The following is a 72,089-nucleotide window of genomic DNA, read 5'->3' as shown; positions in this document are numbered from 1 at the left end:
CATGATCTGTCCTGTTTTATGTTTGGATGCCAGATCAAAAGGAAATGCAAAAAATCATGTGTACATACTTCTACTGCATCGTGTAAAAAAATAGCTTTTGATGTCATAGTACACATTGTGGTAATGAAAGAAAATGTCACATGACTCACTCTGACACCCACTTTTAACAGTGGGTGCCAATGGATTCCAAACATATTAAACAATATTGTTGTTTTAAAACCATATAAAAATAAAATGTTATATACATTTCAAATGAAATAATATTTAAACCTATTGATTGCTAGAAATACATAAGGAGATCTGGGATTGTGCGATACAAACACTGAGGGCCCGATTCACAGAACTAACTTAAGACAAAATCCTAAACTTACTACCATTTTGGTATTCACAGAAGGCACTTACTCATTTCGGTATTCACAGAAGTTAGGAGTCCTAACTTTAGGACTCCTAAATGCCTTCTGTGAATACCGAAAGTCTTAAAATTAGGATTTTTCGCAGTTCAGTAGTAGTATAGTTAGGACTCCTAACTTTAGGACTCCTAAATGCCTTCTGTGAATACCGAAAGTCTTAAAATTAGGATTTTTCTCAATTTAGTAGTCCTAAATTTAGATTTAGGACTACTAAATTGAGAAAAATCCTAATTTTAAGACTTTCGGTATTCACAGAAGGCACTTAGGAGTCCTAAAGTTAGGAGTCCTAACTATACTACTACTAAACTGAGAAAAATCCTAATTTTAAGGCTTTCGGTAGTCACAGAAGGCATTTAGGAGTCCTAAAGTTAGGAGTCCTAAACTTAGGACTACTAAATTGAGAAAAATCCTAATTTTAAGAATTTCGGTATTCACAGAAGGCATTTAGGAGTCCTAAAGTTAGGAGTCCTAACTATACTACTACTAAACTGAGAAAAATCCTAATTTTAAGACTTTCGGTATTCACAGAAGGCATTTAGGAGTCCTAAAGTTAGGACTCCTAACTTCTGTGAATACCGAAATGAGTAAGTGCCTTCTGTGAATACCAAAATGGTAGTAAGTTTAGGATTTTGTCTTAAGTTAGTTCTGTGAATCGGGCCCCATGCCATCACTTTAAGTCCTATACACTCTAAAGAGAGGGACACAAACATCAGGGACTGTATTATGGGTAGGGCAAATGGCCCATGTTTGTGCTATGGTGCATGCACCTTTAACAAGGTTTGCAGGAGCAGACAGGGACAGTGCAACTTAATGCATACAATGCACTGCCCTGGGAGCAGCACATTAGTGAAAGTCAGAGCAGGCAGCAACTGGCCTGCATTTTAGTTTTATCAGTTTTAAAGAAAAAACTTTCATAATTTCTGGTGGGTGTAGCCACTTGTAAACTTGCCCCACAAACCCAGTTAATTCCCACCCCCCCCACTAAACTGGGTCTTTCAAGGCCACAGAGGAACCAAATCATGAGACCATTGAAAAGTCAGTTAACCCCAAGGCATGCAGTGTTTGAGGACAAGTCCAGTCTCTATAGTCAGTCAGTCAGTCAAGGAAAGCTTTATTTGATTGTTAGTATACCAATCATAAAAGCACAAATACATCATAAAAAATTCATATAATATTTCATTAGAAATTACACAAGATAAAATCTAAAAAATATACAAAATATACAACAATATGTTTAAGATGCCATAAAACCATACAAATACAAAAGTTTCATTTTAAAAGCCTGCTGTTTACTACAAAGGAGGTGTCCAGGGTTTACAGGGCATCAAATATCATGTGTTTTCGCTGCAGGATAGCATTCTTTAAAAAATGTGTTACTCTCCATGCAATGTGTTCATCTTCCAAGAACTGAAGCCAATTAAATGCTGGACGGCATTGCCTTACACCTTGACGTTTTAACAGTGGGAGTATCCACACTTTCCTCAACTCTTCATAACATTTACAAAAAAACATTAAATGAATCGAGGGCTGCTCTGAATGTCTGTCACAGGGGCAAAGGGACAGGTTACTTGACCAATCGTTCATAGATGGTGTTGTCGTTATTCTATGGATATTACCCAATCTCAATCTTGTCAGAAGCATCCTATCCTAGGCTCCTGGTACAAATAATAGGTAGGGCTCCATTTGTATACAAGTGAGTGTTAACTGATGATGCATAATGCTAGGTTTCACCATTTCCCCTGCCATTCTCAAGGACACCAATAATTGTAAACCCTCCATTCTCAAAGCCTTTCTCGACACGGCTGACATAGTGGTGGGATTCGTAAAGTATTCCGGGTGACCAAGGTCCTTCATGAAATTACATATAAAGTTGATCCACGGGATCTTTAAGGCCCCATCCAGACCCAGACTATCCTTCATAATGTATCTATTTAACTTTGTCTGCTCCTTGGTCCAGATCCTATGCCACAGGAGTACTGGTTCCAATCTGATAAGGTCAGAAATAAAAGGAAGACCCAGCTCCTCGTGACAAACAAAGGAGGACGTGCTCGGAGGAGCAGATAATATGTACCGCAAGAAGGAATTTTCCACCTACTGCAGTGGGAGGGTATTGGCGAAGCCCCACACCCCTGCCCCATACATAGCGTCTGTGATGCACTTTGCTTTAAATATTTGCAAAAGTTCCCCTGGCGGCTCCTTCCCCAATTTCTTAGCGAAGGATGCTAGGGCTGTGGATGCTCTTGTAAACGCAAGCTTTTTAGTAGTTATCGCTTGGGACCAGGGGTCATTCTGATTAAATAAAATGCCCAGAGATACGAAAAGTTCCTTGTTGTGGCTAACTTATTGCCATTCAGAAACATTTCCTTTACTCTCTGAGTCCTCTCACCGCATACTAAGTCCCAGATCTTTCATGAAGTCATTAAAGCTGTCTAGGACCCTCTGCAGACCATTTTGTGCCCACGCCATTAAGCCCGCGTCGTCTGCATATAGAAGGGCTGGAATAGGTCGCCCTCCAGCTTGAGGGAACTCTTGTCCCTGCCTAGTCAGTGCTTCGCCAAGACCATTTATATACAGATTAAAAAGAAAGGGGGCCAGGACACATCCCTGCCTGACCCCCCTCCTAATGGCAAAAGAATCAGTATGATCCCCTCCTATGCCAAAGCGAACGCTGACTGAGGCTCCATTATACAGTTGTTGCAATAACACTATTATGTTTTGGTCAACCCCTATGATACCAGGACCTCCCATAGCCTCCCATGCCTTATGGAGTCGAAGGCCGCGGTGAGGTCCACGAACACCAAAAACAAACTGCCCTTTTTTGCTTTGGTATATTTGCCAATCAAGATAGACAGGTTTAGGCTTTGTTCTGTGGTGCCTAGCCCTTCTCGAAAGCCATACTGTAGGTCGGTCAATACCTGATTGTCTTATCCCCATTCTTGCAAACACTCCAAGATGATGCGGCCCACCACTTTTACCATTGAGTCGAGAAGGGAGATTCGTCTGTGGCACCCCGGGTCGTGACGATCACTTTTTTTAAACATTGGGATAATTATTGATTCAGCCCAGGTCTTTGGTATTGACGTTCTAAAGCTAGCATTTATAACTTGAGTTAGTATGCGACCCCAGAGGGAGATGTTAGATTTGAATAGATCAACCGGCACTCCATCTGGTCCCGGGGCCTTGCCCGCCAGACTGTTACAGAGCGCTTTGTTTACCTCATCCAGTGTAACTTGCAGCTCAACACTACCTGGCTGAGCTGTGATGGAAGGGAGCTGTTGTGGATCAGATGCTCCTTGCCCATTATAAACCTTAGTATAATGGTTAATCCATACCTCCTCCGAAATTGTGATCTCAATTGTTGGTCTGTTACCGTATGATAAAAAGGGGGCCCTTACTGCCCTCCAAAATGCCGTACTGTCTTTCAGTAAAGCCCCTGTGTGAAGAGTTTCCCAAGCTTCCTGCTTCAAGATACACTTTCTATCCATGATGGCCCACTTGTACTCTAATCTAGCGTGTCTCACCCGATCAGGGGATCTAGGTTGCCTATGCAACTCCTGTTTCAGGTTGGTGTGAACTTGTGTTGAGTGTTTATCAAACCACCCTTGTTCTTTATGGTTATTACGATATTTCGCAGTTAATAAATTCCTGATTTCATTACCTATAGTTAAAAAAGACTGTACAATGCTGTCACAGGAGGATGCCTCATTCAAACAGATGCCAAAGGATAATTTGCTATTCTTAAGTAGCTTAGTAATAACCACCACTGGGTCCACTTTGGACCAGCGTACAGAATATCCATTAGTTCTGCTCAGTTCAAGGTTGTCTGTTAATAGAAGATTTTGTTTGACCTTCTTAAGCTTACAAGGAGAAATTTTAACCTCCAAACAAAGCGGAAAGTGGTCACTCATTGGGTTGTCATCGACCTTAAAAGAGAAAACCCTGGATGCAGATGAGCATGAAACTAACATAAAATCGATTGTAGACGCTAATCCTCTTCTGTTAAAAGTACATGGCATGGGTACAGGGGGGTTAGAAGGTCATTCACAAAGCCCAAATCATTCATATACACAATCTCATTAAACAGATCTCCCAGTGGCATATGACAGAAGCGAGTGTTACGCCCCCCCCCCACCATCATTCTCAAGTCTACATATTCTGGTGTCAACAGAGTTACATATTGCACAGTTAAAATCCCCCATCAAAATAATTATACAATCAGAGGTGTCCGCATTGCAGATATCTAACAAAGTCTCCGATAGCTTCCCAACCACAGTGCTAATTTTCCCTGGTGGTGCGTTGTTATACAAGTTGACCACAACTATGCATTGATTAATGCCCAAGGAAAACTCCACGATATGATAATAGGGGCCCCACGTACCAAAGTCTATATCTCCAGTTACCAAACTATTCGAAATGTAAGTACAGAATCCGCCCTTAGGTCTGCCCCCTAAACCCTTTGTTGCTGGAGTATTAAACGTCTTAAAACCATTGATTTGGATTGAGTCCAGTGACCATGTTTCCTGCAGTCCCAATACATCAACTTTAGCTATGACCTCACGCCAGGCAGGATCTTGGGTTTTTGAGCGGAGCCCCGCAATGTTCCATGAAGTAATCTTCCAAGTGGGGTCCACAGAAATGGGCAAAAGACTAGTTGGCAGCACGCCTGAGGGCAGAATTTGATCCAAACCTCCTATCTCCCGTGGTCTGGCAAAATATAAACATGGGTCTGTTTGCTGATCCCGAAATACTGGGTCACCATCCCTTAGTATTGAGTCAGGTTTCAGCTGCATATGTGGTACTATTTTCACTTGTTTACAACAATCTGAGTTGACCACTTGTTCTGAGAGACCCTCTTCTTGATACAAAACTACCTCACCACCCGGTTCTAACTGCTGGTTATTATGAGCTAGTCAGTCGATCTCCTCCAGGTTATTTAGGGGCTCAAAATAATTTTTAATCGGGACAGCATAGCTGAACCGCGATGGCCCTGCTGAAGATCCCTGCTCTTGGGGAAATCGCAGAGATCTAGGGGGTTGGTAGAAGAAACCTAATGGAACAACACTTATCCCATTTCTTGTAACAGACCCATTGCCCACCCTACCTAGAATTGTTCGAATTAAGGTTGGTGACCTAAAAGATAGCACAACACAATCACCAGGCAGAGTTTTGTTAGATAATCCGACCCACCCGATTCGTCGTGCCATCTTAAATTCCGTGAACATTTTGGAATTCAGCCCTACTTTTCCGCAAAAAAATGCAAGGTTATATTTCGCAGGGTGGACCAATGTTTGGCCTCTCCTTCTTTCTGATAATGGGAGATCATTTACCAATATTACTGAATATGGTGTGGCTTTTGGCGGAAGGTGCAAATTTCCTACGCCCTGTGAACTACCTTGGGCGGGCAGCTGGGTACCCATCCTAGCTTGATTGTAAGCCCTTTCTCCTAGCAAGGAGCCTTCCCTACCTATTGTCCCTCATTCAGAATCAGATATATTATTAGCATGCCCTTGGGGTCTGCCCTGTGCAGGATTGAGAGTCTCCTGACGTGTTACCCTTGCTGGTACTGATTTTGAGCCCCGGGGTGCAGATTGTACAGGGTTGCTAGATGTAGCATGGCGGGTCAGCACACTATGTGGTGGAGGAACGCTAGGTGTGGTATTACCCTTGATGTGTTCCGTCCCATGAACGTCACTATTAACAGGAGTAGGGGCTATAGAGTTGCCTGGTGGACCATTGCCCCTTGCTCCTAGGAAGACGTTAATATGACTCATCATACCATCTAGTCTACCCTCTATGTTTTCTAGCCGAGTATATAGAGGCTTTAAAAGGGACGAGAATTTTTCCTCCAACCTATCCCAGAAAGCCCCCTGGTCGCAAGCTAGGGGTCTACTAATTGCATTACTCGCATCAGGGGAGCGAGCATACTCCTGATTTAACTGGCTCACATCCACCGTGGGTTCACGTCTCCAGGTTTTTTGTCTGTTAGAACCCTGCCCCTTTCTCTTCTTCGCTGGAGGAGTGACACCCCTTGTTTGGTTATTTCTCGTTTTTTTGGGCCCTGGTGTTAACAATAGGTCTTGATGGACCCACACAAGGAGACTGGACAACAGGGGGGTTGGCGTTTTCTCTACTTATTTCAGGAGAATGAGACAGAGTAGTTGCTTCATGGTTGGATGCTTGAGAGTTGTTAGAATCCTGTGGGAACGATACTAATTTAGGTATGGCTGCTAAAGGGTCTAAAGACAGCCTACGTTCTGTCTAGACGTTTTCGTACATTAGGGCGGACTCAGCTCTTGTCAGGAATGCGTCTAGTGTGCCCACAACTCCCTTCCTTGGTGGCATCTTGCTTTTACTCATATCGTACCCAAAGAATAACAAAGTGCACTAGAGGCAAACCCACGGGCACAATTAAACCAGATATCAGTTTAGCGGAAAATGAACTCAAAAGGAAAACTGTAATGAAATTAAATTAAGATGTCAATAACCGGGCTCGGGCCGGGCTCTTTTGGTCTCTGACGGGCAAGGACGGGCCCGCCCTTGGCCCGGGCTTTGCCCAGGCGCAGCCCACGCGCGTCCTGCGCCGCGGGATGACTTCACCACTAATGAGGGCTCAGGTGGTTCCTCCCTCTCAGGTGACAGCAGGCAGGAAGCTCACGAAGCACTAGGGGATTTTGAGTCCCACCTGAGCAGTAAGAAGAGCTTGCGTGTTTGGGAGACCGGTGCACCCCTAAAGGCTGAGTTTTAAGCGCACAAGCAGGATAACAGCCCATTCTTCAGCCCAGCAGTTGCTCTCGGTAAGCCCAGCAATTTGTTAGAGCGTCTAAAATCTTTGTTGAGGTAAGAGATAACTGGGTTCCAGAGTTTGAGGAAGAGGTTGTATTTGTAGGCCAAATCATTGGCCAGTTTCTCTTACCCCGGAAGAAGCCATAGTTTACCTAGTCAATGTTCATATACTGGTAACTGTGGTCTCCAATGAGAAGATGATGGTGTGTTTAGTGGCCAACCTGACATGAGAGATTCTCTTTTTCACCTGTTGAATGAAGTGGGTAAAAGCCCTCCGAGGGTCTGTCCAACAGGGCCAACTCGGGCAGTTTGTAAATATCGTAATCCTCTATCTAGAAAATGGCAAGGAATATTTTCCCAGAAGTTTCCCACAAGAGGACAGGTCCACAGAATGTATAGAAGATAGTCTGTTTCTCCACAACCTGCCAGCAGGTATCGGGACGGCACGAGGTCGGACGAGGGTGAGGAGCCGCAGAATATTGGGTTATAGAAGATCTCTCTGCTCTTGGCATGACGAGTGAAGTTGTTAGTGTGAAAAAAGATTTCATGCCAATAATTGTTGCCTGCACTTTATAGTGGAACAGAGATGCCCCTGCCGGTGGATGGAGTGACTTACCGCACTTGCCTTCAGGAAGATGTCTATGAGGTCGCTAGGACCTGCTTCCATCCCTTTAAAAGGGCACTCTCTGAAGCTAAGCGATTGTGTTCCACCACTCTGTGGCACTCAATCACAGCACATCCTGATGGCCTTTTGCCTCTGATCCCTCACCCAAAATGTGGCGTAGGTGCAGAGGCAAAGAGTTTCCCACATTTACATAGGACCACACCCCCAGGCAAATCATGGAGCGTCCCTTGAGGGTTGCTTTGGCACTACAGGTACTCTGCGTTATCTGTATTTCAGAAAGGGTAGGAAGGAGTGTCTGCGAAAAAGAAACTCTGCCCTTCTGAAATAAGCTCTGATTCTCATGATGTAGCTCTGAGGAGGAGGCCTCTACAAGGAGGTTGAGGAGGAGAACATATACTACCTCTCTGTTAGGACGGTGGTTTTAGAAGCCCCTCAACTCATAGGAAGACTATTACCACTCCTAACAGCCTGGAGGGTACCTTGACACCTATGAGTGTTTCAAGGGTGCTTTTAAAAAATGCTTGTGACCCAGGATTTATGTCCTCCTGTTGCATTGTCTAGGTTTGATCAGACCCATTCCAGGACGAGGACCACAGAGAAGATGCAGGGTCAGATGGGGGCCAGCTGGGAAGGCCAGCCACCCATGAGTTTTAATCCCATTTCCAGATCCGCAACTATGATTGGACATGCTTGAACTGGCATGCATGTACTATCAAAGGTCTTCCTAATAGGTCCCTTCTGATATGACAATCCAATATGTTGCCAGTAGAATGAGGAACGCCCTAGATGAAGACGTTAGGGGTAAGGTGGCCCTTACCCAGAAATCAACATCAAGATACAACCTACCTCTAGAAATTTGTGACCCAACACCTGCTGAACACAGACAAAGGCAATGCACTACAGGGGTAGTCTGACGGCAATTGGTACGATGCAGGGGCTGTCCACAGTCCAGGCTCTGAATCCAACTCCCCAGTGAATAGTCAAAGGCAGTGCTCGCCACAGTGTAGCTATAGTTAGGTCAGAGTTTTGATGGGAAGAGCTTTTTTTTGTTTTGCGAATAACTTTGGTGCCATTTGACGAGGAGGTCTTTTTCCCCTGTGGAAAATGCTGATCCTCTGCTTGGATTTGATTAACCACGTTTGAGATAAAGATGTTTTATCTCATGAGCTTCTCCTAGAGGTTATGACAGGTGCCCCAGAAGCTAAATAAGAACACAGGCTGCAATGGTAAGCCTGAGACATGTTTTGCAGTGCTACTTTAGTGGGTGGCACAACAAGAGCTGTTGACTTCTAGTAGCATGTAATTTCTAGGCCCTGGGTATAAGCTGTACCATATAATAGGAATTCAAATTAAATGTGGCAATAGATGTATACTAATTCTAACATGTTTGAAAGGGAGAGCACAAGCACTTTATCGCTGGTTAGCAGGGGTAAAGTGCGAAGAGTACCATGGCAACAAAAACAGGTTCAGGAGTTGAATTAAAAAATATGGGGGAATACCACACAAAAGATGGTAATTTCCAACATAGTTTTTGTCCCTTAAAGGGATAGAAGGTGCAGTGAAGGCATTTTGTGAACACTGGAATGGAGTTCGTTCTGTAGGTCCTCACAGTCCATCATTGCATTCACAGCCATTTACATGGAGTCACATGGGCTAACTTGCTTCATTAATATACGTGAAGCATTATTTCTGTGTCTCATGAGAAGAACTCCTTTGCACTGTTCCCAATTGGTATGTCCCACACGTGCCAAAAAGAATTGGGTTACGGCACTGTGTAGAAACATCGGCTTCTTTGCAAACTGCCCTTTTGTTCATCTGGCCTAAATTGACTACCACTAATGCAGTGCAATAGGGTCTGGATTATAGTAGGAGCGTACAGCCCTGGCTTGTACAAGTGTGAACCGTTCCAGGGGACATCTTACACAGGTAGGATGCCCCCTGGTTGCAGATTTGTGCTTGCATAATAGATAACCTACAACAAGGGTACACAGAACAGCAGTTTTCTACCACTCGCTGATGTTTGTGCAGGGGCCCTGTCACTGTGGGGAGCCCAGATGGCTCACACAATGGTGGGCACAGTCAAGCAGAGCACCAACCTCTGTGAAGGCCTTAAAGGATCGACTGAATGGCTGGAATGCAGAGCTCACCTGCACAGGTTAATACTTCTCTGTTAGTGTTTTTGAAAGGGTGCTCTTAGGCTGGTTCTGGAAAAGAGGTAGGGACTTCCCAATCGACATCCTTGGAAGTGGGTGTCATGGGGCTGTGCATCACCTACTCAAGGGCACATTGTTAGTGTGTCTATCCAAGGCATTATGCCATTGTGTCTGCTTTTGTGAAATGGCACTGGCACACAGACTGACTTACAGCACTTTTTTTGTGCACATTACCCAGATGGATAGAGGCATTCCCTTAGTTCCACTGGTCAATTCCATTATGCAAATGAGAGAATGTTCACTTCACATTGCATGGCCAAATTTACAAAGATTTTGTGTTGGGGTTGCATCACTTTTTTAAAGTAGCCTAGATTCATAATTATTTTTGGTATTTTACAAAGCCAAGGAAATGTCGATTTGCATGACTCTTTGGAAGAAAAATTAACGCAAAGCGGGGCAGTGTGTTGCCTTGCATTACCTTGTGTCAGGCAGGCGTTTGTTAGGTGGTGCTTGAGCGTTCTCAAGCATCCACCGATTGATTTTGACATGCACCCTTATTGACAAAAATATGTACACATATGTGCCACAAACTCTTGTCTGCCTGAGGCTGTCAGGACGCGAAGAAATATCTTTATTTCTCCTGGTTATTTCCTCTTTCCATGTGTGCTGCAGCACACATACACAGAGGAAACAGCCTTAAATTATAGATTTTGTGTAGGAAGATACTCCTTCATGTACAAAAACTATTCTGACCACAGCCCAGACACCCTTACACTATGGCGCGAGGAGGCCAGCGTTGGCGCTAGGCAGCCCAAAGTGCACAAGCTCAACTAGAGAGCAAACTGTGCCTTTGCTTTGAAGATATGGCAGCCTTCTGGTCTCTCAGGTAACACAACCCAGCACAGCAACTTTCCTTGCTACACTGCATTGCGCCACGTCTTTGTAAATATGCCCCCAAGTATTCATTGCTGAGGCAACACAAAGGTTTATGGTACCATCCGAATTACTAAATTGCCCGAGAACAAAGGATCACACTCTCAAGCTGAGTTCTGTAACCTAGCGCCTTATGGACAGGGTAGTGTTGTTCATAAACTCTCATGAAACAACCGAGATATGAGAAAGGATTTGGGATGACCTGGAACAAGAAACTTCACATAGAAACTCATCTCCAAAATTATAAACCTCAATGTTAGGCATCTCATGCTTTGCAATTTGGATTAAAGAAATGACAAAACCCACTTACTGAACCCTCCCAACCGGACAGAATGTCCGTGTGGCCGGCATGACTCGCGGGTGACAGTGCGGGCACGGGTGGCGCAGGGTTGTGCAATTGGGAAAAAACCTTACCTTGCCACCAGGTCCAGAGTCTCTTCTCCTGCTCTCTTCGTGAGACAGGAAGCCAGGAAGAACAGCCAGGCTCCCCTGACCAATCACAACACTGCAATGCCGCATTGTGATTGGTTTTGAGCGTCCTGGTTCGAAGCTCAACCAGGTAATGGGGGCCTGGGTGTGTTCTCCACGCAAGCTGTAATACAGCCTACATGGAGAACGGGAAAAGTGCGCATGACTGGTTTGGTCGGCCCGAGAGGGCCAACCAAACAGTCACTGTGCACTTAGGAGTAGGCAAACCAGTCCTCTTTGCCCTGCTCTGTGAGCAGAGCAGCCTTGCCTGCCCACTGGCAAAGGAAAAAAAAAATGATAACTGAAAGTTATTATCATTTTATATTTTCTTCCATTGCGGAGGAGTCACCTCTGCAGGATGTATACTTTAATTCTATTTAATTAGAATTTCATCAGAATTTCTCGTTTATTTAGTTCCTTACACTAATATACATGTTTGCTCATCTGCACAAGTAATGACTGACTACTTCCGATTTCATATATAGGCCTTTTGTCATTGCGCCAGGCTTGATTAAGTAAAAGAGGAGACACAGCACATTTTGTTCTGCATATGTACAGTTTTTTTAGTTCCATTGTTTTCTTAGTAACCTTATATGTTTTCATTAGGAGCAACTTCTTGCTTATAATGCAGAATTATAAAATAATTAAGTTACACATCAACCACTCCACATATTATTAAACAAAACGTATCTTTTGTAGAGCTATGCATTCAGAAATAAAGTGAATGAAGTCGTAAGGCAGAAATCACACTGCTGCTCGCTAATTATTTGTTTGGCTGATTAGCTTATCTGGAAGGTTAGACAAGAACAGAATATTCCTTGGTGGGAAAATGAACAGTTGTTGAAAGAATAATGGAGCTGCACGGATCAGTAGAGATTTGAAAGACTTGTGTCTGGGAGGCCAGGAGGGAAACAAATGTACATATTTGTAATGGCACGTTTGTTTGGGAAAATAAAACAATTAAGAGCAGAATCCTTCCAGGTACCGGGTGAGGTCAAAATCAATATTTGCCTTGCATGTGCCAAATACATGTTTCCCGTGAAAGTATTTAAATCAAAGCTTGTTAGGAACAAAAGAATAATCAAAGTTGGAGCACACAGAAGGATTCTGGATTGCTGTGCACTTTTTTATTTGTGAGGTTTGCGACACGCTTTCCTGGGTTTTTAGAGATTCAAATACTGCATTTGTTTTTGGTTGTACAAGAAATATGGGGGCATATCAACAAGGGCTTTATCTCTGCTTTTTTGGCTTTAAAAGCCAAAAAAGGAGAGATAAAACTAGCGCCCTATCAACAACAGGGTGCTAACATGCAAATTTGCATGTTAGCACCCTTTTACTCTACGCTTCCCCTTGCATCTCTAATGAGACGCAAAGGGGGCGTTCTAGAGTAAAATAATAGGAGAAATGTCGCTAAGCGACATTTCTCCTATTATCAAGAATGTCGCTAACCCTGTTAGAGACAAAAAAAGCAGCGCTAACCGCGGTTAACGCTGCTTTTTTACATCTGGTATTTTTCTGACTTAGCCATGATATCCTATGGAAGGAGGATATCATGGCTAAGTTTGTCTGTCCCTATCAACAAGCTAACGTGAGATTATCGCTGGGTTTCCAGCGATAATCTCACGTTAGCCTGTTAGCGTGAGAATTTTTATCGCTATTGAGATAAGCGTTGCTAATTGCACGCTATCTCAGCGATAAAAATTCACGCTAGCCGGCGATAATTATCCTAGCGCTAAGTGCGCTTAGAGATAATTATCGCCGGTTGTTGTTGATATGCCCCATATTTCCTTGAATTTCATACTTTTCTCATGTTTTCTTTATTTTAAAATTCATCACAAACGCTCTCTTTCGGGCCGTGGCATGCCAAGGTTAACCAGGGCCCTAAAACAAACAAGGATATTTGGCTAAAATCTCTTGGTTTTGTAATAATAGGGGCGAAGTAGAACTCTCACACACCTGGGACCCTTTACCACTGCACCTGCTGCACTGTTAATAGGTACCTCCTTTTTTTAGCTCTTTATTTATTTTTAGTTCCTTTATAGATGTTCAGTTATTAATAAACCACTGCATAAAAAAATCGCTAAAATAATTAATGGACATAAATACTACGCTTATAAAACTTCATGTTTTGCCAGTATTTCATGAATTCGAATAACTAGATCAAGCAGTAAATCAAGTTGGCAGAGTGACTGTCTAACTTCCTGCTTAAATTGCCATGTTATCATTACATAAAACATTCCAAAGGGGCACAGCCGGGGGAACATTAGCGGCTTTTTTACAAGCCCCTTGCGCCACCGGTATGCCACTTTTATTATGGGAAATAGTGACGTAACAATTACGCTAGGGGCTTGTAAATTTGATTCTTATCACAATATATTTGGAGGGTGTTTAGCAATCGTTGGAGGTCTATTTTTGTCCAATTCATAAGGAGTGCATGGTCTGCGTAAATCAAACAGCCCACGTGCTCTACGCCTATTTTGGAGGGAGGGGCTGAGGTAATTTAAAGAGGTTGCCAGATCAGCCAGATGCTCTTTATTTTTCACTACTAGTATTTTGGGCCCAAATTCACACAATAATTGTGCTGGAGTTGTCAATTGCCAGATTGAACTTGTTCACTCTGCACAACTATGCCAACTGGGTAAGGCACCTAATTGCCAAGGGGAATGCACATATTTAGGAAATGCCGCCTCTAGCAAGGACAACACGTAGGGGTCGCAAATGTGTACCAGAATATAATTCTGAATTGCATTTGATGTTGAGGGTGAACATTTGAATCAGTGCCATGGCTTTCGGTAATTCTGCAGGGCATTTGTTGCTCTGGTGGAGTATTTGATAACATGCCTAGTCTTAAAGAAATGCTTTTTCTTTTCAGCCATTTGTGGTTGAGCTCAAAGAGGTAGGACTTTACCTGTCCTTCTGGGAATTTGTCTGAACATTAAATGATGTGCCTAAGAATTTTGGGCTGTTAGGCATACATTCTTCCAAATATCACAGGTACAATATGGACAGCAGATCTACAAAGCAAGCACAGCATTAGAAGCAGGAGAGCAAACCTCTGTCACTAACGCAGTTACATTAAAGCTGCCCTACGTCAAATTACAAGCACAGCACTGTAAGGATAAATGCAGTGTTATGTTTCTGAGGTAGGCTCAAACAAAACCAAAGGCATCTTTTATTATGGACACAATTTTTTAAGTTGCCTTTCTTTTCAAACAATAACCTTTTACACACATTTGTGTGCATGACAATGTTGGATTATGTTTCTCTGAAACTGCTTCGCTTACAGATTCTGCTTCGCCTACATTATCACAATTCCTCGAGCACCACATACAAGGAGTCGATACACATTGTGTAAATGTTGTTCTATTTTTCATCCACGATCACCAAGTAAGGGGAGTCTTGGCTAGCCACACACATACTCACCCTAGACACTTTGGTTATGGACTGCATAGTAGGAGTACAACCAATTTTCTGTATTGTATTTTATGCTTGCATATATACATTGTTTTACCACCATGATGGCGCTTTTTATTCTATTCACCAATCTGATGCTCTTAGTAACTTGCATTTTCTGCTGTCTATTGATAATTGCAGCGCATATGTTTTATACAAGAATCAAACTGGTTCAATAAATATTGAGAAACATTCCTCAGTGTATTTCTCGTATGTTTCTCTGAAAGATCTGCTTGTTTTATTTGTGCATCACAAGCTGGTGCTGCGCCTACCTGATTGCTTTTCCTGGGGGCTGTTGAGACTCCATTCGCTGCACAAGCCTTCCCTCCCGCCGTCGCATAGCTGTATACGGTGACCGCTGTGTGGAGGGTCCAGCAAACCACACTCCCCAGGCTCCTCCGCTGCAGGATACCGGAAGCGGAAGCGGACACCCTGAAAATCGCGCCCGAAGGCGCTTTAAAAATAACTCTACCCTCGGCAGAGCGGGGGCTGCTTGCTTTATTTATGCATCACAAGCTGGTGCTGCGCCTACGTGATTGCTTTTCCTGGGGGCTGTTGAGACTCCATTCGCTGCACAAGCCTTCCCTCCCGCCGTCGCATAGCTGTATACGGCGACCGCTGTGTGGAGGGTCCAGCAAACCACACTCACCAGGCTCCTCCGCTGCAGTATACCGGAAGCGGAAGCGGACACCCTGAAAATCGCGCCCGAAGACGCTTTAAAAATAACTCTACACTCGGCAGAGCGGGGGCTGCTTGCTTTATTTGTGCATCACAAGCTGGTGCTGCGCCTACCTGATTGCTTTTCCTGGGGGCTGTTGAGACTCCATTCGCTGCACAAGCCTTCCCTCCTGCCGTCGCATAGCTGTATACGGCGACCGCTGTGTGGAGGGTCCAGCAAACCACACTCCCCAGGCTCCTCCGCTGCAGGATACCGGAAGCGGAAGCGGACACCCTGAAAATCGCTCCCGAAGGCGCTTTAAAAACAACTCTACCCCCCGCGTCGCGGGACCGCGCGCGGGCTAAGCCCGGGCAAAGGGCGGGCCGTTGTGTGGCCGTTAGGGGGCCGGAAGGGGTCGGGTCGGGCCACCCCCCTAAGCAGTGAGGTTTGTTAACTATTTGAAAGCAACTTGATAATGTTTTAGCAAGTTGTATATTCGGGTTTTATCCAATTGAGTCATTGTGTATTCTGGGTTGTAAACTCTTGTTGAACTGTGATATTGCTGATTATATGTAGGTGCTCAATACTTTGTTATGTTATAAAAGCTCTGCGCAGGGCCATTATTACTAGTTAGCCCATTGGGTTTTTTTTTTACCAATTTAGTAGTGGTCGACTGATACGTGATTGTGGTGTAGAATGGCTAAAAATATCTCCACTATGGACAACTACTTGGTTAAAATGGTGAGCAAGATAAATAATGACAGAAGAAAATCCTTAGGGAAGGAGTCCACTCCAGAAATCTCATGTGTAGATGATGGTAGCGGTTCTATTATGATGGATTCCCTTAGTATTGAAGCTCCCTCTCTGGAAAATTCAGCCACTTTTTCCTTGGATTATGAGCTATCAAATCAAGCCCCACTGGAGCCCCCTAGTGGGTCTGCATTATTTCACTCTCCCCCTAAGAGAGCTGTTAGAAAATGTAGGAAAACACAAATTAAGCGGGGGAACGCACATCTTAAACCAACGTTGGAACAAGGTCATAGAAACAATGTAGCCAATAACGAGACCATAACTAATAAGGGTGATGTGAATTGTGATCTCTTGGGTCACATTGCTAAGCTATTTGAGGCAAAATTAGACCTTATGACTAAACCTCTTATGGAAAAAATTGAATTGTTATCTACGGAGGTATCTAGGTTGGGTGGTCTTTTAGATAAGATGTATAAGGAACAGACTATGATACAATCTGAGCTACCTGATCAACCCAGTAACTCTGCACAGTCGGTTGTAACAGAGAGGTCATGTCCACCGAAACCTAGGGAGTCACCACGAATAGTAGGTAGTACCTCTCAAATAAAAGCAGCTTCTTCTAATAGTGTGAGGTACACTACTCCCGTGAATAGACCAAATAACATTAATCTCCCGCCTGACTGTGAACCTTATGTCATAGTTCTTTCAAATGTTCCACCCCTAGACCCGACAGCACTGAATTTCCGTGAGGAATCTCACGATTCACTCAAACGGAAATCAGTTGCTTGGTTAAACAAAAATTGTGGTTTCCCCCCACATCTCTCCGATCATATACTGTCCACTAGACGGGCATCCTGGATCGGTAATGCAAGGAAAAAATGTAAGGGGGATTGTGTAATTGTTAATTTTAGGTACCCACAACATGTTGCGACTGTTCTACTTAGAGCAGCTTCTTTGGATGTAGGGGAGTCTGATGTGGGTGTGCATCCCTTGGGTTATTTTTATAGATATTTAGCCAGGGCATCACCATTTTCTAAAAAACACAGACCCTTGATTAATAGTAGAAACACAAATTTTTATATCCCAACCGAAAATAGATTTTCAGTATTGAGCTCATTGAATGAAAACGACTGACTCCCACGAGCAGGGGAATCTACCACAGAAACATTACTAGACACCCAGACGTGGGGACCTAAACAGAGTATAGAATACTTAGATCCTAAACTTAAAGTACCTCCGAGCCCCAGAAACACACAGACAGACAAATTGGCAAATAGCAATAAATCTTCTTATCCTATGTTGAGCGAGGTAGTCAGCTTGGGCGTACCTGATAAGTGCCACATAGTGACTATGGAGGCTAATGATTACAATAAAGACGATAACCAAGATAAAGAGTTAAATCTTTTAGTTATACTTGAGGATGCTACAGAAAAAGTCAACTTACCTATAATATTAGATTCACTTTATGTAAAAGGGAAAACAAGCATTAGATTGTTATCCTGGAATATAGCAGGCTTATCCAAGAATCTAAAGGATGTGGTATGGTGTTCTTATATTGAGAATTACGATATCATCCTCTTACAGGAAACTTGGATGGTAGAAACCCCCCATAGGCTGGGGTATAAAACATACTGTTCTAACGCTATACCATCAACCAGAGGTAGAGCCTCAGGGGGGCTGGTCATCTGGGTCAAAGTGACTCTAGAAATAGATGTCATCCAGTTATCCATCCCCTCTCCGGACCTACTAGGTCTTAAAATTGTTACAAGAGGGAAAGAAACTATTTACTTAATAAATATATACAATAGACCGTCCCCATCTAATAAGGAATCAAAGGTGGTAGAACTCTTGGATTCCTTTTTAGATTCATTAGGAGAACATGTAAAGGTGTTAGTTGGCGGGGATTTTAACTGTAAATATGAGCCTGTCCTGGGTCTGGAAAAACTACTTGATGAACAAGATGCTGCTAACGATATCTTGCCTTTAGAATTTGTAAGTTTAGTTAAAAGCACAACAGCCGCCTTACAGATTTTGCAGCTGACTGTGGTGCATGACCTAAGGGCTTGTAATGGTCGCTTTCGATCAGACAGACCAGCAGCTCCAACGTATTTTAAGGGAAATTGTAGGTCACACATACATTTTGTAATGGCTACCCGGAATATATGGGACCAGGTAATTGATTTTAAGATAGACCATAGGACGGAGAGTGATCATTTTCCTCTCCAACTATGGCTAGATTCTCAATCGTTTATTATTAGACCCGAGGGAGAGGCCCTATTAAATACCTCGGTCGCGGAGCTACAGATAACTAATAACAGGCGTGCTCTAAGATGGCCATATATCTTGGGAACAGAAAAGACGCTGATAAATATCTATAATGCATTCACTGAAACGATAGGAGCGTCACAGTCACCATTAGTGGGTACACAGGGTGTTCTTGATTTACATCATAAGTTGGTGGACGCACTAACTCCACTATTGAGTAAAATTTATAAAAAATATGGTAATAGGATAGGGAACCATCTTGAGTCAGTGAACCCATGGTATAATAAAGATTGTCGAATAGCAAAATCAAGGTTGATCCAGGCAGTAAAATCCGGGAATTGTCTGGACATAAAAAGTGGAAGACTAGCCTATAAAAATACTATGGCCCAAGCTAAAAAAGCATGGGATGAAAGTATTTGGGAGGATCTCTTGAATGCAGCTAAGCTACGGGATCAGAGCATGTTCTGGAATGTAATCGCCAAGGGAAATAAGCAGGGTAGATCAACAAAGGATATTTTCCTAGATGAAAATACATGGTGTGATCATTTCACTAAGCTTTATGCTAACAAAAAGGAGAGTTTGCCCCTCTGGGACTATGAGATAATTTTAGAAATTAGTACTGCTCCTTTACATTTTAGCTTAGAAGAAACCAATAAGGCTCTACAAGCTGTGAAAATGGCCAAAGCCCCAGGCCCTGATAAAATTCCCGGCGATCTACTAAAACATGATGTGGACGTGGGCCTTATATAAATTACCTGAGTAATTCTATTGTGGCACGCACACCGATCCCCGAATCATGGAAAGGGGCAGAAATCATAACAATTTTTAAAAAAGGCGATCGCTATGATCCAAGTAACTACCGCCCAATAAGTTTAATAGATATTTTACAAAAGATATTTGCCAGACATATTTTAAATAGGCTTTTAGATTGGATTGAAGAGACTAAAATATTAACCAAATATCAAGCTGGTTTTAGAATAAAAATTAGTATGGTTGACCAGGTGTTTAGGTTTATGTGCATCTGTTGGAAGTATATAAATATAAGGAAGGGCAGCATCTATGTGGCATTTGTGGATCTAAGGGCCGCTTTTGATCTTGTTCCGCGCAACTTGCTGTGGACTACATTAAGGAACATGGCGGTCCCTGGGGAATTACTTAAAGAACTTATCATGCTTCACACAGGGAACTATGCTAAAATTAGATGGGGAAAGGAAGGCGAAATTTCAAGGGCCATACCCGTAGATCGTGGTGTGCGCCAAGGTTGCGTGTTAGCACCTACACTCTTCTCACTATATGTCAATGATATTCCGAGCTATTTAAGGAATTGTGTGCATGATTCCCCGAAGCTAGGTGGTGAGTCGGTTACGGCATTATTATTTGCCGATGATACCATCCTTATTTCTCAGACTCCGAGAGGTTTGCAAAATTTGGTTGACTCTTTCCAGAAGTATTGTGCGGGGAAGGGGCTAGAAATAAATCCTACTAAAACTAAGTACATGTCCATAAACCCCAAGAAATCCCTCAGGAATAATCTGTTCTTAGAGAATCAAAAATTGGAACAGGTAGGGAGTTTCAACTATTTGGGGTTAATGTTGGATAGTAACTTGTCCTGGAAAGGGCAGATGGACAAAAGCATCTTATCCCTTAAACAAAACTCAATGCCTATCTTAAAAGTACATGGAGCTAGTTATTCTAAAGCAATTTTACCGGCACTTGAAGTATATAAAGCGAAGGCCCAATCGGCCGCCCTCTATGGTGCTGAGCTCTGGGGTTATTATTGTAACAACATTTTTGGAAAAGCGGAAAACCACTTTGTGCGTAGGTTACTTAAAATACCGACTAGAACTCCTCTAGTCCCAGTATTCCTCGACATTAACCTTAAAAGAACAGATTATCAAGCAATATTAAGACCACTGCTGTACTGGGTTAGGTTATGGGTAACCCCGGAGTTGAGTGATTATAAGAGTGGATTGACTGAATCAACCCAGATAGATGGTCACATGAATACCCCATGGTTAAAATATGTATCTAAGTGGTATGAGAGATTAGGCTTATCACACCTATGGGAAGTTCCTCAGAATATGACTACGTCTACCAGGAAATTTGTAAAGGACACCTTCTGGTCTTATGTCAACGGAGAGCTACTGCATAGTTCATCGATTGACATATTGACTTTGAATTTTTTTAATATAAAAGATACACCTAAATTCGAACAATTCATGGATGAGATCGGTCCTCCACTGGCAAAAACACTATATTTGCAGTTTAGGTACGGGGTCTTACAGATGAATGCATACACATGCAGTTGGGGAGGGGCAAAAGGCTCTGATTTATGCACTCTCTGCACTTTAGGGGCTAAAGAAGATGCTGCTCATTTACTCTTCTTTTTCCTAGTATATAAGAAACCAAGGGATTGCTGGATCAAACCCGTTTGTAAATATGTGGGGGTTAGATCCTACAAAGAAGCAGAGCGCATATTCAAGTCTAATACTTCACAATTAGTGGTGTTTGGCACGAGCAGATTTCTATTTAATGTGTACCTTATCAGAAAACGATTAGGTTACAAAATGTAATTTTCTGATAGGTGGCCCGCCTTTCCCTTCCTAGTATAGGTACTCGATGCACCGTCTCCATCGATCCAAATTAATTTTTTTTTTTAGTTCTGGCTTTTAATTAATTTAAAAAATGTTATTTATATTTTTATACGCGGTATTGCTTAATCATGGAGATAACCAAATATTTTCTGCCAATTGCATGTATGATACCTTATTCATTATTCGTGAATTGTATATATGTATGTTGTATTTATCTCTTGTCTTGGCTTTTATGGCTATATTTCCCGAAATAAAGTTTAAACGAACGAATGAAGCACAGCACTGTAAGGATAAATGCAGTGTTATGTTTCTGAGGTAGGCTCAAACAAAACCAAAGGCATCTTTTATTATGGACACAATTTTTTAAGTTGCCTTTCTTTTCAAACAATAGCCTTTTACACACATTTGTGTGCATGACAATGTTGGATTATGTTTCTCTGAAACTGCTTTGCTTACAGATTCTGCTTCGCCTACATTATCAAAATTCCTCGAGCACCACATACAAGGAGTCGATACACATTGTGTAAATGTTGTTCTATTTTTCATCCACGATCACCAAGTAAGGGGAGTCTTGGCTAGCCACACACATAATCACCCTAGACACTTTGGTTATGGACTGCATAGTAGGAGTACAACCAATTTTCTGTATTGTATTTTATGCTTGCATATATACATTGTTTTACCACCATGATGGCACTTTTTATTCTATTCACCAATCTGATGCTCTTAGTAACTTGCATTTTCTTCTGTCTATTGATAATTGCAGCGCATATGTTTTATACAAGAATCAAACTGGTTCAATAAATATTGAGAAACATTCCTCAGTGTATTTCTCGTATGTTTCTCTGAAAGATCTGGAGCACAAGTGTCCGAGCAAAAGGGTTTGAGGCCTGCTAACACGCTTCAGGGTTGTCATGTTTAGTGGTTGCCAGAAACCATTCACTGCCCTACTGGGTTTAGGGGGACATATGGTGGCACTGTTGGCTAGCTGGTCCATAAGACAACATACCCTGAGGGGGTGCATAGAATCAGTCTGACATCATCCAAACATTTATGCTGTCCACAAACGTGAAGTTCCTACTGTAAGGTGGAAACTACATGACAGCAGAACTCACTTGGCACAATACAGGTACATTGCAAACAGCAGAAAAGCCTACCTATAAAAACAGGTATAGCACATGACACTTCAAGCCTCCGTCACACAAAACAGTTACAGTAGAGGATGCAACACAGTCTACCTCACAAAGGAGGTACAGCACAGGAAGCAATACAATTATCAAGTCTCCTTACAAAACAGGTTCAGGGCTCAATGTGCACAAGTGCTGCTTACCTCCACATCATGTGGGAAACCACCCTTGCTTTTTATCCAACATCAGTTTGCATGCTATTATTTTAAGTAAATACTCATAATGGCAAGAATAAAATGACGATAGACAGAATGCAAGGTGCTGTTGGTGAACGGCTATGACTATTATCACAAAAAAGGGGGCTCCCGGGTCCAGTTAAGCTAAGGGGGTTATTCAGCGGATAGCTGGGTGTACTATTATGCGCAACAGGGAATTCCCTTTTTAGGACGGTACCAGAGGTGTCATGCTTCATCATGGGGGTGCCTCCTCACGTGAGAGACCTAGTCTCTATGCGGCCTACAACCCCCTCACTGTGAGGGAGGAGCTCAGGGATGTTTTTATTGCGAGGTCAGCAGGTGTACTAACACCCTATGTGAGCCTGGTGTGTTCTTAACAGCGTGCAGTGCTATAAAGTGAGTGATTTAAAACTAACTACGGGGTTAGCTAGTGGGGTTAGCTATGCGGCAACTTTAATTCCGCTACCCGGTGGCAGGATTAAAAACAGAATATTGCTGATAACACAGGTGCCCACATTAGAGGCTTCTGTGTTGTATCAGGACCAACATGTTTCGGCCTACAGACCTCTAAAAAGTGTCATAGCCTTCTTCAGGGTCAGTGATATAGCTATCTACAAAATTACGTGAAAACTAAATTAAAAAAACACGTGCAACAAATAATGGTGTAATACTGAACCAGTGAATTTAGCCTGTTCAGTATGTTCAACGCAGAACCTATGGTGGAGACAGAAAACACAACATATCAAGGATTGTGTACCAGTATTTGAAAAACAAAAGGCTCTTGAACAAGCGCTAGCACAAAGTTAGCACGAATAATCCCCATTTAAATGCTACATTTGAGACACATTCGCTTATTGAGACTAAATGCGTAGTGTAATGAGATGAGTGACTCACCAATTTTGGTTGTGCAGTTCACCACCTCTGTCCCGGCTTGTTTAGCCAAAAGGGTACGTGCGCCAAAAACCTAATGGGAAAAGGTTTGTGGAATTAGGAGTCAGAGAGTCCCAAAAGGAGGGAAAGCGTGCCATAGTTCTAGGTGTCAAACGTTAGGCGACAAGAGGAAAAGGGGGGAAGGGGAAGAGAAACAACAGGAGGCTGACTGTTTACCTGTAGAAGAGCTGGGTGTACAGCATGGAAACCCCATTGGTGGTGCGCAAGGAGGAGAGCCAGCTACTATAAAAAGGGCCAGGTATGAATGGCCGCTAGTGTGTTTGATGGAGTTGGAACCAGGCAGGCAGGAATGCGCACTACTGGGGAGCATGTGGGGGGGTGGGCTTGCCAGCTGCGTGATCTGCCCTGTGCTGGACAGGAAGCCTAGGCACGCGCTGTAAGTAGGCAAACCGGCTGTAGGCTAGTGTTACTGGGATACAACCAAACACAATGCCAGGATGTCAGGGTATCGTGTGGGGTACAGGGCGAGCTTGTTGCTAGAAGCATACTGTATGGGGATGGCTCAGGGTAGCCGGAGCACCAATTTCGGAGCAGGCTGAAAGAACACTGATCTAAAAATGTTCTAAAAATGTATCTAAAAACGCGTGGTGTTAAGCAGGCATGTTCCTAGAAGCATGCTCTGACAGTGGGTGGGACAGCCCGACTGCATGGTGGTGTCGATGAAGTCAATAACCCATGCGGGGTGGCTGCAGAAGCGCAAGTTAGGGACAAAGAAATACCGGAAAGTGGACCGCCTGGTGTGTGGTCGGGGAAGGGTGGAGGGGCTGCGGGACATCGCGTGCGATGTCAACCAGACTGCAGGATCACAAATATATTGTTCGGCAAGTTGCCGGCCATAATAGCACATGGGCGAGGCGGTGCTGTTAAAGGTGCTGGGGTCGGGGCAAACACTTACCGAATGCGGCAGGGTCCGTGGCCTTATGGCGCTTGTCCAAGGGCAGGATGAGTAGGAGCATCGAGGACTGGCTTTAAATACAATGCCTCCTTAGTTGAATGCAGCGCACCTGTAGCTCCTGCGGCCGGATCCGGAAACGGTGGCATGCTGGGAGTTATAGTTCTGGCGCGGCCCCGTAGAACTACAGAAAACTACAAAAAACTGCAAAAAATGGCATGGGCTCAAATGTGAACCGCCGTAATTGTGGTTAAGTTGGGGGCAAAAGCCGGCTGCGGCTCAGTAAGGGTGGGCAGACAACTCCGTTCCGCCCATGGAATGTGCGGAGATTTGCCCTTCCGCGATAATAGGCGGAGAAACAGGGCAAATCTCCGCACACTCGGGGCATAACGGAAGTTGTCCTCCTGCAGTATTCAACACATAAAGAAATAAATGTTTAAATGACCTTACCTGATCAGCGGCGTCCCCGGGCTTCAAACCTCTTCCAGCGCGTCTTCTTCTGAGAACTGTGCATGCACGGGAGCCCGTGCGTGCGCATTCCCGAGGAATGCGCACGCGCAGGCTCCCGCGCATGCGCAGTTCTCAGAAGAAGACGCTCTGGAAGAGGTTTGAAGCCCGGGGACGCCGCCGATCAGGTAAGGTTATTTAAACATTTATTTTTTAATGTATTTAATACTGCGGGCGGGAGGCGGGCCGGAGGCGGGATGTGCGTAAGGTAACTATGCGGAGAGTGCGGAGATTGGTTCCATCTCCGTGCCTCTCTGCGTAGGTCCCTTATGCACATTACGCCCACCCTTATGGCTCAGTGGCGACCCGCCGCAAAATAAATCCAAGTTCGAGAGCTGTAACGGTGGAACTGCAACCAGTAGGTGTAGTGATCTGCCGCTAATATGGCAAAATAAGGGGGTTAGACTTGAGGTCAATGCCCCGCAAGGGTCACTGTGGTACCACGTGGGGATGTAGTGATTGAAAATACAAGGTGGGCAAGGATATATCCCCGCATGTGTCCCCGGGTGGCCCACAAGGAAAACTGGGATGAACGTCCTGCACCGTGTGTGCAAGTCGTGTGGCATGAGTTGGCCAGGGGTGCAGCACACACCACAGATGTCAGTGCAAATGCAGGCACCAGGGCGCTCTAATGGCCCTACCTGAAGGTGGTAAAACGTGGTGTATCTCAGGAGAGAGCCAGCCACGGTATGTCGTCATTGAGCCCCATCTTGGCAGTGTCCAGCCTGTACACCCATCTCTGCTCAAGCCTGAGCAATGTCAGAGTCAGTCCAGGAGTGGTTGCAGTGAGGTTGGGTTTATCAAGGACATTCCAACTGAGGGAATCAGCGCTGTGTTTTATGTCAAAAAAATGTTTTGTTAGTTTCGTGATCTGTTTTGCACACCTGATTGTGCTTTTATGTTCAAGAATCCTGGTGCGTACCTTTCTTGTGGTCATCCCCACATATCTGAGGCCACAAGGACAAGTGATAATGTAGACCACCCTCTCGCTATTGCAGTTAGTGTGTTCTGTTAGGATCCAAGGCCTAGATGTGCCTATATCTATGCTTTTGGTTACTTGTGTTTGTGCTCAGGCAGCACAAGACCCGCAAGGGTAGTGGCCCTGGACCTTGGGTAGGTTCCAGAGCGTGTTGGGTCTGGGTGTTTTTGTGACCGGGGGTCTAGTATGGATGAGAGTGTCTTTCAAGTTACGACCCCTTTTAAAGGCAAACAATGGTTTCTCCAAGGTGAGCTGCCCTTTATTCAAGATATTCCAATTGTGTAGTATGGACTTTTTCACTACATTGGATAGTGTGCTGAAGGTGTTGACGCACACCAGTTTGGCCGGGGATTGTTTAGCACATGGCTGTTCTAGTAGCATTTCTCTGTTATTGTTCAAAGCCCGTTTGGATGATTTTCTCAAGAGATTGGACGGATAGTGTCTCCCTTGAACGGCTATGACTGTCAGAAAGTGTCACGAAATGGATGCGCTTGACAGCAGTGTTTGTGCAGACAGCAGCTGTTAGACATGAGCAAAGCATGTAGGTTTAAATATCAAAAATAGTCTGAAACACCAGACACCACTACTCTAGAAGTGGCAATGAATACAATTGGAGTACAAGCTTTACACTGCTTGGTTATTTAATCAAAAAGAATTAATATTTTAGTTAGATAACGGTAAGTGGTCTGGGGAACTAGGTCACGCCCAGCACGCATATTGCGTGGAACAAATGAGGAAGGGAGGATTGATAATGTTTTCCACCCAAAGACACTGTTTAAAAAGTGGCAATTGAATGAATTTTATAATACATTTTGAAAAAGACACATATATTTGTAACAAGGCAGGAACTCACAGTGAACCATGACCTCCAGTGATGGTGATAACAGCAAGGACTGCTTTGACAGTATGACAATCAGAAATATTTAAATATAAAAAGCAGCTACTTAAAAAATTGCAAACTGAAGATAACCTCCAGAAAGGGAATGGGATCACTCAATGGAGAGCAGGATGGTAGAGGAGAGCTAGAAGTGCCTCGACATCTGTTCAGTGAATGGGGGAGCACATTGCCATTGTCTATGGTCTGTACCTAGCTCCTTGGAAAAATATTACTTTTTTCATCCCAAACATAGAGAAAAACACATTTGTGTATAGGTATTTGGTAGCGGAAGAACAGCAGTGACCATACAGAAAGATCCAATGGTAACTGATGGGTAAGGAACAAGGGGGGATATTTACAATAAAATGTTGAAGTGCTGTGTTATGCCAAAATTGGTAACGCCGCACTTCGACATTTTTTAAATGCAGGGATGTGCTGTATTTACAAAAACACGTTGCACCCCTGTGTTTCCCCTAGCAATGGTTCTAAAAAAGCTGCCTAGTGCCAGGCTGGCACACGTGCGCCATGTTCCAAGGTTGAAAGCGCTGCAGGGGCGATTGTTTATGTGCAGGAAGGGAAACCTTTCTGCACATAAACAATCTTGAAAGGCAATTTGCTGTTTCTATGTGTGCTGCAGAATGAAGCACACATAGAAAGAGCAAAATACAAGGAGAAATTAATTATTTTTCCTCTTTCCACCATCCTAAGACCAGGTTGTACCTGGCCTTAGTTTTTGGCGCTGCCTAATCCTTATAAATATGGGGGAGCATCTAAAAGCAATGGGTGTTGCAGCGGAATGCCCACTGCAACACCCATTGCATGCCCCTTTCATGCTAAGTGAAACGTGAAAAGGGGCCTTCTTTACAAGGCGGCATTAAGCCATGTTAAGTGGCTTTACGCCGATTTTTTAGTAAGGATAAGAGGATATCGCCACGAGTGAGGTTCTGGTTGCGATATCCCCTTGTAAATATGCCTCAAGGTGTCCATGATGGGGAGAATATTTTGTGCAGTTTGCGGCACCAGTTGTTTGCACATCATTTTAATCCCCTCCACAAAGCAATGGTTTCTGCATACCGTTTAGGGTCGATGAGGAACTATGTGTCTGAGAGAGTAGTGATGCATTGTAAAATGTTCAGTCTTGTTTATCACATGGGAATAACCAAGAGATGTGAAGCCTGGTGTCTGTAGGTGGTCCACACTAACTACTCGGTATCACATGGCCCAGTCCCCATTTTAACCAGATACCTGGGCAGCTAAAACCTGCACACATGCGGCAGCCAAGATAGACCCTATGCAGTTTCCACAATGAGGCTGGCTTTCTGTCTTCCAACAGGCCATGTAAGGTGGGTGTGAGGGTGTGAAAATGTATTCCTTTATGCTGCCTTGTAATAAAGTTAAACTTCCACATGGAAGGTTATTATTGCTCATTAAGAAGTATAAGGACCCTAGTCATCACCGTCCTTTCTACAGACTTTCTTCAGCTTTCAAATCAGATCATTAGGCTATCACAATTTTAAGGATGGAAGGGTCCAGAATGCACAACAGTGAATCATGCTGGACGAACCAACATTAAATAGTGAGGGGGCGAATGGAGGATGCATCCAAAAGAAGAATAAGGTCACCATGACTACCAAAAAGTTGTCCTGTTGTCACACGTACTCCAAAGAACGTCCTTGGAGTAAGTGTGACAACAGGACGATGTCCCACTCTCACCCAAAGTTCCGGAGTGATTATGTGAAACTCTGGAAGTTCCTGGCGTGTTACCATAACAGAAAAGCTAAGTATACATGAAAACCTCACTTATGAAATGTTTTTGGAGGCTTGCAAATGGGAATGCCATAGACCCCTGGGAGGCTATAGAATTTGGCAAGAAACATGTCGATATAAAGCAGAGAGGGTGACAGGGACACTAATTCCCTAAGTACACCCACAACATATATTTTTTAATCCTATCAGGAAGGACCCATGAATGAAGTAAGATAAAGGGTACCCTCCTAGATAGTTTTAATTGAATTACTGCCCCAGCATAAATGGATCCCTAGAGTATTTTTTCAAAGGATCAGTTTTGCGCTCCAACCTGTATGTTGCCCTGCAGCAGGGTGTAGAAGTGGCCCTATGATGAAGCATGCCACTAACTAGTGGGTGAGGGCTGTGTTTACAACCCCTATGGGTTTCCCTAAACGCAGATTGTGAAAAACGAATTGAATTTAGAGGCTTTCCCTTCTTTGTATGTGTTTATAGGCACAATGAGGTGCCTGTCACACAGTGCAAGGATGTGCAAATACTTCCATTTTATAATGGGAGCTTCTAATGCGGGCAGTTTCGGACCACCGCACAAGCTTTCATCGCAAAATGGAAGTTTGAGACCGCACCATGGTTCCCTCATCGAAACGGTGTTTTGTTTGCCTAAATCGTAATGAGGGCTATAGTGTCAAACTGCACTGCATCGCAAAAGAACCCATGCAAACTTTATTAAGGGCCCCATGTCTTTCTAAATTCATCACACACTGATGTGTGATACATGATTTTGAAGTGTATATTAAAAGTGGCGAGGGAATATTACACCTTGATGTTTTAGACTCAATCTTCAGCAAACCACAGAGTTTAAAATTCTGCCTATCACCAAACAAATAAACCAATGAGTAATGTAACATTTTCATAATGTCAGGAGAAATTATGCAAAATGTTGCTTGCATCTTTCACAGAAATAATGTTTGGAAAGCATTCCTCGCATATTAAACCCAAGCGGAACGCTGGGGTTAGGCATCACTGTATAATGTGGGTATGAGCAAGTCAGCAATTTTCTTTTGTGAGATATATGCCTTTTTATTTTTAATATTTATTATTTTAAAGTTGTTCTAGTGAATGAATTAATGATTTGTTATTTAACTTGTGCATGCATAGAGTTGCTAAAGCATGTGCTTCACAACCTTATATATTTCATTCAAATGTGTGCCAGCTTCCCAGGTTTCTGCTATTGGCAAACAATTGTCTCTGGTGTAATAGTCAAGAAACTTTGCTCCTCCTTTGAGACGCACCATGGGGCATATCAACAACAACCGGCGATAATTATCGCTGAGCGCACTTAGCGCTCGGATAATTATCGCCAGCTAGCGCCGATTTTTATCGCTGAGATAGCGTGCTATTAGCAACGCTTATCTCAATAGCGATAAAAATCCTGGTGCTAAGTGGCTAACGTGAGATTATCGCTGGAAACCCAGCGATAATCTCAGGTTAGCTTGTTGATAGGGACAGACAAACTTAGCCATAATATCCTCCTTCCATAGGATATCATGGTTAAGTCAGAAAAATACCAGACGTAAAAAAGCAGCGTTAACCGCGGTTAGCGCTGCTTTTTTTGTCTCTAACAGGGTTAGCGATATTCTTGATAGTATTATTTTACTCTAGAACGCCCCCTTTGCATCTCATTAGAGATGCAAGGGGAAGCGTAGAGTAAAAGGGTGCTAACATGCAAATTTGCATGTTAGCACCCTGTTGTTGATAGGGTGCTAGTTTTATCTCTGCTTTTTTGGCTTTTAAAGCCAAAAAAGCAGAGATAAAGCCCTTGTTGATATGCCCCCATGTTTTGTGGCTTTGCAGACACATGTTGTGTTGAAGGTCCAAGTGTAGGAGGAAAGAAAGGGTGGCATAATATACATAGGTCAATGATCTAAAGGTAGAATTAACAATGAGGGAGGTGAATTATAGAATGGGTGTGGTTACTAATCTGAAGTTCTCTGAACCGAAATCTGTCACCAGTTAAAATGTTTCTGTGTGTGCTTACTTTGATGGGTATACGAACTCAACACAGATAAGTGCACTTTAATGTTTGGTTCCCTTCTTTGAGGATCACCAGAGCGCGTGAAAGAGAAATATGGTATTCTATTTGGGATCACAGGGAACACCAAAAATGGAAAGTCACATTTATTCATTTTTGATTACAATTAGTCTTGGCCTACTAATTTAACTTCACCTGTGTTTTATACACCATATGTCTCTACCATAATGATCCTATGTAAAGTTCTTAAGCCATGTGCTTCTCAAGTTCACCTATTTGTTTCAATGTTTTGACAGGTTCTCAGTGTTGCACAACTAGCTAAATTAAAAGAAGGAAGAATAAAAATGCCCGTGTGACAGGGTCCAAGGCAGCCAGGGTACAGGTGCTGCCACTCAGGCAGGACTGCAAGGGCAGCCTTGTGTGCAACAGAGGGGATAGCAAACAATTCCCTGCATTGCCATGGGAAAGCAAGATGCAATGCTAAAGGCTATAAGCACGCCCAGGTACTAAATTGCTTCAAGGCACTATTAGAAAGAGATGAATGGTATTGGGTTGGAATGTTTATCTAGAACTACATGCTCCTGATGATATGCAGAAGCACGTAAAGGGATAAGTAGCACACTACACCATGGATATTTCCTGGTTGAAAGTGTTAAATTGTAATGTGTGACAAACTTTCTTATGTCATGCATGATCGATTAGAGTGGTGCATTAAGTCTAGGTTAGCAGGAGAGCCATAGCAAAGTGTGTAAGTGAATAAACATCATAGTGTATCCATCTAGAAGAGTGTTCTCATTATGGTAAGTATTTTGGTGTACAATATAATAGTGGAATGCACGATGCACTACTCTTTTGTTGTTATCTTGTATCTGCGCATGTGCCTGGTAGTGTGAGATACGTCAATTAAATATATTAAGGGATTTTCTAAAGTAAATCTAACGCAACCCAAATCCAGAAAAAATATTAAAAATTCAAAAAGGCTGTACTAGGGGACAAAGAAGTCACTGATAGGACAATCAGTGGGGGATGTGGACGTTTGGGTCATGTGTTAGTGTGGTCAGGTTTGTGTCGTAATTAGGTTCCTTTCTATTTGCTGTGTGGCCGAGTTGATGCAGAAGCATGAAGACGGGCCCTCACTAGGCTGCTTTGACTCAAGCATCTGCAGGCCTTTGTCTGAGAAAGAAGATGAGTCAGTGGCATATCCCACTTTGCAAGCACCACATACCCTCCAGTGGCAACAAGAGACAGCGCTGCATTCTCAGTCCCAGAAAGTTGGTCCCTAATAATTAGGGGTTTGATACACGCCAAAGAAGCCTCAAACAGCCTATGGACCATATTGATGTTGACTGGACAGACTTTCCTTCTGGTTTTATTGACTTTCAGACAGTCTGGAGAAACTCATAAGTAACAACTGAGTCTACCCAGCCTGCTTTTATTTGTATAGAGTTATTTTTGTTTAGTACTTAATGACGGTGGTGGTTGGTCCTGTACAATATATGATAATTAGGGATGGGATTTTCAGGGTGTGGAATTGGATTTTTGTAATTAAGTGGGTGGGTGGGAATGTTGGGTGGGATTTCATGTTGGTGGGATCTTTTAAAGATAAATAAATAATTTTATGTACATATTGGTCTCTTTTTTATGATATTAATTAATGATTTGCTTTAATGTACTGATTATAGGCATCAGCATGCAGGTTAAACCAGGGAATGTCCGCCTAGCGCCAGAGAACCAAACCTGCTCAATAACAAAATAACTTCCATCATCCACTACAACTCTCCATATCACACCATTTGGTGGCCACCCTTACTTGCATCCAGTTTGGGAGGCCAGACCATCCTTCATGTGCTGTTATGTATACCCTAATACCTTCCATCAATAATATTTTTGCACTGGTAGCAACTTCCATTCCAGCTAAAGTTCTGAATGTGTAGTAAGGATCTTAGAAAGATGCTAAATTTTCTTACACTGCCATCCACTCAACCCAACACCTTCTCATCTAAGATGTAACTCCAGTCAACTTGTACTAGGCCAGAATATTGTTAACAAAAATATCTTCTGACATATTCACAAATATACTCCAAAGACGTTATAATTATGTAGGATACACTTTTCTGACATGTTATTTAGACCATAATATTCTGTTATCATACTGTTACACTCTGCCAATACTGGTAAGGCATCCTCGTTGCAAATTCTCAACTCAGTCAAAATACATATGCTGGCTAGTCCAGGTTAGACCTGGAGTGGTGTAGAGAAGCATTGAGGAGAAATTCCATGCAGCAGGAAATTTGAGTAGTGACTCAGAAGACCCAGGCCTCTAGGGGTAGAAAACTAAACATGACAAGCTGGATTGGTGGGGCAGGATTACTTCACAAGGCCTTGCCTGCCCACCCCCTACTTCACCGAAGAGGCTAAAACAGGGAAGACACTACAGAAAACAAGGGGTATATTCTCAAGAAAGTGTGAAAACTACCGCTAGAGTAGCTTATCGCAACTTACCATATCGCAGTCCATCGTGGGAAAATAACTCAGTGTCAACGTGGTATTCCCAAACCGGAGGCAACATGCAATAGTCCCACGACAACGCATCAAACCAACGCATTAAAACCGAACGCGACGCCGCAAAAACACCAAGGCCAAAAAAGCCGCGATGACGCCAATCGCAAAACAAAAACAGCAAAAACCAGCCACAGGCCTGCAATCCCCACACGACATGTGGGAAAATGCACTACAAAAGGTGAAAAAAACCACATACAAAAGCCAAACAGCGAAGCACAATGGAGTCAGCCAGAGCAAGTGCAGAGGACGACCAGAACCCCACAAGCTCCCCGGAGGACCAGTCTGGGACTTCGGGGTAAGTGAAGGCCAAGGAGAAGAAGAGTACGAAGAAAAGGTTTAGTTCGCAGGAAAATAGGATCCTGATAACGGAGGTGATTGAACACCATCAACTACTGTTCGTCACCTCCACTGTGTTACTGGGAACTAAAAATGGAATATGGCGGACCATAATGGACAAGGTGAATGCAGTCGGAGTGCTGAAGACAATGGACGAGGTCAAGAGGCGCTGGAATGATGTCAAGCGCAAAATCAAGCAGAAGCTCGCAAACAACCGGAAGGCAGCAATTCAGACTGGAGGTGGCAGTGCAGCACCACCGGAGGAGTTGGACGAGATGGAGGAAATGGTGTCCACAGTCATCAGTGGGCAGACGGGGGCAGGAGTTGGGGGCCCGGACACTACTCAACAGGACCGGACACAACAGCAACAGGGTGAGTAACGACCAGGGACAGGGGGGACGGGGGAGATGGGCACAATGGCACACATGCACAAGTAAGCACAGCACATCATCAGACAAACCATGCCCCAGACCCCCAACTTCCTCCAAGATACAATGCACCCACGAATGCCACATACCAGCACTGTATAAGCACAGAAGGCAGAGGCATACCGCATGTAAGGGATCAGGGGCAGCCAACTCAGAGCTGCAGGGGCGACTCCCCCAAAATGCAGCACACACATCACATGCAGAGCACAACAACATTGAAAACAACATGGCACAATCCGCAACACGTCCACAACAGAACAGGGGACACTACTGGTCCCGCTTGTATGCAGTAATAGCCAATCACATAGGGCATCGCAGGGAAATGTGAGTTGACAATGTACAAGTACAAACACACATCCGTCAAGTGGTCGAAATGTCCACTGTACCAAATCACATAGGCAGCTCTCCACACCAACAGTCACAATGTACACTGTCATTCAGTCTGCATGTAAACATGTCCAATGCGTCAACATACATGTGAACACAATGTTAAACTGCATCTCCCCTTCACATTGCAGAGGGAAATACAACACCTCCTGCAGAGCAGTCCCAACCTTCTTCTCTGATGACGAAGAGGACAACCAGACCTTCGACTCCGACGCCCTCCAACAGCTCGTGGAGAGCCTCGGGAGCCCACTTCCAGGAGCAGGGCAGCCCAGCTACTACGAGGAGAACCCACCCCTACACAGTACACACAGCAGGCAGCACCCACCAACACGGCTGACTCCCAGGACCCCCACAACCAACACATGGCCTTCCAACTCCGTGTGTTGGGGTGCCAGGAGAAGCTGGCCGAACAGGTGCAGGTGGGGTCGACCGCATGGCAGACAAACCAGACGCCATACTTGGGTGTCTAAGTGCCCTCAGGGACCACTCACAGTTCTTAACGGACACCAACAGTCTGCTCCATGCTCTCCAATGAACCATGGCTAACATTGCCCGGGTCCTGACTCAAAGGCAAGAACGACTGGCCAGTCATAGTGGCTCCAGCAAGCTCGCCCAGGAGTTGGGACTCATGCGGAGGCTCATGGAGGACAGGGAGCATCAGCGTGTGGAAACAGTGGCTGACATGGATGCACACCATCGAGAGTTGGCTGGGTCCCTCAATGCCATCAAGACCATCCTCATGGCATTGCTGCCACAAGGCCTGGCGCTGATGCATGCTGCTGCTACCACTCCATCCACATCTTCAGCCCCAGCAGTGGACAAAGATGCGGATGAATCTGGCCCCGTGGTCATAAGGAAGCGGTAGCATCCATGTTCGTGATATGGCCTGTTAATGCTTGGTTGCGACCTCAGCATCATCCCCTTCCAGTGTCCTCCAATGCATTCTGTGACACTCACCTTGGACCTCGACATGGACTGCCATATTCTGTCTGGTCACCCATGACACAGATATCAGACTGCGGACTGAACTCCTCCACAACTGAGGAACATGTGATTCACAGAAGGACTCTAGATGGCCCACCACGGGTGAGGCGGCAAGGTGGGCTTTGCATGGCCCTGTACTGTTCCGCATACAGCACTCCATTGAATGCGTATTAAACATTCATTTTCACGATGATGTGTCATGTCAATGAGCTTGCAAGTGTGGAGGCATGAATGCATGTAGAGTCACTGATTGCACCTCACGGGACTTGGGTCGCAGGGTGACACATTGCCGATTGCGTGCTGGGTGGTGCCGACACTAGAATGGGAAAACACGCATTTGTTACTTCCTTGTTCATGCCAAAACGGAAGCACGCACACAGCCCCGGGGTCATTGTTCACACACCTACGCTGGACTGGTATATGCCAGGCTAGTCCACTCCGCTCACGCTCACAGGGGGGGACAACAACGCTACATGTCCCAGGTCTTCCCTGTAGAGATCTGTTGCTCACAGGTCTCGTTGTCAGCATGCCACAGCCACTCCCTCACGGCTGGTTCAAACCCACACCACACCCATTCGGCACCGGTGTCACAGGACATGTGACAGTGCCAATACAAAGGGCCAGGCGCATGTGCTGGACGCCATTTTCACTCTCCAAGTGGAGGGTGCCATGGTCGCGGGCCTTGGGCTTGGAGATCCCACAGGCACGTGGTGTGCCCTCTTAGAGACATGCTGGTGGTGGAAGGTGAGCAGTGAGGCCTGGTCGCGCAGGGGCGGGCAGTCTGGTGCGCAGCAGCCTGTGTGCAGTGATGACGTGTGCTACTGTATGGACTCAGCCATTCATGTCTCTGCCAACTGTTTCAGATGAGTGACTTGGGGGGCTGCAGTGTGTGCCGGCATGTGGTTGGAGACACACTGGTGGCTGCAGGTGAGCAGTGGGGCCTGGGTCCGCAGTGTCGGCACTCTCTCTTTCTCTCTCCCTCTCTCCCTCTCTCAACCTCTCTCTCCCTCTCTTCCTCTCTCTCCCTCTTTCCCTCTCTCCCTCCCTCTCCCTCTTTTCCTCTCTCCCTCTCCCTCCCTCTCTCCCTCTCTTTTCTCTCTCCCTCTCTGTCCTTTGATGGACACATGACACACCTTCTTATCTGTCTTTCTGTCTTGCAGGCTGTGACTTACGGAATGTCCGGAGAAGACACGCAGTGCCTCTTCATGATTGTTTTTATGTGTTTCATCTGTAATAAAGGTTTTGTTTTGGTTATATGATGTGGATGTGTGTTTCAATTTTTGTGGCCACACTTGTCTGTTAGGTGTTGTGGTTGTGCGACTTCAGGCGATTTGCTGGGGTCATGGTTTTGTGGGGTTAATGTGCATTCTCCTTGTCAGGAGGGAGAAGGGGTCAGGGGTGGGGATGGGGGTATGTGTTGTTGCCCTCTTGGTGCTCTAAGCTGCATGTTCAGTTGCTCGGGGGCATCTGTTGTTCTTCATGCTTGGCTATGGGCTGTGCTCCCTTGGCTGCAGCCAGTTGTCGTCCGACCTTGCACCAGGTCAGAGCAGGTGTTAATTTCCTGTTGCTAACGCGCCTTATCGCATGTTTTGTGTTCTTATCGCAGATCAGACAGGTCGTTGAGAATGTTGTGGAGTGGTATTGTCACGGCTTTTTGCTCGGGAACACCTACTCTGCATCCCATTAGCGATAGTTGCCGGGGTCATCCGTGGCAATGTTTCTGGAGGATGCTATCACGGGAAAACTGGTGCTATTGGCCGTTTGCACCAGCTTGAGAATGGTGCGATGGATTTATTGCAACTTTGGCTGCGATAATGTGCTATTAACTTGGCGATAGCTCCTTGAGAATATGGCCCAAGGTTTCTTGTTCTGAAAAGGAGAACCAGCGAAAGGTGTCTGCGATAACATAAAAGAAGACAAAGTGAATGACAAATTCAAGGTAAAGGCTAACATCATCAAAACTACTCCTAAGACAGATGCCTTTAGTAAAAAAAGTGATATTTTATACAATTAGAAAACTAGTTAAAATAATTCAGCATAACTAAGTTATATAGTTTTTAAACTATAAATATACATTTTGTTACTTACCTCCAAAGCTTTAACATCTGACACTCTTCAACAAGATTTAGACATAATAATGTTGCTAACTTAACTGTGAGTTTCTTTCAATGTAAATGTTTATTTACTGGCCACGACTCAAACAAACTCAGCGCTGTATTTGCATTCCATAAATATTCATACCTAGATCTAGGAGGCCTTCGAAACCTCAGTCTCTTTACAACTCTATACACCACAGCATGTTGTCCCATTGATCTCCCATCAACTTGAATATGTCCAGCTGAAATTGCTGACCTATAACAGTTCATTGTTCAATAACTCAAGCCTTTTCCAAAGTGTGCCACAAGAAAATTATCTATTGATATAATAGGAGCCTTCACAGGATCAAAAATCCTCTCCATGCACCAACAAACCTGAATTCTCCTTAATCCCTTATACCTTTGGTTTGTTCCGTGTGCCCAGGTCTCCGCAAGCAGTTCAAAAGCCCTATCTGAAATTCCTTTGAAACTTTCAGATATCCTGACACTTTCCAAACAAGAAGGTTCAATACCTTACTCTGTACTAAAGGATCTTCCTCTCCTTCTTCATTCCTTAGAAAACCTTCTCTTGCTAGCATCAAAAAATGTATCTCGCAAGCCAGTTCCATCACTGCTGGAAACAACACTGAGACACCCAAAATGGAGTCACCAGCACCAACTGACACCTCTCAGATCTCAGTTTTAGAAGAACCCTCTGGATCACTGCAGAAGGTGGAAATGCATATGCTCTCATTACTATCTAAATCTGCTGAAATGCATCCACTGCTGCTGGGTCTGTCATCCAACTGAAATATCTCTCTTATTGAAGTCAATTCTGATTTTAAAAAAAACACTTCCAGAGTCCCCCAGGTCTCATCTATTTTCTTGAAATATACGTGATCCATCTTTCAATCTCTGAAATACTAGTTCTGTGAATTCCAAACTGCTATCATATTGAATTGTCCTGGTAAGTACTCACACTTATCTTGTGATCCAAACGAAAAACAAAGCTCTTTCACTAGTTCTGATAAACCACGGGATCTGCTCCCTCTTAATTGATTGATATATGCCACCACTGATACATTGTCGATCTTCCTCAGAACTGTTTGATCTCTCAAAGTTTATTTGAAGATTCTCAAGGTATATAATCCTGCTATCAACTCTAAGCAATTTATGTGTTGTCTTTGCTCCTTCTCTGGCCACATTCCACCTGTCTGTTGTTCTCCTAATCGACCCCCTGCCCCCTGCTTTGAAAACTAGCATTTGTTTCCAAAACATAATCTGGAACAAAACAAAAAATGGCTGGCCCATTCCATGCCTCCATATTGTTCAACCACCAGTTTAATTCCGCCTTTGCCTCCTGATTAAGCACTATCCTGTGCCGTGCCACTGACCATGTCTCAAAGCTTCTCCTTTCACTCTCTGCAATGCATGATATTGCAGTGGTCCTAGAAATGAAGCTTAGGTTGAAAAAGATAACAAACCTATCATCCACGCTAAGTCCTTTAAAGTCCTTAAACTCAACATGTTTTTCTTTAAAACATGCACTATCTCCTTCCTGATTAGTCTCACCTAGTATCTATCTGAAAACCACAAAAATCCTTTTGTGAAGGTGATAATATTGACTTCCCGTTTATCAAGGAACCCAATTTCTCCAAAAGGCTCTTCACCAATATCAACTGACTCCTGATTTTTTCTGTATACTGGGACATTATCAATTTATCATCTAAATATACTATTAGCTGAATACCTCCATCTCTCAAGTAAGCCATCACCACTCTCATCACCTTGGTGAAACACCATGGTGTGGAGGACAGACCAAAAAGGAGGCATAGAAACTTAAACAACTACTTCCTCCATTGAACTGAAAGTACCTCTGACTTCCTTCCTCCATTAGAATTGTAAAATTAGAAACCTCCAGGTCTAATTTCATTAAACAATTGTTTCTTAACAACATGTCCCTCGTAAATGGATCCCTTCCATTTTAAAATATCTATAAACTAAGTACTGGTCAATTTCCTCAGAATTATTACTGTGCTCCATCCTTTGTCTCTTTTCTCAACTAAAAAGAGAATGCTCACATATTTTCCAACATTTCCTTCTACACGCCATATTGCACCTTTTTGTAACATGGAATCTATTTCTGAATCTAGTACTAGTTTTTGTTCTTCACAATTCCCTGGGTTCCTTTATCTGCTCTGGTTGTTCCACAAACTCTATTTCACATCCTTGTATTGTTTTCAGAACCCATGGATCCTGAGTTATTTTCTCCCAGTCTTTCACATAGTGTCTTAATCGTCCCACTACTCTTTCTTGGGAAAAACCAAAAGTTGTCTCTGTACTCACCAGTGAGGCAGAATAGTTTTAGACACCCTCATGCACCTCTTCTTCTTCGTGCTCTTCCTCTATTTGGGTAGAAACTTGTTGAAGTTTGATTGCCCCTTCCATATCCTTTGTTCTGATAGTTGTATTTGGACCTTTGGATTCATTGGCCAGCTAAAAGTGCCCCTTTGCTGGCCCTGCCAAAAACACCTCCTCGGAATACCTTCCTTTTGTTTAACTGAGCCTTAAACATAGACCTATACTTGCCGAGGCTTTTACCAAACGCTCTCCAAAAAGCAATCCTTTTGCTTTTTCACTTGGCTTCTTATCAGCCATATCACCCAATTTCGGGCTAATCTTCATTAAAATGGCTTTTCTTCTCTCAGCCAATTGACCTCTATTAGCGTTCCCTAATAAAATTACAGCTGACTCCAGCCACGTAGTCATTCCAAGTTCTGAAAGGACTCATTCATATGAACCTCTTCTGCCATATTCAATATCCTTGCCAAAGGACCTATAACATCAAGTACCTTGCCTTAACACTGCTTCAAGGACCTTTCAAAACCTTTGCGAGGGTCTCTACCCAGCTTGAACAAGAAATGTATCATTCTGGATCTAAGATTGGGGTGCAACAAAGTTTATCAACAATTACAGGTCTCGAGCATTCAGACTTTAACACCCTTCTTACTTCATTATCTAAGGGTTTCCTTATCCATTCTATAATACATTTGCTTACATGATCCATAGGCTGCCAGTTGGCACTTCTTGGGTATCTTTTGTTATGTGGCAAAAACATCTCCTCTCCAAAGGGATTTCTAATATCCTCCTTTAAGGTTGACACCTCAATATCATCTATCTCAGCACTGAATTCTTCATTGTGCTGTAAATCTAAAACATACTCATCAAATTCCTTATTATTATCAGACAAAGATCCATGACCCAGATCCATCTTATAGAATTAATCATCTTTATTGTTCATGTCTTGTAGGACAGCTATTCTTTGCATGCCGCCTTGGCCAACTTTCTTTTTGATGGAGTTTCAACCATTCTTTCCTTTTTTTGTTATGGCTGTGCTCTCAATGGGCCCGATTCATTTCGGTATTCACAGAAGTTAGGAGCCCTAACTTTAGGACTCCTAAATGCCTTCTGTGAATACCGAAAGTCTTAAAATTAGGATTTTTCTCAGTTTAGTAGTAGTATAGTTAGGACTCCTAACTTTAGGACTCCTAAATGCCTTCTGTGAATACCGAAAGTCTTAAAATTAGGATTTTTCTCAATTTAGTAGTCCTAAATTTAGGACTCCTAACTTTAGGACTCCTAAATGCCTTCTGTGAATACCGAAAGCCTTAAAATTAGGATTTTTCTCAGTTTAGGAGTCCTAAGGTTAGGACTCCTAACTTTACAACTACTAAACTGAGAAAAATCCTAATTTTAAGGCTTTCGGTATTCACAGAAGGCATTTAGGAGTCCTAAACTTAGGACTACTAAATTGAGAAAAATCCTAATTTTCAGACTTTCGGTATTCACAGAAGGCATTTAGGAGTCCTAAAGTTAGGGAGTCCTAAATTTAGGACTACTAAATTGAGAAAAATCCTAATTTTAAGACTTTCGGTATTCACAGAAGGCATTTAGGAGTCCTAAAGTTAGGAGTCCTGACTATACTACTACTAAACTGAGAAAAATCCTAATTTTAAGACTTTTGGTATTCACAGAAGGCATTTAGGAGTCCTAAAGTTAGGACTCCTAACTTCTGTGAATACCGAAATGAGTAAGTGCCTTCTGTGAATACCAAAATGAGTAAGTGCCTTCTGTGAATACCAAATTGGTAGTAAGTTTAGGATTTTGTCTTAAGTTAGTTCTGTGAATCGGGCCCAACATGTTTAGTCCTTTTCAAAGTTCAACCTCTTGTTTCCTCTTCCTCATTTAATGAGTAGAATTCATCACCAGATTCCAATTCCTTTCTTTTTTTTATCTCATAGCAAGTTGTCTATTGTCTTCTTGATCTGTGCCTTTATTTCATGCTGTATCAAACTCCTTACTACCTTCACTGATTGTATCTCCAGATATTTACACACTATTCCCTAGATCTGATTCCATTACTAAAATGTTACCAAAATGTTATAACTAAAATTCTAGATTTAAAATAATAAATCCATATTGCATCAAAAACTATCTCCCTCAAACCTCAGTAATGCAATCTCCATTGACTTGTTCACTTTTTGCAATTATCTGCCTTTCTATTGTATTACTTTAGCGCACTAACACTCTTTCTGCATTTATTTCCCAATGCTAATTCATGGGAGAGTTTGCGTGTCTAGGTCAGGAGGCTAATCTTGCCTCAATTTCGTCATTTTCCTTCCTGATGTTGCACACACCGTGTGGAAATCTGAAATAATTTCCGTTAGCATAAGCTGAAGCCATCTTGGTTGTGGCATCCATTTTGTTAGCTATGTAATTCTTCCGTCTTCACTTGCTCTTCTATTCTGCTTGTGTCATCAGCTTTAGTTAACTCCTTCTGTACTGAGTCAAAGCAATGTACGTGCTGAGAAAAGACCTGTAGCTGCTAAAATGCACCTGGTTAAATATGTAACTGTCAATCATTTTTGCTGTTGTAAACAGTTCTGTTCTCCCTCCCACTTTGCTGACTAAGTGATTACCCATCTGCCCATGTCTGGCTGTAACTATTTCTGTGTAGGCTTGTACCTTCTATATGTAACTACATGCTTACTCTGTAACAAACTCTGCATATAAGCACCATGGTCTGTGTATTCAATGTACTACCTCAGGTAGCGCCTGAGAGTGATGTGTGGACGTAGTCCCACTCATGAGTGATTAATAAACCTGTTATTTGATTTCCAGCTTCAGTGCCAATCTCTATTTTGTTGGTCTACGGACCCGTGGACAGAGAAGGGTGACCCCTGCACCGGTATGCTTATTAAAAGGCACATTTCCACAGTGGGCACCCAACGGGGGGCCTCATCAAGGACGCGGCCGTCCGAAGGAGTGGTCTTGACAGAATAGTGGAATATTGCTGAGGAGATGTCCTGCATGAGAAGACCATTGTCTTTGCAGCCGAAGTGATTTTTCCGGTTTTCTCAATTTGACCCTCCAGGTGTTGGCCGGTCCTGACTGAGGTATCCTTTGGTGTTATTTTTGCAGTGACCATTATGTCGACCAAGAGATTGGCAGTTGGAGGTTGGGGACTCTTGTTTGGTAAGGTCACTGAAGCGGCGCTCTTGATTTGCTTGGCCAAGATTCTAGTTTTGTTTGTTTGATTCAATTTTTGCAAAAGATAAAGGCAGGTAATATGGAGATTTTTCTCCACTTTTGAATATTTTACAAAAACTTGGTAGCATGCCTGTTTCCAGCACACTCCGTAGGTTGTGTTGCTGTCTTGGTGGTACCAATATGGATTTAGAAAGAAGTCAGCCGGCTCCCCCAGAGGGGACACCTAATGGACATACTTTTATTAAATACGGTATTTCTTTCATAATGTATAGAACACTGTGGAACAAATATACGAAAAAGGATCCTGATCTACAATGGGCTGTGAATGGGTAATTTGACTTTAAAAAGATTCAGTATGTAGAGCAGTGTTTGTTTAAGAGGAAAAGTCGACATGATATGTTTGATTGTGTACAAATGTGGGAGAACGAAGTGCATGAGAGAGTGAAGAGAGAAGCAGCTATAGCAGAAAAAGAACAGCGAAAAACGATATATCAAAAAGCGCTAGAATTAAAAAATAAGGAGATGAAGGTAATAAAAGAAACAGAAGACAGGGAGCGTCATTTAGAGGTAAGTGGCCAGTACCCTATTAGGCACCCCCTCTATCCCATACTTAATAAACCTCAGGATGATTTCATTTTATTAGATCGACCATCGCAACCATATAAGTTTCCCTCTGCCCCAGAGAATGATCTTTCCGATGAAGAACATCTTTCTTCAGAGCATAAAGACAAAGATAAGTCAGATGGGCGACAGACTCGCTCTACTCTAACTATTGACGAATAAGCTACTATCATATCCACTGTTCGTAAAGAACCCCGTGGGATTACCTCTGCTCCAGATCTTGTAGCAATGGTTCAGCAGTGGAAAGATTTAGAGCAGTTCTATTTTGCAGAGAAGTTTACTTGGGAAGTAATACTTAATTTTAGAAACCTTTCTACAAACTTAGAGCCCACTGATATAAATTCAGATTATAAACACTTAAGTGATGGAATTTTTCTTTGCTCAAAAATACCTGATCTAATTAGGCGAGTGATTAAATTACGAGATGACACATTTCGCTTAAAAGCGGAGAAAAAAGCAGCTGGTAAAACTAAAACTGTACAAGTAGCCCAACCCTCAGAACAGATAGTAGAAGCTCCAGAAACAGATAATGGATTTAGTAGTACTGAAGCTAATATACGACCAATGCGCGTAGCTGCGCTTTTGTATGTTGAAGGTGGGGGTAGTGGAAGAAGTTCCTTTTAACATTTGTAAAAGCCCTATCCTTCCTATTTTGAAAAGAGACACTGATACTAAAATTTACAGATTCATTATTAATTTACGAAAGGTTAACAAAATTGTGGTGCCCCAATACCCGGTAGTCTCTGACATTACAACACTTCTTACTATGGTTCCTCCTACTGCCACTACATTTAGTGTAATAGATTTGAAGATTGCATTCTTTTCAATACCTATTCACCCTGACAGCCATTATTTGTTTGGCTTTACCTTGAACAATAGATCATTCAGGTTCTGTAGAGCTCCATAAGGGTATACAGAGAGTCCTAGCATTTATAGCCAGGCATTGAAAAGGCAGCTTGATTCCTTTCCTGTACCAAAAGGGGTGGCTCTTATTCAATATGTTGACAACATCTTGTTGGCGGCCGATACACCTGAACAGTGTGAAGAAGGAACACTGTTGTTGTTATCATTCCTTGCCTCTCATCATCATAAGTCTCTCGGAAGAAACTGCAATTTTGTAGACAGCAGGTTACCTATTTAGGTCACCTCCTGTCTAAGGAGGGATGTGCATTCAGACCAGATCGCATTCAGACCATTTTAGATACTCCTGTGCCCTGTACTCAGAAGGACTTCCATGCATTGATTGACCTTACTTCCTTCTGTAGGCAGTGGATCCCTAGCTTTTCGTACATTATTAAACCCTTGTTGGCCCTTTTGACTAAAGACACTCCGATGCCTCTCCCATGGACTACTGAAGGCCAGAATGCCTTCCAACAGCTACATCAAGCTCTTTGTTCTGCACCAGTATTAGGAACTCCAAACTACACTAAGACTTTCACACTCTATGTACACGAGAGGGAAGGTTGTGCCCTCTCGGTTTTAACAAAGACACGCGGTGATAAACAACATCCTTGCACATATTTTTCGGCTGTCTTTGGTCCAGTTGCTCGCGAGCTGCCTGGTTGTTTCCGAGCGGTGGCGGCAGCGGCTGTGTCCATACGTCAGAGTGAGGGAATAGTCTTGTCACATAGATTGTTTGTGTTAGTACCTCATTCAGTTGATGCCTTGTTAAATCACATGAAAACACAGCATCTGACTAGTGCCCGCTTGATAGGATATGAATTGACACTTTTGGCCCCTCATATCACGTTGAAAAGATGTTTGACTTTGAATCCTGCTACATTATTGCCACTTCCAGCTACTCAGTCTCAGTCACAAGAGTTACATGACTGTATATCCCTTACTGAAGAACAAACAAATGGTCGTGTTGACCTGCAAGATACGCCTCTCTCTAATGTTGATGGAGAACTATGGTTTGATGGTTCTTGCCTGAAGTTGCCTGATGACACTACATCTGCTGCTTTTGCGATTACAACACTTCAGACACTAGTTGAGACAGCTCGCATTCCACAGAAGTCAGTTCAAATTGATAGCACTGACAAGAGTAGGTGAGATTAGTACAGATTTGCTTGTTAACATTTACACTTATACCCAATACGCATTCAGCGTGGTGCATAACTTCTGGAAACTTTGGAAAGAAAGAGGCTTTCTTACTTCACATGGGACACAGATAATGCATGGGGAATTAGTCCTTAATCTCCTTACTGCTTTGACCTATCCTAAGAAAGTAGCAATTGTTAAGTGTAGCGCACACAAGAAAGTGACCGATACAATAGGAGCAGGCAATGCCTTTGCGGATTACACAGCTCGTGAGACTGCAATGCAGTGGAGTACCACATCTATGTATGTAGTTAAGTCACAGGCTGAGCGTTGGCATGATGCCAGGCATGAGGTACCGAACATGCAACAATCTGCTTCTGTTGACGAATTAGACCAATGGTCCAAGGAGGAAACATTGGATCATGAGGGCTGTTGGAGGAATAAAGAAATGATAAAATGGAAGTTACCCACAGCCTATTACATCCCATGATTCACATGGCACATGGGCCGGCACATGTTGGAGAATCCTTAATAACAAAGCAATTTATGCATGTTTTGGATAACCCAGAGATTGCCGGCACAGCTAAAAAGATAGTCCAGTCCTGTCTGATTTGTCTCCAGTATATTCCTGGAAAGGAAACACGAACCCCAACAGGAGGGTTTGCGACACCAACTGCACATTTTGAGGTCCTGCAAATGGACTACATCCAGTTTGAGCATTGTAACAATCTAAAGTATGTCCTGGTTGTGGTTTGTGCCTTCAGTAAATGAGTGGAGACATATGCTACAAAGGATAATACAGCTCTTATGACAACAAAGGTGCTCCTGAAGGAGTTTTTCCCCCGTTTTGGCATTTGTCAAGTTTTATGGAGTGACAATTGACCCCATTTCATTGGGCAAGTTGTCGAATATGTCATGAAAGTATTGGGAATTAAGCAGAAGTTTCATGCTGCTTTTCACCCACAATCTGCGGGGATAGTGGCGTGATATAACTTTACTCTGAAATTGAAATTGGCTAAGATACAAGCCTCCACGTCATTGAAATGGCCTGATGCGCTGCCTCTGGCGTTGTTATCTATCAGATCGATACCACATTCATGATCTGGCCTCACACCGTATGAGGTGGTTTTCAGAGGGCCTATGAATATTTGGGTGTTTCCTAAGCCACGCCCTATTCATGATGTACCACATGTGTTGATGAATGATTATTTGTCACAGTTGACTGATAGTTTGTCTTCTAGGTTCGGGAAACCCTTCAAGACAGGTCGCAAGGTGAAGGCGACTGTTTGCATCCTGGTGATTTTGTGGTCATAAATTCATTCCAGAGGACCAACTCCATAGCACCGAGATGGCGAGGCCCTGAGCAGGTGCTATTGGCTACCAGGACTGCAGTTCGAGTGACCAGTCGGAAGAACTGGGTCCATGCGATGCACTGTTGAAAAGTGTTGCAGGACCTAGTGAGCCGAGCTGCGCTGACAGATCACAGCGATATTTTGTTCACCGAGAAAGGAAGAGCTGCGTCACCTGAAGAACCTGAGGAAGTTTTCCCGGCTCACACGATCCCTGGTACATCCCGATATCAGCTTCGGAAAGGAAGGAAAGACACTTTGTTGAAAAAGACTGTTTGAGCGACTGTCCTGGGTGGTTAAAGTTAAAGACTGACTTCAAAGAGGGGTGGTCTATCAGTGACTACTCGTCTCAATGTTAGTGAAGAAATCAACGCCTGCCCAGGACCTTAGGGCACCATCTGCTTTGGTGTTTGATGACGGAATGATTATGGTTGAGGAGAATAAACCGGCTGCTGTGAGAATCTGTAATAAACAAACTATGATTACTACTGGACTCACTTTGACTGTTGTTGTCATCGCTACAATAACTTGGGTTGTGGAGGAAGTAGCTCCTGTTCGAAATCTATTAACTGCTACTACTCCTGTCTCCATTGAACATCACTTGTTCACTCTTCCTTATCATGAGCAAAAGCACAGAATGGCCTACCTTAATAACACTTTCATTCAGATGTTACACTATGCACACAATACTACAAACATTACCAACTGCTGGGTATGTGGAATGATGCCAGCTCATCAGAAAAAGGGAGGAACACCTTTTATTCCTTTGCCGTTTTCACATAATGGTTCCTGCAGAGCCTGGCTTGCACTATTGTGGGCTTCTCATATTGCTAATATTACTAACTTTGATGTAGGTAGAATTAACTTTCAGTTGAATAAAGTCTGTTACCCTTATGAGGAAGGAGATCCACAAGCTAAAGGAACTGTATAAGAAATGGAGGAGTATCGTCGAGGAAATTCCTCCACACACTATGTTATCCCCAACACTCGAACCATCAAGGGTAATGGACCTCCTGTTATTGCTATTACTAGAGCTCGAGCGGATCTTTGCGTGAGCAGTATTGGCAATATTCCTGTGGGAAAAAGTGACAGTACTTCAGTGTTAAATATTACTGGAATGAACAATAGAAGTTTTTTGTCTTAACACAACACCTCTTTCATTTGTGGAAGTAAAGGTCATTACCATCTACCTATTGGGTGGTCAGGAAGTTGCTATGTGTCCTTTTTGCTTCCACCTGTGTTCTTAGCACCTACATCCTATCATAAAGACTATAAACTGATTAATGACATTTCCAAGAATAGCTTTAAGAGGACAATAAATAATGATGAGGTGGATCAAACTGATACTGACCTACAGCAGGATATTGACTTTGGAACTATTCTTCTTTGTTGGTGCGGCCTTAAACAGTCGAAAGATCAGACGCTTGACACGAGTTGTAGGGGCTGTAACCAATCAGACAGCAATGGCGCTTGGTAACATCACAGAGGAACTTGAATTTGCGAGAATTGTGGTGCTCCAAAATAGGATGGTTCTTGATGCCATCCTCGCAGTCCGTAGTGGTGCTTGTCGCATCATCGGGAGTAGCTGCTGCGTTTATATCCCTGACCATGCCTCTTCTGTTTTTGATGCAATTTCCAAGATGCATAGAATAGCCACTGAAATCCACCAGGATTCACGGACATGGACTTTGACTGGATTGCTATGGAACATGTTTACTGTATGGGGCTGGAAACTTTCATCAGCCCTAAGTATAATGTTTGCTATTCTTTTCACTTGTTGCCTATGCATTCAATGTGGCCCAATGCTTTGTTCCCTATGTGTTTCTAACTGCACCTCATGTATATCAACTAAACAGAATGTTAAGAATGTAAATGACTGCCGAGCAATAGATCAAGAAATTAGTGAAATTATGAAGATTGATTTCCACGATATTTTTCGTACTCCTTCGAAATCATAGGAAGATGTCTTCAGCATATGCTAAAAGGGTCTGTGGAAATCTGAAATAGTTTCCATTAGCATAAGCTGAAGCCATCTTGGTTGTGGCATCCATTTTGTTAGCTATGTAATTCTTCAGTCTTCACTGTTGCTTGCTCTTTTATTCTGCTTGTCTCATCAGCTTTAGTTAATTCCTTCTGTACTGAGTCAAAGCAATGTACGTGCTAAAATGCAACTAATGAAAGATGTAACTGTCAATCATTTGTGCTGTTGTAAACAGTTCTGTTCTCCCTCCCACTTTGCTTACTAAGTGATTACCTATCTGCCCATGTCTGGCTGTAACTATTTCTGTGTAGGCTTGTACCTTCTATTTGTACCTACACGCTTACTCTGCAACAAACTCTGTATATAAGCACCATGGTCTATGTATTCAATGTACTACCTCAGGCATTATGTGCTGTGTGGACGTAGTCCCACTCATGAGTGATTAATAAACTTGTTATTTGAATTCCAGCTTCAGTGCCAATCTCTATTTTGTTGGTCTATGGACCCGTGGACAGAGAAGGGTGACCCCTTCACCGGTGTGCTTACTAAAAGGCACATTTCCATACCGGACTCATGCTGAAATGCAAGTCTACGGCTCACCCACAGACCTCTCAACTGCCTACATTCAGCACTAAACATCAATCAAAATGCCAAAATTTGCTCCAAACATGCATCCCCTGCACTTGAAAGTATGTCAAAATAGACCCTGTATAAATATCAATCAATTTGAGCTTCAAAAAAACAAGTATAAATTGTGTATTGAATATATTCTTTTAAATAGTGCAAAATATACCAAAGTTTAGTAAATACATATATCATTTTTATAAATTAAAAGCTCAACATGCATAGATCTATTATCAACAGATACACTTCAAATCTAGCACTCCACACAGAGGGGCAGATTTACAAGCCCCTTGCGACAAATTTACGCCGCCGTTGCGTCACTTCTGTGACGCAGCGGCCGCGTAAACCATGCGCCATGTTGCGCCTTATTTACAACGTGACACATCTAGGGAGATGCGTCACGTTGTAAAGCCCTGCGCCGAATTAAACCTGCGTCAGGTTTAATGTATGCAGGGTGGGTGTTCCCTCAGAAAAAGCCTCGGAGAAGTAACGCCGTGAAATCTACAAGATTTCACTGAGTCACTTTTCCGATGCTGCTGGGTCAAAACCCTGCGCCTGCTTGAAACAGGCGTAAGGCGTGACGCAGCATGTTAGACATGGGCAGCCCCTGAGCATTGCTGGAGTTGCGTCGCTCTTGCGACACGACTCCAGCAATGTGCCGCCCTTACGCCATCAGATGCGTCACGCATCTGTTTATCCTTGCGCCACGATGCGCCGCATTGTAAATGCGGCGCATCTGTGGAGGCGCAAGGGTAAACTTGCGTGACGCATCTTGCCTGGCGCATCCCTGCTGATATGCAGGATGCGCCAGTCCTTGTAAATCTGACCCAGAGTACTTATCTTTCTCAGGAGCAGCATTTAAAAGAGCATGAGTGTTCTATAAGCGGAATATTTATAAACTAAGGAGTTCTAATTCTAGATTTCATTTTATTCTTTAAAGGTGCTGCATGAACGGCAATTGAAAGGTTAATGCATAATGGTCTGTGTGGCTTATGCATATCTTGGAACTCCTAAAAACAAATCCAGTGAAGAGGATGTTTCAATAGCTGGTGCTGTTGAACGTAAAAAAGGTGATTCTACCTGTGGCAGTGGTACTGTTGCTGGAGCCACCAGCTCTGCAGAGGTGTGTGAAGAGAACCCTTAAGTTCCTTCCCCTTCAAGTTGCAGTCATTCATCTCCAAGTTTAGACACTTAGTTAATAATCCAACTCTAATAAATAAATAAAACCGCCCCTGGAATGCCCATTGCTATCAGGGGCGGTTTCTCCATTAGGGCACAGGGGCTGCGCCCCTCTGAAATTCCTACACATTTGCATAAAAACATATTAAATAGATCGATTTATTTAGAGATACAATAGTATCTCTAAATAAATCTAACTGCAGCGAGGGCCTGGGTTGTCACAGTGGGGGAGGTTAGCATAATGAGGGGGCTCAGCACCATATATATAATACAACGTTAGCATGCAAACGCTTACCATTACCAGGCACCAGATCAGACACGTTTTTATGCTAAAGTTGTCTTATGTATATTGTGCTGAGACCCCTCATCATGATAACCTCTCCCACTGTGACACCCCTGACCTACACTGCAGTTTGCTGACTCCATTAGAAGTGGAGTGCTGTATTTGTTTCCCCGCAAAATGGATCCAAATAACGAGGAGGGTTCTTGTTCCCTTGCGAAGTTGATCCAAATATCTGAGTCAAGCAAGGCAAGAAATATGTGCTTACAGAGGACAGTTCTCTGATGTATGACATTAAAACTGCCTGTGTCTTCATGCCCCTTAGTTAATACTGATGCCAAAAACATGGATTGAGTGGCAAACAATGAATGTTAAAAATGTTAAGGGAATGCATTTCAGCGATTTAGTTCCTCTCTTATTTCACATGCTTTACTTAATCTTGCATTCCCCAAGAGTTAGCTATTTTTTAATGTTGTTGTTTATCTGTATTTTTTTCTGTGCATACTTTGATGCTTGAGCCATGGCAGGTGTTTATGAGGGGCTTTGTTTGAGTGTGCAGGCGCTAAGGCTTAAGCCAGACAAAGTGCCTGTCAGTGGGTTGGCATCTCTACAGAGCACACAGGACAATGTTTATGTATTCCATTTGCAACTGAAATTCTGTGGATTTGTGTATGAAAGGGGTAAACATATGTCAACATATTTGCAAAGCAAAAGTAAGAGAAATTAAAGTGCTTAAATTTGAGGAAGTGCAGAGCATGTTTTGGGGCGGTGAAGTGACAGAGATGCGAGGAAGTGCATTTGGGGAAGAGTGAAAAGAGGTTGTTGAAGAGGAAAGAGGTGGTTGAAGATGTGCAGATGGACGAGATATGCAGAAAAAAGAGGATACATATCTAACATAAAGCACACTTAACTGAAGGCCAACACTCCTTCCACAGGCCTCAATGCTATTTTATTCACAAACTCACAGTTTCAGAATTAAAACATTTCCAATGTTGATTATTTATAACAAATTATTGTTGTTACTCATTTATCTTAAATAGCTGACACCCATTGACAAAGTCAATCTTACTGACAGGCTTAAGGAGTATGTCAGTTGTTGTGTCATGTATCTGGATACAATTACATCTCAGAGAGAAACCAAAATACTGGTCCGGTGGCACATTATGGGAATCGAAGAAAAGTATTTGACGTGTTCCTCTATAGAGACCCCCACTTTTTTCATCCCACTTAAAGACCTGTCTGCACATACTTCTATATGACTGGTTGCAGCCAGCAGCTGTGGGTGCTTCTAGGAGTCTGGTTAGGGCATATTTTTAAACAGTTTCTTCTGCATGCAGTGCAAGACACTGGGCAAGCATACATTTTAAAGGGCTAAAGTTGTCATGCTGTACAATTTGCACATTACAGTAACTGTTGTACATATTAATGTAGGAAGATATGGGGCAATTTGTAATGTGTTTAGTATTTCAATTTTATCCGGTCCCACTGCGTTATGAGCCTTGCTTTATCACTACATTAATTTTCTTTAAAATGCACCATTTGCCAATCTGTTTTTCATTTCTTTCTCGGGAGAGAGACACACCCTTGACGTCAGGTTTGTCCATTGAACTTGTTCACATTGCTTGCTATATAAAAGTCATGCCCAACGTTTAAGCCTCACCACTTTCAAATGTCAAGTTGGCAGAACTGCGTTGAGGACAGTGGCAGGACCCCAACAAGTTTGGGAACTTCTACCCCACAAGACCACAGCAACACCGTAGAGGAGGTAGAGGAAGTGGAAACAGCGCTTTCAATAACCAACAAGGTGAGCGTTCAGAGATCAGTGCATGTGGTAATAAGGGGCAGGCTATGATTTTTCTACCACAATTGGGCTTCTTTAACCTCAGACACCTGGGTGTTACAGACAGTGCAAGGTTCCAGATAGAGTATATTGAGCAGCCTACCCAACTTGCTCACCCAAGACCACTCCTTTTCTCAAGGGAGCAGAGATATCTAATAGACAAAGAGATCTTGGATCTTTTGAGGAAGAGAGCGATTGTCATTTCAGCCCCCCATCCCCGGGGTTTCCTCAGAAACATCTTCTTGGTGGAGAAACGGGACGGGGGTTATTGGCCTGTGATAAATCAAAGACTTCAAAGGATGGCTGTTAGACGGCGACCTCAGAGGAGCCCGGAAAGGGGTCCTGACTTCCCTGAGTCCCACCCGTATTGTATTGTAGCCGGGCACTGGCGAGAGATTCCCCAGGGGGAGGAATCTCGCAACTAGGATCGTACTTCTGGCACCACACGACACAGAGAGACCACACTGGGTATTCTCAGAAACAAGCTTTATCAAATAGGTATCACTGCAAATATGTACAAGATGAGCACGGGCTCAAGAGTCTCGGAAAGGTAGGGGGTAGCGGGACTGTCTCTGGTAACGGTTCAAAGCAGGGACGTATCCGGCGCACAGCTCACAATCCTCGAGCTGGGAGATACGTGGTCGGAGTCGGGGTCCGGCGGGACCGTGAGAGTCTGGGGGAGCCGCGAGTCACTCAGCAGGGCTCAGGTACAAGTTCGGAGGTCTTACGATCTTCAGGGAGCCGCGAGTCACTCAGCAGGGCTCAGATACAAGTTCGGAGGTCTTACGATCTTCAGGGAGCCGCGAGTCACTCAGCAGGGCTCAGGTACAAGTTCGGAGGTCTTACGATCTTCAGGGAGCCGCGAGTCACTCAGCAGGGCTCAGGTACAAGGTCGGAGGTCTTACGATCTTCAGGGAGCCGCGAGTCACTCAGCAGGGCTCAGGTGGGTTCCAGTTCCAGGAGCCGCGACCACGTCAGCAGGCTCTCGTTGTTCCAGCGTCGAATCTGCCGGACAGTCTCAGAGCACCCCTTGTTATAGGTCGACCCCGCTTTGATGTCCGGAGTCTGCGCAGGCAGGGGTCTTGTCACCTGGGGGCCGCTTGTCGGGGTTTCCTGCTATTGTCTTTTGATCCTTTCAGGGCCGGGTCGGGAGGAGTCCCAGACACCCAGCAGGCACGGAGCCAGCCCGCAGGGAGGCCGGAGGGCCGATCGAAACCCATCGTCCCAGGGGAGTTCAGAGGTGCGATAGAAACTGCTCCTCCCTCTCTCATCCCCTGGAAGCGTGATGTCCTCCAGCCGGAGTGGCGCCTCGAGGCCCGGGTCGCGCTGGAGCCGGGCGGCCATCTTGTTGCAGGGAGTGGGCACGCGGGCCCGGGGTGGCCGAAAGGAGAGAGGCCATGGACGGGGATGTCCGGGGTTGGTGCAGGGGTCCTGGTGGGAAAGGTCGGCTGGGCCGCGGGCTTGGGCTGCAGGCACTAGGTTTCGGTGGTGCGGGGGCACGGAGGGCCATTCTACGAGGCCGGGTCCAACACGCGTCCCCCCCAGCTGAAAGCCGGAGAGAACTGCCCATCACCTTGGGGGGTTCTCTTCGCTGAGGCGGAAGAACCGGGAGAGGCCGTCAGCGTTGGCGTGGTCCGTACCAGGGCGGTGTTCTACGGTGAAGTCCATTCCCTGGAGGGAGATTGACCACCGCAGTAGCTTGGGGTTTTCTCCTCGCATCTGCATGAGCCATCGCAAGGGCCGATGGTCAGTTTGGACCCTGAAATGAGTGCCGAACAGGTAGGGTCGTAGTTTTTTGAGTGCCCAGACCACGGCAAAGGCTTCGCGCTCTATGGTGCTCCACTTCTGTTCTCGGGGTAGCAGCCGCCGACTGAGGAAGGCGACGGGCTGGTCTAGGCCTTGATCATTCACTTGGGACAGGACGGCCCCAATGCCATGCTCGGAGGCATCGGTCTGGACTATGAACTCCTTGGTGTAGTCGGGAGCCTGGAGGACGGGGGCCGTGCACATGGCCTTTTTTAGAGCATCGAAAGCTTCCTGGCAGGCAGCCGTCCATTGCACCTTCTTTGGCTGTTTTTTAGACGTGAGTTCCGTGAGAGGGCCGACCAGGCTGCCATACCCCTGAATGAATCGGCGGTAGTAGCCCGTGAGTCCCAGAAAGGCTCGGACTTCCGTTTGGGTGATGGGTGGGTCCCAGGCCAGGATGGCGTCGATCTTTGGCTGTAGAGGAGCGACCTGGCCACTCCCGACTTGGTGCCCCAGGTAGACTACGGATCCTTGCCCGATCTGGCACTTGCTGGCTTTTATGGTGAGGCCTGCCTGGCGCAGGGCGGTTAGCACTCTCCGGAGGTGCTGGAGGTGCTCACTCCACTCTGAACTGAAGACAGCGATGTCGTCCAGATAGGCCGCGCTGAACTGTTCTAGCCCGGCCAGGACCCTATTTACCAGTCTCTGGAAAGTGGCCGGGGCATTTTTCATCCCGAAGGGCATCACGCGGAAGCGGTAGTGCCCATCGGGGGTGGAGAAAGCAGACCTCTCCTTGGCCCCTTCGGTGAGCGCAATCTGCCAGTAGCCGCAGGTGAGGTCGAAAGTGCTGAGGAACCGGGCGGCCCCTAGTCGGTCAATGAGCTCGTCGGCTCGTGGAATGGGGTGGGCATCGGCTCGGGTAACGTCATTGAGCCCCCGGTAATCCACGCAGAACCGGAGCTCGGGGGGGACACCGGGGGCTGCTGCCTTCAGAACCAGGACCACGGGGCTGGCCCAGGGACTGTCAGAGGGCTCGATCACCCCCAGGGTCAACATCTTCGAGACTTCGGCTTGAATACAGGACCGGACCCGGTCAGGAACCCGGTAGGCTCGGTGTCTCACCGGCGGGCTGTCCCCGGTGTCCACATCGTGAACACACCAGTTGGTGACCCGGGGGGTCAGGGAGAAGAGGTCAGAAAATTGTCTGAGGAGCTGGCGGCAGTCCGCTTGTTGCTGGGCAGTGAGGGCTGGGGAGAGGTTCACTCCCTCCACGGAGCCATCCTGCTCCTTGACACACAGGAGGTCCGGGAGGGGATCCGACTCATCTTCGGCCCCGTCATCGGTGGCCAGCAGGAGGCTCAGTTCTGTCCGCACGAAGTGAGGCTTGAGGCGGTTCACGTGCAGGACCCGGAGGGGATCCCGAGGCGACTGGACGTCCACCAAGTAGGTGACTTGGCTCTTCCTCTCAACCACTTTGTAGGGCCCAGTCCATCGGTCCTGGAGAGCGCCAGGCTTCACGGGGGCCATGACCCACACCTGCTGGCCCGGCTGGAACTCGACCAGAGTAGCATTCTGGTCGTACCAGCGCTTCATTTCTTCTTGACTCGCCTCCAGGTTGGCCTCGGCCAGTTCTCGGAACCTCCTGGTCTGGTTCCGGAGGGCCAGGACATATTGGAACACATCTCGGGGGGTGGTCTGGGGTGCTGCCTCCCACCCTTCCTTAACCAAACTGAGGGGACCTCGGACGGGGTGCCCATAGAGTAATTCAAATGGGCTGAACCCTAAGGACTTCTGGGGGACCTCCCGGTAAGCGAACAAGAGGCAGGGGAGCAGGACGTCCCACTTACGCCGGAGGGGCTCTTCTAGGCCAGCGATCATCCCTTTCAAAGTCCTATTAAACCTCTCTACTAGGCCGTTCCCTTGGGGATGGTACGGGGTGGTGAACTTATAGGACACCCCACATTGTTGCCACAGGGACGTCATATACCTTGATATAAAATTAGTGCCGCGATCGCTCACGACCTCGCGGGGGAAACCCACCCTGGAAAAGATCCCCATCAGGGCCCGGCCCACCACGGGGGCCGTAATGGTGCGCAGGGGAATAGCCTCTGGATAGCGGGTGGCGTGGTCTACTAGGACCAAGATGAAACGGTGACCTTGGGAGGTGGGGGGGTCCAGTGGCCCCACGATGTCGATTCCGACTCGTTCGAAGGGGGTACTGACGACCGGGAAGGGTTGGAGGGGAGCCTTGCGCTTCCCCCCACTCTTCCCACTGGCTTGGCACGTGGGGCAGGACTTGCAGTGTGCCTCTACCGCTGCTTTCATCTTAGGCCAATAAAAATGGGTCACGAGACGGCTGTAGGTCTTGTCCTGACCCAGGTGACCGGCGAGGGGGACATCGTGGGCTAAGCCCAGGAGGAAATCCCGGAAGCGGAGGGGTACCACCAGTACCCGTCCGGATCCCAGCTCCACTGATTTCTGCTCACTATACAGGATGTTATTTTCCCAATAGATTCGGTGCGTTCCGGTCTGGTCACCTGCGGCTTGGCCCTCGGCCTGGCGCCGCAGCCCGACCAGGGAAGGACAGGTGGCTTGCTCCCGGCAAAATTCGTCCCGGGTGGGCCCGCCCTCGTGGCGCCAATGGGCCAACTCGGGTAGATCCCCCAACTCGGGGACCGGGGCGGGGTCGGATGGTGCGGGTTCGTCGCTGGCGACGGGCCCTTCCGATGGGGGAACGGGAGGACCCTCGGCGGGGACGGTACGGGCTTCTTCGACCGGGGTGCTCTCGACTTCTCTCCGGGGAGTGAGTCGGGCTGTCATAGATCGGGTGGTGGCACACACCCACTCGGGGAGTCCCATCATTCCTAGGTGGGCCTTGCGCTCTACGTGCTTCCAGGGAGAACTCTCCAGGTCGTTCCCTAAGAGGCAGTCGACCGGCTGGGATGTTCTTACGGCCACCTTGAGTTTACCTATCACCCCTCCCCACTCAAATGGCACCAGGGCTACCTGACACATACTTTCCCTATTGTCTGCAGAGATTACGGGGCAAAAGACATTGGGGAGGATCTGCTCCTCGGGAACTAGGTGCCTGAGGACACCGGTGATACTAGCCCCGGTGTCCCGCAGGGCCTCTACCTGGTGGCCATTGATCTTGACGAGCTGCCCATATTTCTGTGTGTTGGACGGTAGGAGGCTACCAGGGATCATTTCCCTATCTCCCAGGGATACTAGGGCCATAGCGGCGGGTTCCCACTCCTCGGCTTCCTCAACCTCCTCCCCTAGGGCTACGTTGGCTATCTGTCTCGCAGGGGTGACTTGGGTGGCCATGGGGCACTCTGGGTCATTGGCGTAGTGCCCGGGTTTCTGGCAACGAAAACAGGTGACGGTCACCCGGTGTCCTCGTCTCCCAGGGGGCCCTGTTACTGGTGGGGGGGGCGCCGGGAAAGGTGGAGGTGGTGTCTTCGGGGGGCTAGGCTGGGACTCTCTCGGCCCTCCCTGGTTCCCTCCCCCTCTCTGGCGGGGTGGTCCCTGACTGGTTCGGGGGTACTCTCCTACCATCCCCCGGGAGACCCGGGTGTTGGTCCAGCGGTCGGCCTCCACAGCCAGCTTCCGGGGATCTGTGAGCTTGCTATCCAGCAGATGTTGACGTAGCTCTATGAAGCAGTTCGCAGCCAGATGTTCCCATAACATGAGGTCAGTGAGTTCGGCAAGGGTGGTGACCTTGCTGCCCTTGACCCACCCATCGAAGGCCCGACTAAAAAAGTTTACATACTCCACCCAGGTGGTGCCCGGGATCTTCCTGCAGTCCCGAAACCGTTGGCGGTACATTTCTGGGGTGAGGCCGTATCTTGTGAGGAGAGCCTCTTTCATGTGGCTGTAGGAGGTCTGCAGGGAGAGGGGTAGGTCGAGCAGGGTGTCCCTTCCTTCGCTCAGAAACCGCCCCCACAACCCCGCCCCCCAGTCCTTCTGTGGAATCCGATGGGAGGTCATGGCGACCTCGTAGGCCCGAAACCATTGCTGAATGTCATCGTTTTTATAATATTCTTTGACCACATCCTTGGGGATGTGGACCTTCTGTTCCGCTGGGGGGGCCGTCTCTCGGTTCCCCGAGGGCCTCCCGTCCTCATTTCGGGCCTTGAGCTCGAGTTCTTTTAAGCTGCGTTCGTGCTCTAGTTGGAGCTTTCTTCCTTCGTGCTCCCGTTGGAGCTTCTTTTCTTCCAGTTCGCCTTGTACGCGCATTTGCTCTACCGCTAGCTTTTTCTCCGCTAACTTCAATTCGCCCTCGATTTTGAGTTTGGCTAACTCGAGTTCATGACTGCGGCTTCTCTCTCTGTCCGCGAGTTCTCCCGGGGATAGGCCCCCGTCTGGTACAATGCCTTGCACCTGATTGTCGCTGCTTTCACTTGGAGGGGGTTCGGCTTCGTCGGGGCGCTCCCCCGTGCCTTCCGGGCGGGATGCCCCGGTCTCCACCCAAGTTTTCAGTGCTTTCTGCAAGTCTTCCTTAGTGTTGAGGCCAGTGGTAGCTATTTTAAGTTCTTTGCAAAATTGTTTTAGCTCTTTGTGTGTGTATTCTTCCAGATGCTCCACCTGGAACACTCTGTTGGCGTTGGTTTCTGCGGAGCTCATGGTGCTTCCTTCTGCCATCTTTGTTGGTCGTGCGTCCGTTGTTCACTGTACGATCTCTAGGTGATGGGCCCGAATCCCGTCGCTTGCCACCAATGTTAGACGGCGACCTCAGAGGAGCCCGGAAAGGGGTCCTGACTTCCCTGAGTCCCACCCGTATTGTATTGTAGCCGGGCACTGGCGAGAGATTCCCCAGGGGGAGGAATCTCGCAACTAGGATCGTACTTCTGGCACCACACGACACAGAGAGACCACACTGGGTATTCTCAGAAACAAGCTTTATCAAATAGGTATCACTGCAAATATGTACAAGATGAGCACGGGCTCAAGAGTCTCGGAAAGGTAGGGGGTAGCGGGACTGTCTCTGGTAACGGTTCAAAGCAGGGACGTATCCGGCGCACAGCTCACAATCCTCGAGCTGGGAGATACGTGGTCGGAGTCGGGGTCCGGCGGGACCGTGAGAGTCTGGGGGAGCCGCGAGTCACTCAGCAGGGCTCAGGTACAAGTTCGGAGGTCTTACGATCTTCAGGGAGCCGCGAGTCACTCAGCAGGGCTCAGATACAAGTTCGGAGGTCTTACGATCTTCAGGGAGCCGCGAGTCACTCAGCAGGGCTCAGGTACAAGTTCGGAGGTCTTACGATCTTCAGGGAGCCGCGAGTCACTCAGCAGGGCTCAGGTACAAGGTCGGAGGTCTTACGATCTTCAGGGAGCCGCGAGTCACTCAGCAGGGCTCAGGTGGGTTCCAGTTCCAGGAGCCGCGACCACGTCAGCAGGCTCTCGTTGTTCCAGCGTCGAATCTGCCGGACAGTCTCAGAGCACCCCTTGTTATAGGTCGACCCCGCTTTGATGTCCGGAGTCTGCGCAGGCAGGGGTCTTGTCACCTGGGGGCCGCTTGTCGGGGTTTCCTGCTATTGTCTTTTGATCCTTTCAGGGCCGGGTCGGGAGGAGTCCCAGACACCCAGCAGGCACGGAGCCAGCCCGCAGGGAGGCCGGAGGGCCGATCGAAACCCATCGTCCCAGGGGAGTTCAGAGGTGCGATAGAAACTGCTCCTCCCTCTCTCATCCCCTGGAAGCGTGATGTCCTCCAGCCGGAGTGGCGCCTCGAGGCCCGGGTCGCGCTGGAGCCGGGCGGCCATCTTGTTGCAGGGAGTGGGCACGCGGGCCCGGGGTGGCCGAAAGGAGAGAGGCCATGGACGGGGATGTCCGGGGTTGGTGCAGGGGTCCTGGTGGGAAAGGTCGGCTGGGCCGCGGGCTTGGGCTGCAGGCACTAGGTTTCGGTGGTGCGGGGGCACGGAGGGCCATTCTACGAGGCCGGGTCAAACACGCGTCCCCCCCAGCTGAAAGCCGGAGAGAACTGCCCATCACCTTGGGGGGTTCTCTTCGCTGAGGCGGAAGAACCGGGAGAGGCCGTCAGCGTTGGCGTGGTCCGTACCAGGGCGGTGTTCTACGGTGAAGTCCATTCCCTGGAGGGAGATTGACCACCGCAGTAGCTTGGGGTTTTCTCCTCGCATCTGCATGAGCCATCGCAAGGGCCGATGGTCAGTTTGGACCCTGAAATGAGTGCCGAACAGGTAGGGTCGTAGTTTTTTGAGTGCCCAGACCACGGCAAAGGCTTCGCGCTCTATGGTGCTCCACTTCTGTTCTCGGGGTAGCAGCCGCCGACTGAGGAAGGCGACGGGCTGGTCTAGGCCTTGATCATTCACTTGGGACAGGACGGCCCCAATGCCATGCTCGGAGGCATCGGTCTGGACTATGAACTCCTTGGTGTAGTCGGGAGCCTGGAGGACGGGGGCCGTGCACATGGCCTTTTTTAGAGCATCGAAAGCTTCCTGGCAGGCAGCCGTCCATTGCACCTTCTTTGGCTGTTTTTTAGACGTGAGTTCCGTGAGAGGGCCGACCAGGCTGCCATACCCCTGAATGAATCGGCGGTAGTAGCCCGTGAGTCCCAGAAAGGCTCGGACTTCCGTTTGGGTGATGGGTGGGTCCCAGGCCAGGATGGCGTCGATCTTTGGCTGTAGAGGAGCGACCTGGCCACTCCCGACTTGGTGCCCCAGGTAGACTACGGATCCTTGCCCGATCTGGCACTTGCTGGCTTTTATGGTGAGGCCTGCCTGGCACAGGGCGGTTAGCACTCTCCGGAGGTGCTGGAGGTGCTCACTCCACTCTGAACTGAAGACAGCGATGTCGTCCAGATAGGCCGCGCTGAACTGTTCTAGCCCGGCCAGGACCCTATTTACCAGTCTCTGGAAAGTGGCCGGGGCATTTTTCATCCCGAAGGGCATCACGCGGAAGCGGTAGTGCCCATCGGGGGTGGAGAAAGCAGACCTCTCCTTGGCCCCTTCGGTGAGCGCAATCTGCCAGTAGCCGCAGGTGAGGTCGAAAGTGCTGAGGAACCGGGCGGCCCCTAGTCGGTCAATGAGCTCGTCGGCTCGTGGAATGGGGTGGGCATCGGCTCGGGTAACGTCATTGAGCCCCCGGTAATCCACGCAGAACCGGAGCTCGGGGGCGACACCGGGGGCTGCTGCCTTCGGAACCAGGACCACGGGGCTGGCCCAGGGACTGTCAGAGGGCTCGATCACCCCCAGGGTCAACATCTTCGAGACTTCGGCTTGAATACAGGACCGGACCCGGTCAGGAACCCGGTAGGCTCGGTGTCTCACCGGCGGGCTGTCCCCGGTGTCCACATCGTGAACACACCAGTTGGTGACCCGGGGGGTCAGGGAGAAGAGGTCAGAAAATTGTCTGAGGAGCTGGCGGCAGTCCGCTTGTTGCTGGGCAGTGAGGGCTGGGGAGAGGTTCACTCCCTCCACGGAGCCATCCTGCTCCTTGACACACAGGAGGTCCGGGAGGGGATCCGACTCATCTTCGGCCCCGTCATCGGTGGCCAGCTGGAGGCTCAGTTCTGTCCGCACGAAGTGAGGCTTGAGGCGGTTCACGTGCAGGACCCGGAGGGGATCCCGAGGCGACTGGACGTCCACCAAGTAGGTGACTTGGCTCTTCCTCTCAACCACTTTGTAGGGCCCAGTCCATCGGTCCTGGAGAGCGCCAGGCTTCACGGGGGCCATGACCCACACCTGCTGGCCCGGCTGGAACTCGACCAGAGTAGCATTCTGGTCGTACCAGCGCTTCATTTCTTCTTGACTCGCCTCCAGGTTGGCCTCGGCCAGTTCTCGGAACCTCCTGGTCTGGTTCCGGAGGGCCAGGACATATTGGAACACATCTCGGGGGGTGGTCTGGGGTGCTGCCTCCCACCCTTCCTTAACCAAACTGAGGGGACCTCGGACGGGGTGCCCATAGAGTAATTCAAACGGGCTGAACCCTAAGGACTTCTGGGGGACCTCCCGGTAAGCGAACAAGAGGCAGGGGAGCAGGACGTCCCACTTACGCCGGAGGGGCTCTTCTAGGCCAGCGATCATCCCTTTCAAAGTCCTATTAAACCTCTCTACTAGGCCGTTCCCTTGGGGATGGTACGGGGTGGTGAACTTATAGGACACCCCACATTGTTGCCACAGGGACGTCATATACCTTGATATAAAATTAGTGCCGCGATCGCTCACGACCTCGCGGGGGAAACCCACCCTGGAAAAGATCCCCATCAGGGCCCGGCCCACCACGGGGGCCGTAATGGTGCGCAGGGGAATAGCCTCTGGATAGCGGGTGGCGTGGTCTACTAGGACCAAGATGAAACGGTGACCTTGGGAGGTGGGGGGGTCCAGTGGCCCCACAATGTCGATTCCGACTCGTTCGAAGGGGGTACTGACGACCGGGAAGGGTTGGAGGGGAGCCTTGCGCTTCCCCCCACTCTTCCCACTGGCTTGGCACGTGGGGCAGGACTTGCAGTGTGCCTCTACCGCTGCTTTCATCTTAGGCCAATAAAAATGGGTCACGAGACGGCTGTAGGTCTTGTCCTGACCCAGGTGACCGGCGAGGGGGACATCGTGGGCTAAGCCCAGGAGGAAATCCCGGAAGCGGAGGGGTACCACCAGTACCCGTCCGGATCCCAGCTCCACTGATTTCTGCTCACTATACAGGATGTTATTTTCCCAATAGATTCGGTGCGTTCCGGTCTGGTCACCTGCGGCTTGGCCCTCGGCCTGGCGCCGCAGCCCGACCAGGGAAGGACAGGTGGCTTGCTCCCGGCAAAATTCGTCCCGGGTGGGCCCGCCCTCGTGGCGCCAATGGGCCAACTCGGGTAGATCCCCCAACTCGGGGACCGGGGCGGGGTCGGATGGTGCGGGTTCGTCGCTGGCGACGGGCCCTTCCGATGGGGGAACGGGAGGACCCTCGGCGGGGACGGTACGGGCTTCTTCGACCGGGGTGCTCTCGACTTCTCTCCGGGGAGTGAGTCGGGCTGTCATAGATCGGGTGGTGGCACACACCCACTCGGGGAGTCCCATCATTCCTAGGTGGGCCTTGCGCTCTACGTGCTTCCAGGGAGAACTCTCCAGGTCGTTCCCTAAGAGGCAGTCGACCGGCTGGGATGTTCTTACGGCCACCTTGAGTTTACCTATCACCCCTCCCCACTCAAATGGCACCAGGGCTACCTGACACATACTTTCCCTATTGTCTGCAGAGATTACGGGGCAAAAGACATTGGGGAGGATCTGCTCCTCGGGAACTAGGTGCCTGAGGACACCGGTGATACTAGCCCCGGTGTCCCGCAGGGCCTCAACCTGGTGGCCATTGATCTTGACGAGCTGCCCATATTTCTGTGTGTTGGACGGTAGGAGGCTACCAGGGATCATTTCCCTATCTCCCAGGGATACTAGGGCCATAGCGGCGGGTTCCCACTCCTCGGCTTCCTCAACCTCCTCCCCTAGGGCTACGTTGGCTATCTGTCTCGCAGGGGTGACTTGGGTGGCCATGGGGCACTCTGGGTCATTGGCGTAGTGCCCGGGTTTCTGGCAACGAAAACAGGTGACGGTCACCCGGTGTCCTCGTCTCCCAGGGGGCCCTGTTACTGGTGGGGGGGGCGCCGGGAAAGGTGGAGGTGGTGTCTTCGGGGGGCTAGGCTGGGACTCTCTCGGCCCTCCCTGGTTCCCTCCCCCTCTCTGGCGGGGTGGTCCCTGACTGGTTCGGGGGTACTCTCCTACCATCCCCCGGGAGACCCGGGTGTTGGTCCAGCGGTCGGCCTCCACAGCCAGCTTCCGGGGATCTGTGAGCTTGCTATCCAGCAGATGTTGACGTAGCTCTATGAAGCAGTTCGCAGCCAGATGTTCCCATAACATGAGGTCAGTGAGTTCGGCAAGGGTGGTGACCTTGCTGCCCTTGACCCACCCATCGAAGGCCCGACTAAAAAAGTTTACATACTCCACCCAGGTGGTGCCCGGGATCTTCCTGCAGTCCCGGAACCGTTGGCGGTACATTTCTGGGGTGAGGCCGTATCTTGTGAGGAGAGCCTCTTTCATGTGGCTGTAGGAGGTCTGCAGGGAGAGGGGTAGGTCGAGCAGGGTGTCCCTTCCTTCGCTCAGAAACCGCCCCCACAACCCCGCCCCCCAGTCCTTCTGTGGAATCCGATGGGAGGTCATGGCGACCTCGTAGGCCCGAAACCATTGCTGAATGTCATCGTTTTTATAATATTCTTTGACCACATCCTTGGGGATGTGGACCTTCTGTTCCGCTGGGGGGGCCGTCTCTCGGTTCCCCGAGGGCCTCCCGTCCTCATTTCGGGCCTTGAGCTCGAGTTCTTTTAAGCTGCGTTCGTGCTCTAGTTGGAGCTTTCTTCCTTCGTGCTCCCGTTGGAGCTTCTTTTCTTCCAGTTCGCCTTGTACGCGCATTTGCTCTACCGCTAGCTTTTTCTCCGCTAACTTCAATTCGCCCTCGATTTTGAGTTTGGCTAACTCGAGTTCATGACTGCGGCTTCTCTCTCTGTCCGCGAGTTCTCCCGGGGATAGGCCCCCGTCTGGTACAATGCCTTGCACCTGATTGTCGCTGCTTTCACTTGGAGGGGGTTCGGCTTCGTCGGGGCGCTCCCCCGTGCCTTCCGGGCGGGATGCCCCGGTCTCCACCCAAGTTTTCAGTGCTTTCTGCAAGTCTTCCTTAGTGTTGAGGCCAGTGGTAGCTATTTTAAGTTCTTTGCAAAATTGTTTTAGCTCTTTGTGTGTGTATTCTTCCAGATGCTCCACCTGGAACACTCTGTTGGCGTTGGTTTCTGCGGAGCTCATGGCGCTTCCTTCTGCCATCTTTGTTGGTCGTGCGTCCGTTGTTCACTGTACGATCTCTAGGTGATGGGCCCGAATCCCGTCGCTTGCCACCAATGTTAGACGGCGACCTCAGAGGAGCCCGGAAAGGGGTCCTGACTTCCCTGAGTCCCACCCGTATTGTATTGTAGCCGGGCACTGGCGAGAGATTCCCCAGGGGGAGGAATCTCGCAACTAGGATCATACTTCTGGCACCACACGACACAGAGAGACCACACTGGGTATTCTCAGAAACAAGCTTTATCAAATAGGTATCACTGCAAATATGTACAAGATGAGCACGGGCTCAAGAGTCTCGGAAAGGTAGGGGGTAGCGGGACTGTCTCTGGTAACGGTTCAAAGCAGGGACGTATCCGGCGCACAGCTCACAATCCTCGAGCTGGGAGATACGTGGTCGGAGTCGGGGTCCGGCGGGACCGTGAGAGTCTGGGGGAGCCGCGAGTCACTCAGCAGGGCTCAGGTACAAGTTCGGAGGTCTTACGATCTTCAGGGAGCCGCGAGTCACTCAGCAGGGCTCAGATACAAGTTCGGAGGTCTTACGATCTTCAGGGAGCCGCGAGTCACTCAGCAGGGCTCAGGTACAAGTTCGGAGGTCTTACGATCTTCAGGGAGCCGCGAGTCACTCAGCAGGGCTCAGGTACAAGGTCGGAGGTCTTACGATCTTCAGGGAGCCGCGAGTCACTCAGCAGGGCTCAGGTGGGTTCCAGTTCCAGGAGCCGCGACCACGTCAGCAGGCTCTCGTTGTTCCAGAGTCGAATCTGCCGGACAGTCTCAGAGCACCCCTTGTTATAGGTCGACCCCGCTTTGATGTCCGGAGTCTGCGCAGGCAGGGGTCTTGTCACCTGGGGGCCGCTTGTCGGGGTTTCCTGCTATTGTCTTTTGATCCTTTCAGGGCCGGGTCGGGAGGAGTCCCAGACACCCAGCAGGCACGGAGCCAGCCCGCAGGGAGGCCGGAGGGCCGATCGAAACCCATCGTCCCAGGGGAGTTCAGAGGTGCGATAGAAACTGCTCCTCCCTCTCTCATCCCCTGGAAGCGTGATGTCCTCCAGCCGGAGTGGCGCCTCGAGGCCCGGGTCGCGCTGGAGCCGGGCGGCCATCTTGTTGCAGGGAGTGGGCACGCGGGCCCGGGGTGGCCGAAAGGAGAGAGGCCATGGACGGGGATGTCCGGGGTTGGTGCAGGGGTCCTGGTGGGAAAGGTCGGCTGGGCCGCGGGCTTGGGCTGCAGGCACTAGGTTTCGGTGGTGCGGGGGCACGGAGGGCCATTCTACGAGGCCGGGTCCAACAATGGCTAATCTATCGCCACTTCAAGATGGAGGGCATCCACCTCCTCAGGGATCTCCTTTATTCCGGATGAGTAACTGGTCTGCTGGGACCTCAAAGATGCATACCTCACAATCCCAATTTTCTTCCTCAGACGTTTTCTTAAGTTCGAATGGAACTCACAGACATTTGAATTTACGTCCCTTCCATTAGGTCTGTCCTCCGCTCCATGGTGTTTCACCATGCTGATGAAGCTGGTGGTGGAGACCCTCAGATCGGAGGGGATACGGATGATTGTTTATTTACACAACATCTTTTTGATGAATCAATGCCCCCACCGCCTGTGAGACCAACTACAATTGACGGTCAATCTTTTGGAATCCCTGGGGTTTGTGAGCAACGATTCCAAATCAGATCTCATTCCAGCTCAGAGGACGCAATTCTTAGGTTTTCTAGTGGATTTGGGTGAGGCGACTCTAAGCCTTCCTCCTCGCAAATTAGCGAAGATCAGACACGAGCTGTGACGCATGCTGGCCAAACCCACAGTATCCCTTCGCCAACTCACAAGGGTAGTGGGCCTATTGTCGTCGTTCATTCAAGCCATATTTCCGGGTCCCTTGCACTACAGGGCCCTTCAGCAGCTCAAGGCCTCCCATCTGCGCAAGGGCCTTACTTATTCTCAGTTCATTCCCCTCTCGGAGGAGGCCAAAATGGATCTCCAGTGGTGGGTCTCACACATGGAGGCGTGGAATGGCAGGGCGATCTTCGGGTCTCAACCAGACCTAGTAATAGAGTCCACCGCAAGTGGTTAAGGCTGGGGCACCCGTTGCAGGGCTTTTTGTACCGGAGAAAAATGGCAGAGCAAAACCTTCACATCAACTGCTTGCAGCTGAAGGCGGGCTCTTTCGCTGTAAAATGCTGGACCAAGGACAGGATTCAATGTTGTGTCCTTCCCAAAATGGACAATGTAGCAGCGATACGCTATATCAACCACTTGGGGGCGGACAAGATCCAGGGCTTTATCGGATCTAGCACGAGACCTCTGGATGTACTGTCTTGCCAACCAGATTTCCCATTCGGCGGAGCACCTTCCTGGGACGTCCAATCAGGTGGCAGATTGGTGCTCCCGCCATTGGAACGACACCAATCTATGGCGTCTACATCCGAGAGTATTTCACAAGCTCCACTCCCTTTGGGGCCCCTTCTCAATAGATCTCTTTGCCCCTCATCTGGACTCCCAGTTGCAGAGGTATTACAGCTGGTGCCCAGACCCAGAGGCTCTGGCAACAGATGCGTTCCTGCAGGACTGGAATACGGAACAGTGCTATGCCTTTCCACCCTTTGCGATGATAATGATGGTGTCAACCCAGATGAGAAGATAATTATCGGATCTGGTACTGATCACCCCGATTTGGAGGTCACAAGCTTGGTTACCAGTTCTGATGGAACTTTTTTGGGATTTTCCAATCGGTCTACCCCAGTTTCAGGATCTCCTCACAGATCCATAAGGGAATCCCCATCACCAACATACAGGCAATGTTGGACGGTGTCAGGCCTTTCGGAGGATGCTGCCTCCTTACTTGCTAAATCTTGGGCAGACAGTACTAACAAGAGGTACTGTTCCGCCTGGTCTAGATGGGGGAGTTGGTGTCTTCTACAACAAGTTGATCCAATGGGGACAGATATTGTCTATGTCCTAATTTTTTTAGCTTCTCTGGCCAAATAGGGCCTGGCCTATCGGTCAAGTAATACTTTCCGATCTGCTATATCAGCGGGCCAGATGCCGGTGGACGGTCACCCTTTTGGGGAGCACCAGCTAGTATGCAAACTGTTGAGAGGTATCAGGCAGTCGAGGCCTCCAGAACCACGGTACTCTACCCTTTGGGATGTCAATAAGTTCCTGAACCTGTTCAGATATTGGCCGTCAAATAAATATCTTTCTAGAAAACAGATGTCGGTGAAACTGGCGACCCTGTTGTGTCTAATATCTTGCCGCAGGGTTTCAGATGTATGTGCCTTGGACCTTACGGGTTGAGTATTCACTCCAGACGGAGTTAGCTTTCACATTTCCAGAAGAACGAAATGTGATTCAAAGTCAGCGTCTCATCCCGTTTTCCCAGATGTCCCAAAATTATGTGTGGTAAGAACACTGAAGGCCTACGATGTGGCGACAGTCGACATACGCCCTCAGGGCGTCAGACAATCGTTTATTGCTCTTACTAAACCACACGGGGCGGTCTCCTCCCCCACAATTGCAAGATGGATTTGCTGGGTTATGCAGGAGGCAGAGATAGACATTTCTCTCTTCGGAGCTCATTCTGTACGTGGTGCAATGGCATCAAAGGTTTTTTCTTTGGGGCCCCGGTTGGAGTATATCCTTAATGCTGTGGACTGGTCCTCAGATTCCACTTTCAAGAGGTTTTACTTCAAACCAGTACTCTCACTGGCGTCTCTGGTGGTGGATAAGCTTTAAACTAGCCTAATCTGAAGCCTTTGGTCCTGACATAGAATGAAAAATTTCCTAGCTATCATAATGGAAAGTTTCAATTCTATTAAGGACGCGGAGGTGAGGATTAGCCCACCCGATTATGAAACCCGCCAAGAACATCCTCTTTCAGATGGTGAGTAACTCGTTTTCGTTTTCTCTTCTTGGATTGCTAAAGCATTAATGTTTCTCATTCTATGCTTCTTATGGAATTGTAATTATTGAGTTATGTTCAAGTTGTTCCATACTGCGGAATCTCAGTCCTTTTTCTGGTTTGACCTAGGTTCGGACGCCAACAAACATGAGTAATTCGAAGACGCTTTGTGCTTTTAGGCGTTATATTTCCAAAAAATCTTTAAATTGCATATCTCCATTTCTACTGATTGGATTTTTGTGGTTTTAAATAATATATTATATTTTACTGTACTTTTCTAATTGATGTGGGATTTTACTTTTCTCGTGTTTTCACTCTATTACTGTTTGTGGGGTGTATAAATACTTTACACATTGCCTCTCGATAAAGCCTGACTGCTTTGGTGCAAAGCTACCAGAAGGTCAGACACAGGTTAATTTAGTGGCTTTTGTTGTTCACCCTGAAAGGGGTTGTGGCTACTGCATGAGAAGGGCTCACAACCCCCTCACCCACACAACCAAATTCCTCACAACAATTACATATGGTGTGACTTCTGGTCGTAACTGTAATCTACAACTTTCGAAATGGGAAATGCCGAACTTGGGACCTGGTTTAAGGGCCAATCATTGTGTACTTGTATGGACCACTGTTGTTTAGTTACCAGTCTTCTTATCACTACTGTTACCAAACTGCATATCTCTCTCACGTTAACCACCCTTGTCATCCCACAAGTTCCGTGAGACCTGATCCGCAGCCACAGAGTCAAACGCCCCCCTTGCACGAACACATATACCTTGGATTCCTCTCCCCTTTGCAACACCTCTTTAGCCTTCTAACCAGCAACCACAGCATTTATTTTTTTCTTATTAAGATTCAATATCCCTCAGTTTTGAAAAACTAACTGGAAAGAGGTTTTCACAAAGGCGTCTAACTGTAAAATGGGATTCGACTGGTTAACACCAGTTGAATAAAAGATCAAACCGAGCATTGCACCTTTAGCACTTGCCGAGCATAGCACTTTTAGCAATTGCACTAGGTCTTTCACATAGTTCCTTGAGGAAACACCAGTTTTAAACACAGGTTTTTTTTCGAAGCAGTACCTTTTCTTTTTGCTTGTGGTGAACTATGCAGAGGTAAATCTTGTGTGTAGTCATGTGACACCGAACGACCATATATGGAAGGATTTACTCAACTACCGGGCAAGCTGGCACGAGTCTCACTCAAATTCTGAATTCTGTCTCAACAGGGCAGTAAAAGGTTACCTAGTGAAAGACTTAACTACCCCCAACCTTTCCTCTACTGTATGAATTTCCTTATTCAGTGCACCCATGGCATAAAGGTTACAATAGAAGGGGGAATGGAGCCATCCTTGCCATTTGAAATCACTGAAGCTGTCCTATTTGCCATGATTAAACAAATTGAATGAGTGGCCTAGACCAGCCCAGCCTCCTCCAGGCCCTGACCGGCTCAATAGGATCATCTTAGCAAGGGCTCAGCCCAGGGGTGTCCTTGCTAGACCCGCCTCCTCTTCTTCCCCACACAGGTCACAGGAGTTCTAGAGCTTGGAGTCCTATTTGCTGCAGATCCTGCCTTATCATTTTCTCCAGAAACTGCATTATTTTTCATTACCAAATATCTCCATAATAAGTATATAGATTACTGTATGAAGAGAGCCCTATAGCTTCCTGCTTAGAGAAGTAACTCTTGTGGTAAACAGAGGACTGTCAGTCTGAAAATGTGAAACAAAATTCAAAGTGATGGAAGTAATGCCTGAATTTTTCGCAGCCACTGGCGATTACTCAGTAGCACATTCTAGACCATTGTTTTTCACTAATTTGTCATGGTAAACAGAGACCAGACATTGCAAATCAATGTTGGTTCTGCTTCAACAGGAACATTCCAGCACAAATTACCAGGCCAGGTCACCTCCAGAAGGAGAAACAAGCAACCCCAGACTAGTTTTTTCCTACTTCAGCCTCAAGAGTGAGATATACCTAGAGTCCTGTAGCACAGTGATCATGAAACCAGAAACTGGGCACACCCAGCGTTCTTAGGCTATCTAATACAACAAACAACAAAGTGATGGAAGAGATGCTCACATTAATCTCGCCACTGGTAATAGTTGAGGCCACTCTTGACAGGTGAATTGTATGCATATCAGTCTTGTTTCTGCTTCAAAGTACTGTCTGGCCAGAACTACCAGGCTAGGCCCAGCTGCAGGCAGTAACACTAGCAACCCCAGATTAGTGTCAACATACTTCGGCCCTGTCAGGGAGGCATAGCTTTAGTTTTTTTTCAAAAGAAACAAGGTCCCATTCAACTGGGATGGGTATAGTATTACAATTTTTCAGTCAAAAATTGGAATTTCCATGTTCTTAAATAGAGAAATAAATGTGATTTAATAGCAATATGGCGAAAAACAAGTAATATGCGGTGGGATAAGTGAGCAACCGTGAGTAGGTTAAAAGGATATCAGCCGATTTCCTTACCGCAGGCAAGTGACTTAAAATGTGACTTTTTAGTGTTTGCAGAATAGAAAATGTAGAAAGTCACAATCAGTTTAACATCTCATACTCGATTATAAAATACAGCGTATAGTTAAGTGTTTAGAGACGTGAGTCGACGACGTTTCGATCCCCATAGAGGTTTTAACCTCTCTAACCACCAACTTTCAGAGAATGAAATTACAGTACTCAGTAAAGGACTTTCCTTCGTCCCCACCATTAGACCTGATTATCTTCAACTTCAGATCGAACTGTTACGTTTCTTTAGAAAGATACGCCGGCAGGCATTTTTCCTTGACACACCGTATACCCCTCCTCCAGCGTTTACGTCATTTCGCCCCCATCTACCTTTTCCCCTCCAGACCATAGCATACCGGCTGAGATAGTCACCTTTGAAAAATTGGTACTTAAAGAAATTACAGACCTTGAACACACACGTAGATACATTCCGTACAACCTTACA

The sequence above is a fragment of the Triturus cristatus genome, chromosome 2_2 (assembly GCF_964204655.1).
Source record: "Triturus cristatus chromosome 2_2, aTriCri1.1, whole genome shotgun sequence".
Classification (NCBI taxonomy): domain Eukaryota; kingdom Metazoa; phylum Chordata; class Amphibia; order Caudata; family Salamandridae; genus Triturus; species Triturus cristatus.
Note: the sequence above shows the minus strand (reverse complement) of the source record.